At 44.2% G+C, this 63433-nt stretch overlaps 2 protein-coding genes across 4 annotated transcripts in view; both read left to right on the top strand.

The window, feature by feature from the left end:
- Positions 1–16329: 16329 nt before the first annotated feature.
- Positions 16330–48926, top strand: ASAH1 (N-acylsphingosine amidohydrolase 1). Of its 3 annotated transcripts, none has more exons than XM_053254515.1 (14): positions 16330–16496; positions 28383–28429; positions 29054–29144; positions 29432–29518; positions 33198–33276; positions 35032–35106; positions 35207–35252; positions 36899–37043; positions 39271–39325; positions 39660–39741; positions 43139–43270; positions 44294–44417; positions 46101–46157; positions 47295–48926. In XM_053254515.1, the coding sequence occupies exons 1-14, from the start codon at positions 16425–16427 to the stop codon at positions 47382–47384; spliced, it is 1182 nt and encodes a 393-aa protein (XP_053110490.1). In that variant the 5' UTR covers positions 16330–16424; the 3' UTR covers positions 47385–48926. The 3 variants fall into 3 exon arrangements, with proteins under 3 accessions (XP_053110490.1, XP_053110489.1, XP_053110491.1); XM_053254514.1 differs by lacking the exon at positions 16330–16496 and adding an exon at positions 23276–23521; XM_053254516.1 differs by lacking the exon at positions 16330–16496 and adding an exon at positions 24095–24436.
- Positions 48927–56495: 7569 nt separating this feature from the next.
- LOC128326836 (general transcription factor IIE subunit 1-like) overlaps positions 56496–63433 on the top strand; it is a 13726-nt gene continuing 6788 nt past the window's right edge. The window contains exon 1 of the mRNA XM_053254517.1: positions 56496–56645. Within this exon, the coding sequence (XP_053110492.1) occupies positions 56636–56645 (10 nt within the window). The 5' untranslated portion in view covers positions 56496–56635. The remainder of the gene's footprint in view (positions 56646–63433) is intronic.

A 63433-nucleotide genomic window follows, 5' to 3' on the forward strand; every position in this document is an offset into this window, starting at 1 on the left:
GACTTGTGGATCTTCAAAGCAAAGGAGTTTTGCCATCTATGATAACACCTCTACATACTGTTACCAGCTACACTTATTCTGCCCGGCTCTCCGGAGCCTCCCTTGCAGTTGCATCTCCAGGCTTGGAGATTGTACTTTGGATATGCTCAGGAGCTGCACCACAATGTGATCTCTCAATTTATGGTGCACACATGGGGAACAAGTCACTTAGTTGGCAATGGGCTAGTTGCTCCTAGATTTGGCTATAAGCAAAGCAAATTGGAACGGGGATCATATGCACCCCCCTCTCCCTATGTGGGAGTCCCAGCTAAGTAGACTCAAGAGTCAACTAAAGTGAATTAACTGGCATCCAAAGCTACTCTAAACTTAGAGTGAACCACCTCACCTCCCTCACTCCTTTCACAAGAGATAACAACACGCTAATGAGCCGATTATGCCAAGCAGGAAGAAAATCAGATAAGGTAGTGAAGTAATGGTCTCCCAACACAAAGCAAATGAGTCAGTGATGTAGACCTACAGGTTCATTTTATTGAAATTATTGTTAGGATTACTGGAAAGCCCTGCCAGGCACAGATACTCTTTTGCGCACCTGCATACTCTGATTTCCATCACAAACAGCCTTACTTGTAAAAGGCCATTCCCCCCATTCTTACATCCAGGAAAGAGCAATCAGACACAATGCATTCTGTGCAGGTCTACCCTGGCACGTCTCATCAGCAAAGCATGACAGTAGGAATGTGCCCCGCAGGGACATTTTGGGATTTAAGTATCCCCAGTTCTATGACCCAGTGTGCTCTCCCATGCCTTTCACTGGAGACTCCAAGGACCCCAGCAAGCAATCTTCATGCTCTCCCGTGCCACTCACTGGAAACTCCAACCACAAGCAATCTTTGTGCTCCTTTGCTCTTGCCACCAGAGACTCCATCCTGTGCTCTCTTGCACCAGGAAAAGATCTTGAAATCACTACCAACCATAGCCATTGGGGGTGCTCAGTTCTTCGTGCCATCACCCAGATCAATCCTTTTGTCCTTCTATCCAGCCTGCCTCACTCCCATAGGCAGCTGGACCTACGGAGAAACCCTTCTCATAGGCACTTCTCCCTCTACTAATCTCCACAACCCTCCTGCTTCCCCGCCATGCTGAGGAGTGAGATTCTGCAGCCCAGAAGTCCTGTCGTCCAGATCAGGTGAAGGTGAATGCCTGCCCCGCTCTTGGGCCCCCCGACTATCTCTTTCCTAAATCCAACCCATCTCTCTCTCTCTCAGGCCTCTTTCTCTTGCCCGCCTGGGATCTCACACAATTAGACCTTAAGCTAAAATGCCTCATTGCAGTTGGTTTACCTAGAAACATATTTTATTAGACTTTAAGCTAAAACGCTTCATTGCAGTTAAATGTATTTTTGATAGTAATATTGCTTTAACCACTTATTTCTTCCTTTTGGTACCCCCTCCTACAATAAAAAACATTTCTTTTTATTTTGAAACTATAAACCTTGTCTCAGTCCAGTCATTTCTTGAATCCAAACATTTGCACAAATAAAAACTGGTGGAGCTGATCCCTTTTAAGAGCTGATTCCCCCACAAAGCCCAAGCATTGGGGTGCTGACCAAACATCCCAGGGTCAGTTCCATTAGCAATACCTTTGTCATAGGTAGCTGGCACATGAAGGATGCCCTTGGCAAATCTAAGTGATTGCAAAGGATAACTGAAAGTAGTTGGCATGATCAGAAACAAATTATTCCAAAGATAGATATAAGTTTATTCGGTCGTTGACCAGCAAACATTTACAATAAACCAGTACGTATTTTACAAATAATATAACAAAACCTGGCCACAACAAAGATAATATCAGTGTCCACATTAGTTAAAAGATAATTTAAATAAAATTCATCAGACCGGCCAGGCAAATTATCTAACATAGGGGACATAAGTCTTAAACGGGGTTCACTATACAAATCACAGTAAAGAATAACATGCGAGGTGGATTCTATAATCCCTTTGCCACACGGGCAGTGTCGTAAAAATAGCAGAACTCCCTTAAACCTGCCATCCAATACCGCTGTAGGAAGAACATTTAAGCACGCTAAAGTGAGGGCTCGTCTAAATTTAGGGACAAGCACCACATCAAAGTATTTAGCTGGTTTAAGATGAATAGCTTGACTCCCTAAGTATAAACCCTGCTTGAGCCATGCACCTTCTTGTTGAACTTCTATATCCAGGACACGTTGCTTAACTAACTTCCTGGCTTGCTCAATTCCTACAATATGCAAATCCTCTACGGAGAGGCCAAAAAAAGAAAATTTACTCAACACAGCTCGTTTCCAGCTCGAATTAAAACCATCATTCATAGCCAAAGAGGCTAAACCCACCTGTCCAAAACTCAATTTTAACCAAAATTCAAAAATACAGCACCAGTATAAGGATTCCAGCCTAATAAGCCCAACTTCTCTTCTGATGTCAGCATTTGGAGCACAACACAGTACCTGCAAAATGCATCTATTCCAAAGTGAGGATTACTCCAGAGTCTTCCCACACACAGCCCCATGATCATTGTATTACTGAAGGTTAATCATGAGGTTAGGAAGGCATGGGTTAGAATTGCCCAGACTCTCTTAGAAAGAGGAACATTCTACCCTTCTCACCAAGACTAGAGTTGAAGAGTTATCTTAGTCACTGTTCATTCCTGGCATCTAGGTTGCCTCTACATTCAGGGAATCCTTTCCATATTAACTTGTCAGAGGAATCCCTGCATTTCATCCAGGGAACCTTGTTGCATTGCAGAGGGCACAGCACCCTAGAAAATGGCCCACTCTCCTAGTGAACATATCAAGCTGTCACATACTGAGTCTCACTTAATGTTGTCTACCCTGACTGGTAGCAGCTCTCCAGGGTTTTAGACAAGGATCTTTCCCACCCTACCATAGATGCTGGGGGTTGAATCTGAAGCCTTTTGCATGCAAAACAGGTGCTCTTCCACTGAGCTATGGTCCTGTCCTCTCACAGTATAGAGATTGCTAGCTGCATCTGTTGGACCTCACCGTTGCCCTGTATAAATTGAGTGTGTCCTGAATGACCACACACATGCTTGGAACTGTACATTGCAGAGAAAATCAACAGTTGTGGGCAAGCTGGCTTTGCAGAAACTTATCAGTAATCAAGATAAGCTTCCAGTTTGAAAACTACTGATGGATACACACCATAGCTATGAGGCTGCATGACAAAATAGAGTTGCAATGTCCCACCGAATCCCAGGTTTCACCCAGATTTTAAGCATCTCACCCAGATTGCTTAGCCCACCCGGATTCACCCGGATTTCAACTTAAAAAAAGAAGAAGGGGGAAAAAAGCTAAGCTTTAGCCCTTGTAGAAGCAGAGTTATGGAGCAAAATGTGCAGTCGCTATTCTGCTCAACTGCTAGACTTGGATTAAAAGAGGAAGAGCACAAGAGGCTAGCTGAGAGTGTTTCACTTTCACAAGTACAGTAATCCCCTGAGGAATGTTGCCTTGTTGTTATCAGCAGGGGATCCGACAGTTGAGAGGATAGCTTGCTTTTGATGTGAGTCACTACTTGCCTACCAGACTGTGTGTTGTAATGTTTAAGGACTTACTTGGCTTTACATTTGATGCATGCCTATTTAGAATTAAGCACCATTGGTTTCAATCAAATCTTCTCTCAAAAAAGTGTGTACAGAATTGCAGCCTTCATTAAAAAGCTGTGCTTTTGTTGCTGTTGTTGTTCTATTGTTGCTGTTAATATGTGAAGTAAAATGGTCAGGCAAAGATATCTTCCCCAATTATTGTTGGCATAGGCGTAACAATAGGGGGGAAAGGGGGGGCACATGCTCCGGGCGCCACCCTGGTTGATCACGTGGAGGGCGCCAAAAAGTGCCCCCGCGATCCCCTGGCTTTCCCGGGTTTTTTGTTTGTTTGTTTTTTTAAGCGCAGCAGAGCAGTCCGAGCCGCTCCGGTCCGCGTGGTGGTGGCGTGGTGCCCCCTCCCCCAGTCCCGGCGCCACCCCCCGCCCCCCCATTGCTCGGCTCGGGCGCGGCAGGCACCTAAAGTTTGCACTGCAGAGCAGACGCAGTCGACTCAATCTTCGTCACAGCATAAGCTGTGGAACCGAACAGCAAGTACTTTGCACTCCCAGTCCCCGCCCCGCCACCAGTCGTGCATGCGTGGTGCTGGTGTGTGTCCTCCTCCTAGCTCGCCATCTGCAGCACGTGCGATGAGGCAGGGAGTCGGACTCGGAGGACGAGCGTTTCTGCTGCTGCCTGAGGCACTAGGGGGATTCACTTCAGTTAACGGCCGGCAACAGCAACATAAAGCACCACCAGGACAAGGTGTGTGATTGATGTACAGTGAACTTGGTCGGGCGGGCATTGCACCTTGCAGCTTGGCATTGCACCTGGCTGGCCGGTGGTGGGCCGGATTTGATTCCTCCGATGCAATTTGGGGCGCACCACCTTCTGTTGCCTTGCACTGCCTGCCTTCACTTTCTCTCACTCTTTCCCGCCCCCACTCCGAGAAAAAGCACCCGCGCTGACTTCTGGTTTGGCTGCCTCGTCATCTTCCTCCCCGTCTCCCCTTTATCTCCCTTCTGAAGAAGAACGCTTTTCACTCACTGAAGAGCCTGCTGCGAGGGACGGGGAGGGGAGGGAGGGGAGTGGCGGCGAAGGAAGGAAGCCACTCAGGGTTCCTACTACAGTGCACTGGGGGCGTGGCGGGGAGAAATGCTGCCGCTGCCAGCCGAGGGTCCTCCTATCTGAAGGGCTGAAAGAAGCGTAGTGCTGACCTAGTCTACTTTCTCAGCCTAGTTTATTCTAGGGCAAGACAGCTACACACGAACTAGCTGCCTGTCACTGCCTGTAATACATGAGCGTCAAACTCAATCCGCTGATGGGCCGGATTTGATTCCGATGCAGTTTGGGGCGCGCCGCCTTCTGTTGCCTTGCACTGCCTGCCTTCTCTTTCTTTCACTCTTTCCCTCCCTCCCCCCACTCCGAGAAAAAGCGCCCCGCGCTGACTTCTGGTTTGGCTGCCTCGTCATCTTCCTCCCCGTCTCCCCTTTATCTCCCTTCTGAAGAAGAACGCTTCTCACTCATTGAAGAGCCTGCTGCGAGGGGAGGGGAGGGGAGTGGCGGCGATTCAGCCAGAGAAATCTTTTGGTCCAGACAGTAGCTGATCCACCAGCAAGGCTGAACTCCGGACCGGGCACAGATGGCTGATGCCTTCTGCAAAGTTGCTCCTGCCCTCCCCAAAGTTGATGATAAAGTCTCCTTCCCAGCAGCGATGATGGATGGAGGGCGGGAGGCACGGGAGGGGGTGAGGTGGGAGGGGGGGGAAGGATGGCGGCGAGGTCCGCGGGGCGGGGGGTAGAATAGGGGAGAGGGATCCAGTTTCTCCTCCTCCTCCTCCTCCTCCTCTCTCTCTCATTCCTCCCAAGTTCTTTGCTCACTCTCCCCCTTGAATCCGATCCGAGAGAGAAGAGTTGCACGGCAGGTGGGGAGGATGGTGGGGGCGAGGGATGTCTGGCGAACTTGGCATGAGGAGAAGAGAGGGAGTCCGCAGTTGTAAAGCAGCGATCGAGCAGCAGTTTTGACTATAAAGCGGTTGTAACAGCCCCCGGTGGCCTCTTCTAACAAGGGCGGGCGGGGTGTGTGTGTGCCCCTGTTCTTGCGCTTCTCTTTCTTTTTCTTCCGCTTTGGCACGGCTATTGAAATCGTGTGAGAGGCGCCTCACTCCGAGTGCGCAATGGCAGTGCCAGACAGGTGTGTTGTGCCAAGAAAGACAGGTGCAACTTTTCTCTCTCCCTCCCGCTGTTGATCCTCGGCACAAGGACTGTTTATGGATTTATGGTGCTTTGTTAGGAAGGAGATGGGCTTGCTCAGGAAGCAGCTGGGAGGAACCCAGAGATGGGCTGGTGACTGTAAGGCTCTGGGAGCGCTGGAGGTTGTGGGAGGGGGCAAAAACACCAACCACCACCGGGCAAGTTGAATTCTGGTGCTTGTCTTTTTTTTTGTAAATTGGCAGGCGAATGCTCTGCCTCTCATCGGTCTGGTTGCTTGAAGAGATCTGATATGCATTAAATCAGTAGATGCTGCTTGTTATGCAAACATAAAGACCTTTAGGGAAAGTGTTTTGAGGCATTCTTCATTGCAAGTCAGCCTTCTGAAATAGAGGAGCTCCTATACTTCCCTAGGCTGAACTTCTCTAAAGGCACAATCCTATTGCACTGAGGGTTTCAGTGGTGAAGCTCAACATTAAATTGTCATCATTCGGATAGCCTGTTATTACAATGTATAATTTCTGTAGTACTTCAAAAGTGTTTGATGGATGCTTTAATTATGCTCCATTGCAAAACATTAGAGTGATTTCTCCAGGTATGCACTGCATGGGGATGATTGACAGTGTTGTGATTAGAGGTGTCATACCTATTTTTTGCAGGATGGGAGAGAGAGATATAACAAGGATAATCTGGGTTCAAACTACAGTGGGAATAATATAATTTGTGCATGTGTTGGTGTGTGTGTTTTTCTCAATGATACATTAAAACACTAGGTTGTGTAAGGAGAAAATGTTGCCACATTTCTGCTTTGCCAGGAGAGAATGTCCTTCTGTATATTGCTTATACAAATAGTTTATCTAGACAGAGAAATGTACAAATAATACATTCACATAGGAGAGGGTAGTTTTTTTTGCCCCCAAACAACTAAAACCAACAAACCAATAAGAAGCTGAGTAACACTTTTTAGTCATCAAGACAATTTGTACCTTGTATATTATGTAGGAGTGAGGATGCTTGTACCTCACAGGGGCTTTTTAGTACCTTGCCAGATTGGTTCCCACATGCCTATGATGCTAAAGCATGGTCTAATTTCTTTAACTAAAGGTTGGCATGAGATATATATGAGATATATATATTCTCCTTAATTTGTAAAATGATATCTTTAAATAAAGCCTATGCAGAAAAAAAAGCAGTAAATGATGCTTCAGATGTTAATTAGTTAGGTTTTTAAATTCCTTTACAAATCCTAGTTTGTTCTTTAAAAAAAAGAATTCTTGATGAGTTATTTATCGCATTTCTGGTTATTTATCGCATTTCTGGTTATTTATCGCATTTTGAAATTGTTGGTAATTTTTGTAATTTTGTAAATAAAAGTTTTCTGAAACATGTGTGTCAGTCAGATGTATGCTGGGGTGCGGCGGGGGTGTGTGGTGGTGGGGTGCAATTTCAGTGCTTGCCCCGGGCGCCGTTTTCCCTAGTTACGTCTCTGATTGTTGGTAGATATCCAGAGCAAATACAAGCCAACTGTAAAGTGCAGATGCTAATTTGCATATGCAAAATTATTTTCAAGCCAATTTACAAAATATGCAAATTAGGCACCTGGATTTGGAAAGCCAGAATATGGCAACCCTATGCCAAAAGGAAGTTGATGCTCATAAAATAGGGAAGTTCCTGTAATCCCCTCCCTCCCAGGACCCCACCATGGTCACAGAGTTTGCCATCCATTATTACTTCAACCTCCTTGATTGTTATACTGATATAAAAAAGCTAAAGGTGACCAAGAGAGAAGACCCCAGTCCTTCATGCAACATGTCTTGCAACACAATCATTATCTTGCCTACAAACACAGAGGTAGTAGATTGCTAAACTGACAGATAGGCAGCAAGATATATAAACGATAATATACTGTAGATTGTTTCATTCCTGCTTATCCTTATCAGACATTTACAATAATAATAATTCATGGGAGTTTGGCCTACAAAGCCAAAAAGAACCCAAATTCAACCATAATACAAAAATAATCTTGAGCATTCAAAACTCAGTGATCTAGACACTCCTGATTCTACTCTATGTGTAGTTTGATCAAAGCTACTTTATCATCTCTCAGAAGCCTGACTCTTTTTTTTTTAAATCAGTTCTCTCCCAAGCACAGTCTATATAGATAGATAGATCATCTTTATTTTGGTCATTGACCAGAGAACAAATAAGAACTATTCATGGAAGTACAATCAATATTACTATAGAAGTTACTATATTAACTATTAGATATATTTAAAATAATAATGATGATAATGATAATGATAATAATAGAATAAACTAAAATATCTAACCAGCAACGTTATACAGTATGTATTCAAAACCAGAAAAACTCGCTAATATTTAACTATTTGATAACCTCTAACTGAATTTTACTAGCAATAAAACAATATTTAGCAACATTGTACGACCTGGCTTCATTCTGATCCGCTAAAAGAATAGTGAGGTAAAATTTATCGGTAGAGCCTGGATAAGGATTAATTTCAGGAGAAATAAGCTTGTGCCAGATATTGCAATAGAATTGACAATACAAGAGAACTTTTCAATCTCCCCTGAACCGCAAGAACAAACACATTCTTCAAATGGGGTTCCTTCCATGATATCTTCCCTCTATCACTGCCGTATGCAAGGCATTACAGAGGGCCAATGTTTATGCTCTGCGGTACTTAGCAGCTGTTATCTGTGTCGGGTAATTAGCAGGAGATCAGCCCGTGATCTGGTTTCCAAAAAAAACATTATCTGGTATGGCGCCATGGTCGATTTGTCTTTCCATATCATAGATTCTTTCTCTAAATTTAAATCTAGCAGTGTCATGTCCCATAGTACAGCACCGGGGGGGGGGACCCATAATAGCAAAGCCTTTCCTCCACTCCTTTTTCCCACCTTGAATGGTATAAGTCTTTCAATACCAATGGAACTAGGCCAATAGGGCTGAAAATGAGCTTGAGCCAGAATTCGAAAATGGAGATCCAGACCCTAGCCTCTGGTTTGAGCATCCCCGCTTCCAGCCGAAGAAACGCCCTAGGGACACAGCTAGGTAACTGGGAAATGTTTTTTAGTTTATTTTTATTTTTACATTTATATCCCGCTCTTCCTCCAAGGAGCCCCGAGCGGTGTACTACATACTTGAGTTTCTCCTCACAACAACCCTGTGAAGTAGGTTAGGCTGAGAGAGAAGTGACTGGCCCAGAGTCACCCAGCTAGTATCATGGCTGAATGGGGATTTGAACTCGGGTCTCCCCGGTCCTAGTCCAGCACTCTAACCACTACACCATGTTTTTTAGGAAATTTGATTGAATTACTTCAGATTTATTAAAGTTGGTATATATACCCAGCTGAACATAAAGTAATTGCACTCGAACTTTGGCCTCAAACAATTTAATGGCGGCAGAAATATAATGAGCGCCTCTAGTACGGTAATAAGATTGAATTATATGTGCGCTCTTCCCATTTTGTATGCTATAATCTCTGTGTGTGGATGCAGAACCAGAAGCCTGAAAAATTATCCCAAGATATTTGAATTGCCTAACCTGTTCGAGCTTAAATCTATTTAATATCCAATTATAATTTTTGGTGAGTTTTGCAAACACCATAATCTTTGTTTTACTGTAATTAATTTCTAAGGAATTTTCCTTGCAGTAAGTAGATAAGGAGCACAAGGGACAAGGCTCTTCTAAGTCCTATTTGCGTTTGCGAGAGAATAATGGCATTGTCCATGTACAGAAGTGCTCACATGTAGTCTCCCATTTAAATGCAACCAGGGTAGACCCTGCTTAGCAAAGGGGACAATTCATACTTACTACCACAAGACCAGCTCTCCTCCCTTCTCCCATTATTGCTAAAATGGCACTTGATGTTAAGCAGAAATGTAATGTTTTAATTGTAAAACGCCCTGAGCCATTTTGGAAGGGCGGTATACAAATCAAATAAATAAATAATAATAATAAAAATAAATAATGGTGATGGTGAGCACAGGTGTGGAAGTGAAGAGGTGCGGTGATAGGGCTCAGTCATCTGAAACATCACTGATTGATTGATTAAGTGCCATCAAGTCGGTGTCGACTCTTAGCGACCACATAGATAGATTCTCTCCAGAATGATCTGTCTTCAACTTGGCCTTTAAAATCCATTTACCTTGCTGCTGGTCATCCTCTTCTTCTCTTTCCTTCAACATTTCCCAGCATTATGGACTTCTCGAGGTTGCTGGGTCTTCACATAATGTGTCTGGAGTATGATAGTTTGAGCCTTGTCATTTGTGCCTCGAGTGAAAATTCTGGATTGATTTGTTCTATGATCCATTTGTTTGTTTTCCTGGCTGTCCATGGTATCCTCAAAAGTCTTCTCCAGCACCAAAGTTCAAAAGCGTCAATACTTTTTACGTCCTGCTTCTTCAAAGTCCAGCTTTCGCATCCATAGAGTGTCACGGGAAAAACCACTGTCTGAATGATTCTAATCTTTGTGGGTATAGACACATCATGGCATCTAAATATCCTTTCCAAGGCCTTCATTGCAACCCTACCAAGTGCTAGTCAGTAGCGTATTTCTTGACTACTGGATCCTTTACTGTTGATGGTCAGTCCTAAAAGGCAGAAGCTATCCTTCAAAGTCTTATTATCAATTCTTAGGCTGGTTGCTATACCTGTTATCTTTAATTTAATCTTCTTTGCATTTAGTCATAGTTCCATTTTCTTGCTGTGCTCCTTGACTTTCATTACTAGAGCTTGCAGATCATCCGCATTCTAAGCTATCAGAGTGGTGTCATCAGTGTTGTGTAGGTTATTGGTGTTTCTTCCTCCAACTTTAAAACCACGTTCATCTTCTTCTTCTTCCAATCCAGCTTCTCTCAGTATATGTTCAGCATACCGCATCCCTAAACAGGCTCCCTGGCCTGTATCTGTCATGTGTATTTAGGAATACACATCTCCTTACCTTTTTGCCATAGTAAACACTGGTGGAACTCAGCTGCTGCATACAAAACAAACTGGTCTGAAGCCAAGTTTCAAGGTTCTATGTAATGTTTCTTTCCCCTCATGTAAGTTTCTCTCTTTGAAGCCATGCTGCGTAGCTCCTGGAGTCCGTCTTCCCTCCTGCTCTGCTGTGCACTGCTGCCTGAAGTAGTGGAACTCACTTCACTTTCTTAAAGCTTGCTCCCCCCTCCCCTCCGCCCCCGGTCTCCATCAGCTGTTTCACCTTCTTCCCTTGGGACTTTCTGCTTGAACAGGTTTAGTGGCCTTCACATGATGGCTGTGAAAAGCCCTTTCCTGGGGCAGAGTTCCTTATGGTGTACATAACATTCAATAGCTCCTTACTATGTGTATCTTTCCAGCTGCATACAGATTTGTGTGTGATGCCACCATGTTGATCATCACTCCTGGAAACGGCCTTTTGCGGGGCGGGGGGGGCAGTCTTCACTTGTGGCCCATAAGATTTCAATTGGCCCTGAAAGCAGCAGTATGACACAGGCCTGTATTCTCCAGATAAACGTTTGGACCAGCTGCCCATGGGTCTGCATACCAGACTGTCTGCTCCTTCTGAGCTCTGAATGTGTCACTGTGCATGGCAATGAGCTGAGTGCAGAGAGAAAACAAAGATTTTCTTGTAGTGGCCACTGACCACCCTCCCTTTTGGTGACTGCACGGCCAAATGAATAAAGTAGACAATGCCGACGATTATTTTCCAGCAGGCCTGTGATAACAGAGAGGGAAAGTTTGACACTAGCAATTTGTCAAAACTAAGAAGACATCAAACAGTCTAGGGCATGAGCAGACATTTTTGAAATATGAGAGTGCACTTGTAACCCTTTGGGAACATAGAATGGGGTACAGTAGTCTTTCCTCCAGATCATGCCATCATTGTTATAGCAAATCTGTAGTCACACTGCAATTGGAGGTGACTGGTAAAGTGAAATTCTTCCACGCTCTACACTCTATGATCCAGGGGTGGAGGGAGGCCAGCAGCTGCCCATGTCCAGCCCGCCACCAGGGCCCCATAGCACCGCCCCCTACATCTGACAGCACACACTAAGCCATGCCCCCTGCATCTTACATCAGACACAGGGGATGTAGCTTTGCTTGCAGGCAAAATCCCTGGCCAGTGCCGTGTTCGCAGTGGGGCTGGAGCAATGGCAAATGTTGCGCTGGTTTAGCTCACAAATGGGACCGTGTGGCCCCATTTGCGAGCACAATCCCTGGGCAGCGCTGCATTCATGGCGCAGCCAAGAGCAACTCTCCCTGCCTTTTAGGCAAGCAGAGCCACTCCGGCCACACTGCAAATGCAGCACCGGCCGGGGATTTTGCCTGCAAATGGGGCCGCGGGGCCCCATTTGCAAGCAAAGCTACACCCCCTGTGTCTGACATCAGACACAGGGGTGTGTGGCTGGAGCATGAGGCACCGCCCCTGAGGAGCAGCAGCCCAGGTTCTTCGAACCCGTTCGCTCAGTGGTGGCTTTGTCCCTCTCCCCATCACTCCTGTCACTAATAAGTATTATAATATTAATATAATTGGTATTGTATGCAACATGGTGATGTGACTGGCCTGGATAACTTTTGGATAGTGCCTTGGCAAGAGTCACAATACACACACAGCCTTCTTTGCCAATATGATGTTTGGATTTGTTTTAAAAGATTAAAAATTGCTTTTCATTCATAAGGATTTTCATGATGAGCACTTCTCTGCTTTTTTACATGAGGACTCTTGTAGCCCTTTCACATGAGCACTCTTGTAGCCCTTTAAAAGTGGGGGAGGGAGTAGAGAATTTACACTTACTCATGAGGAGGGGCAGACCACCCTAGGACCTGCCTTCTGCCTTGTGTTGGGGATGCCTGTGCTCCAGGAAGGGGCAGTGCTCCTGATTCCCATATAAGCCAGCCATTCAAAGCGTGACCTTTCTGGTACAACAGCCTCCTTACTGCGTTCTTCATAACTCCAGCTCTTGTCCTTGTGTTCTCCAGCTTCCTCCAGATCCCTCACCATGCTGGATCCAGGCATGGGCACTGGGGCCAGACAGACAGACAGACAGACGTCCAAGCAGCTTGTTTGGGGGCAGGGCCAGCTCCAGGTTTCAGGGAGCCCTTGGCAAATTGCCATACATGTGTCCCACACCATCTGGGTAGACACGTGCATGCTCACATCCTGCATTGCATGGTCAGTGGGGCCAGTCGTATAATTCAAGTTAGAAAAGCTTTGCTTTAAAAAAGGAAGCTTATGGTAAGGCTCTCTCTCTTATGCATGTGTACACACATACACACACGTTTTTCTACTGCATTTGCAGAAATGTCAGAACTGGTAACAAAGGAAGTATCTTAATTACATCCTGATTCTTCCTGTTCCTCTCTGCTGTTTTCTCATTACATAAGCAATAAGAAGGTTGCATAACTGTAATGTTAATAATCTGTTTTGCACGTACTTCTCCAGTAGTTATTATTGCTCTTCCTCTGTCTCCAGCTGACCTCTACACAGACAATGTAGCAGACCTATTTTTATATATTATTCAAACACACTCCTAATTTCAAACTCAAATGGATTTTGCTTAATCAGGAAAAGTATACTTTATCTACTTTAATATTTCATGGAGTCCTGAAACTCACCTCCCCCTCAGATTGACTTCTCTCTCTGAATACAAGATATCACTGGATTAAAAGGACCATTGTGTGACCAGGGGGTGGGGGAAGTTGTGGTGTGTCATAATAACAGATTATTTTTATTCATTTTTAAAATGTCAGAGCAATGGTGTACTGGAGGGACAGGGTATAAGTATTTCAAATAAATCATAATAATAATATTTTAATGTCATGATCATTTAGTTACAAATTCTACTTTACTTTTCCTGACTGATGAAAAACAACAGTAGAAGCCTGAAGTTTTTGTTCCTGATGTTAATCTTCAAGATAAGAAAATTTTAAAATTTGTTTGAGAATAATGAGTGCATAACAGGCCAGTCCCCTACGGCTGCTCCACGCATCTGAGCAAAACTGTATATGCTACAAAAGGACACACCCTTATATGGTGTGGACAGATTGGACAGATGCAAAAGGTATGCACCTAGCATGGACAGATCAGGTATGGACAGATGCAAAACAATGTATAATATGCAGATGAATACTGACAGACTGACAGTTTATTCACCAGAACTGTCCAAAGTAGAATTATGGACTTCCAATATTATTAACAATAATATATGTCCTGTTCTTCAGGGAAATCAAAGTTAATACAGTAATGCCAATCAAAACAAACTCAAAAACCAACAGCAAATGGTAACAGCAGATCATAAACAGCAGTAGATGTTGACAAATATTAAAAGGGAGATCCAGGACAGAACCACAAGCATTGTTTACAGGTGAGAACATTCAGGGAAAGACAGTCTTAAGGTACCCAAGTTCCACGCTGTTTGGCTGTTTAAAGATAACACCCTGAATTAAGCTCAGAAATCAATAAGCAGCTTCCTGCTGCAGTGGCGCTTGGTCCATGAACCCGTGTGTGGTGCCAGCATGGACATGGCATCCGTGCATGCGCCGGCACCATTTGCGTGGTCAGCAACACCATGGTGGTCAGCAGCAGGACCCAGTTCCTATTTTTTAAAAATGGCTCAGTTTAAACCAAGTCAAGTAAAGTTGAGCTGTCGAGTTAGTGTTGACTCCTGGCTCCCACAGAGCCCTGTGGTTTTCTTTGGTAGAATACAGGAGGGGTTTACCATTGCCTCCTCCCGCGCAGTATGAGATGATGCCTTTCAGCATCTTCCTATATCACAGCTGCCCAATATAGGTGTTGCCCATACCAGCGGGGATTCGAACTGGCAACCTCTTGCTTGCTTAGGCAAGTTAATTCCCCACTGCACCACTTAAACGACCACATTTCAAAATATGAGTTCCACCACTAAACTAGAGCCCCAGAGCTGGTTCAGACGGTAATGGCCCCAGAACATACGAAGGACGTTCGGATGTTCTCTCAGTGTGTCCCTTGACCACGTGTGAGAGCTGTTCATCCAAATGAACAAGTATTTGGAGCTTGTGCTTAAGGGCTATTAAGACAAACAGCCCCTTCATGCAATGGATGCACCAGGAAGCGTCATGACATCCACGGAGGATGTCCTGACAGGGATGCTCAACCTTTCTTCATATCTGCTGGGTCCGGTGTTTTCAGCTGTCCCCTATTCAAACAGTTCTGTATACACAGTATACACATGGTGTTTAAACGGGTGTGTAACACATACTGGTGGAAACACACATTGTTGTTTAGTGGTGTGCATGGAATCAGCGACTGCTGGTTTGAAGGTGTGTGGGGGGAGTCTCTTTAAGGACAGGGGAGGGTGCTCTTACTCCTCCCTTCGCATTTCCCCCTAACGCTGCCTTTTAAAACAGTCCGGCTGGGCAGCAGCGACGTACTTCCTTGCTGCCCCAGTACCTCCTTGGTGGACCAGAAGTTACCGAAGTTGCCATTGCGCGTGCACACGTCCAAGTAACTTCCGACCGAGTCACTTCCAGACCTATCCATCAACGAGTGGTACACTATGCATCTGAGCATGCTCAAAAGCATTGGAGCATGCTCAGTATGGTTAAATGAAGCTCCTTTTCGTTTTCTGCCCAAAACCCCTATCAGATTTTCATTTCTGATTAAAATATCAAAGAGATGCAATCCAGATTCAGCAAAAAAAAAAAAAAAATCACATGTGATTGGATGTGCAATTATGTAACAAAATTACTCAAAGTGATACTACACCGGGCTGGCAAGGAGGTACGCTTCGGCCCAGCCGGACCATTTTAAAAGGCAGTGCCAGCAGGGGGGAATATGGCGGGAGGAGTAAAAGCACCCTCCCCTGTCCTTAAAGAGATCCCCCCACCTTTGAACCGCCCGCCGGTCTTTCGAACTGGTTCATAAAGGGGCCTCCGAACTGGTTCTGTGCACATCCCTACTGGTGTTACTCTGCACACATGTATATGTTCTTCTGTGAATGACTTAACACGTTCGTTTCAAAAAATGAATTTGGGTACAGTCCGCCTCACATGCAGAGTACATGTAGGAAGTACATGTGTTGGCCCTAACGTGAAAGGCACATCCTCCAGTGATTTGTATCCTAGACCCCCAACAATCCAGCCCCTGCGCTGTTATTTTCCTTGCCCTGTCTTTGAGGTTTAATACAGCTGGATCCCACCCCCCCTCCCACCGGGGCTGATTGGTTTCACTGGTTTTAACTTGAAATATTTCCATATGTAATGGCTATATTGTTGTAAGCCTAGGAGCCCTCCCCTTGTGGGCTGGTTGAGTAGAAAGGTGGAGCACAAACGAATGAAATGAAAAAGAACCTGCCAAGTCTTTCCCATCTTGTCACTAGTGTCCTCCTCCTCTACAGTGCTGTTCGTCCAGTACGGCTGAAACCATTAACACTCCGAAATGCGGGCCATCGACAGTTTTCTTCCTCCATCAGACGCTTTACCAGTTTTCACTTCCCCCTAAATTGCTAGTAGTAAGTTCCTGGGCGTGAGTCACGTGAGGAAGCGGCCGCTGCCAAGTGGGAAATCATATGACTCGGGTTCTTTCCTGCTGCCTGCTTAGGGAGTCAATTTGCAGGGACAGCCTGGCAGAGCCTGAGATCGGCTGGTTGCAGGAACTATGCGTCCACCGGTGATTGTCATCGCGGCCGCTACCTTGGCAGCCGCTCTCGTAGTGCTGGCCAAGGACCCGGTGAGTTTTATGGAACAAGGACGAGTTGTTTCCTTGGGAGTCGCCACTGCCACCACCTACCTGCTCGCTCTCTCCAGTACAAGCCTTGTCGTGCCTGTTTTTTTGAACAGAGAGATCTGTGAGCCTGATACTGGTTTGCTCCTTTAACCCAAGGAGGAAACGGATTACTCAGTGAAGAGCGGGCGAGGCTTCCCAGGGCACTTGTTCTTAAGGACCTTTTAAAGCAAACTAGCAGACCTGGCGCATAGCATCTGTGCCACTAGTTTGTCAGCGCGCTTTCCTTCCCCTGCCGCGCCCGCCTCCTCTCACAACCTTCTGGGCCGGTCTCCCTCCACCTCTCGCTTGTTTCCCCCCGCCTGCTCCCCCCCGCGCCTCCTTATCACTCGCCGCTGCCCCCTCACCACCCGCCGCGCAACCTTCTGGGCCAGTTTGCGCTCCCTTGGGTCTCCCTCGACCTCTTGCTTGCTTCTCCCCCTGCCTCTGTCTCACTCGCCGCCGCCCCACAACCTTCTGGGCCAGTTTGCTTTCCCTCCACCTCTCGCTTGCTTCTACCCCTGCCTCTGACTCACTCGCTGCTGCCCCCTCACTACCCGCCCCGCAACCTTCTGGGCCAGTTTGTTCTCCTTTGGGTCTCCCTCCACCACTTGCTTCTTCCCCTGCCTCCATCTCACCCACCCCGCAACCTTCTGGGCCAGTTTGCTTCTCCCCCTCTGCAGCTCACGTGAGATTTCCACGAGGCATCCCCATTCATCCACGCATGGATGAATAGATTAAGTATAAGAATAGATTAAGTATAAGAATAGATTAAGTATAAGAATAGATAAGAAGAAAAAATAAGTGTGAGTGCTCCTGAGCAGGTGTGCTTCTCTTGCCACGGAGTAACTGTAGAGAGTTTCCACATATCGTGGATTAAAGGAAGGGTTTTGAGAACAGATCTAAATCAAAGCAATTCGAGCTCTGGAAATGAAGTACTGGTGGTGAAGGAACTGCATGTTGTGCATGTTCAGAGGATACATATTCCAAAACTCAACCCTAGTTTTGGAAGAAACAGGATTCTGTAGCTGATTCCTGGACCTGGCACAAACGAGCTTGGCATGATGGATGTGCCCTTTTCATTTTCAAGTGTTTAGTAACCCTCTGCTAAGTGAGCAAAAAGGCACTTTTTAAAATGGTGATTCTCTTATATTTAACAGGGGAAGAGAAATTGCCCCTATCCAGCCCTAGCACAGGATTCCTCCAGTGGCTGCTGGTGGTGGCTGCCTTCTGTTTCTTTTTGGATTATGAGCCCTTTGGGGACAGAAGCATTTTAATTTACTCTTTCTGTGTAATCCACTTTGATAAAAAGTAGTATATAAATATCCATTATAGTAGTGATTGGAAGTTGCCAGGGAATGAGAAGCAGCTCTGCTGGTGCTTGAGGTAAAAGGATCATAGGTCAGGAGAAGAGTATGTGTGTATAAGGTCGCAGGTGCTGCTGCTGGCATCTTATCAGTTAGAAGAGCCACTGCTAGTAAAGGTCATGATGAGTTTGTAGTGACACAACTTAAGGAATGTTTTTGAAATATACAGAGAAGGGATCATTAATCCCATGAGCATGTATAGTTTGGGAGCGAGGGAAAGAACTATCTATTATATAATTTCTTGCCTCCTTTTTCTAGGAAAGCTTCAAGTGTTTACATAGTTTTCATAGTTCCAGTGCATGTGGGATTGTTTGGTCATTGCTACAAAAATCAGGCTGAAGTTTCTAACTTTTTGGCTGAAAGCTTTAGAGAAATAAGGATATGCAAACTCACAGTTAGTTAATTTTTTCAGTAAGAAGCAAATTTATGATTTTGTGACTATATATAGGATTCCTTATATGTGACCCTATATGAATCCACATTCTTAAACTTTTAATTAGATTTGTATTTTTATATTCCAGTTTAATATATTAAATTGGTAGGGAGTAGGGATGTGCACAAATTAGTTCATGCACTCCAGGGAGGCCGTGGGGGTGGGTTACCTTTAAGGGGCAGGGAGGGTGCCCATCCCAACCCCGCTGCTTGCCACCCACTTGCATTCTCCCCAAAAGCGTTGGTGTGGGGCTGCAGCTTACCTTTCTGCAGCCCCGGTTCTGCAACACTTCCAGTTATGACTATTTAGACTGATTTGAATTCTGGTCAGTCTCACTTTAAAAATTAAGCAGTGGCACTGACGTGTGTGTGTGTTCATTCAATGAGTAGTTACATGTTTTATTCTCACTGTTCTATCCACTTTGCAAAGGTGGAGAAAAAACTGAGATGAGACCATGTGATGAAGCACTCACCTGCACATTTAGTCATAGGAGAAAACTTTTATGTCTTATGAACCAAAATCTGTACAGTGAATTAGGTCTTGGTTACACACTTCACTCAGGCCATGACTGGTAGAGGCAGAAAATCTAAATGTCTGGAGGATTAATTACTTTTCAGAGGCTTTCTATGAGGCATTTCCACAGGTTGTTTAAAAATTGGTGTTTTCTATGTCAGTAACCTGAATGAAGGAACCATGTTAATTGGAATGTATGTTCGGTTCTAATGTGACTCCCTTCTACTTTCTCCATTACTCTATAATTTTATATTAACAACTTCCCCAAGGTTGTTGGGACACACTGGAAGCTAAAAGGCATTCTCGATATATCATGTGTGAAAAAATTATTAGATTGCCTTTGTTGTGCACTGCCTGAGAGAGTTAATCTGTTTGATCCTTTAATCTTTCTTTGCTTCCTGCCTCTTCTCTTCCTGGCATTACCATCACTTCTGGAATTGGAGATACAGGTGACCAAAGTTGTGCTGTGGTAACTAAATGACTTTAAGCATCTAACTTTAGCCTTTCTTTTATAAACATCATTTGGTCGTAATTATGGCTTTCCTTAGTACATGACAACATGTAAGCTGCCTTGAAATTAGTTGTGTATAGCATACATTTTGAAAAAAATGAACATGGAGCAAGAACACCTTACTAAAAGATCTTGACTTAGATATCTGACGGATAAAGCTACATCTTACTGTGTCCAAATGTATCTATTGCAAAACATGACAGAAACCTATCTTAACACTGATTACACAAGGCTCCATTTCAGGAGAGTGTATGACTGATTAAAAGAATGATTAAGCAAGGTCCAGACTAGAGGCCTGTTCTGCAATTCACTCACAGTAGAACTGCACTCAAGGTAAAACTGCAAGAAGCAGTGCATTTTGAGAACATTTGTTGTGACTTTTAAAAAATATATACAGTAACTACAGGTTGAGTATCCCTTATTTGGACATCCAAAATCCGGAATGCTCCAAAATCCAGACACTACGCCGTAAAAAAACCAAAACGCCTCAGCTCACTCACTCGCAGATTCCCAATTTTTCTGCTTTTAAACCTGCAGTCAAAACTTACTTGTTTCAGAAGGCTGTTAAGTGACGGGTTTTGTCTGTAATTCCCTCTAGTTGCGGCTCTGTTTTTAATTTGAAGCTTTTTAATGTTTTTGATGTCCTCTCTTTGGCGCTAGAGGGAAAAGGGAAAGCCCCCCCTCCTCCACTCCCTGCTCAGTTTGGCACCTGCTCTGTTGGCGTCTGTTTTGGCGCTCTGGATCCCATGCCCAAGATATCTCATTATGCAAATATTCCAAATCTGGAAAAATCCAAAATCCAGAACGCTTCTGGACTGGTCCCAAGCAGTCTGGATAAAGGATACTCAACCTGTATAGCAATGTTGGTCTATAGTCAGCAGCAAACTTGCCAAAGCCAAGAAGTTCTGGGTCTGTCGATATTTGGATTAAAGACCATCTAGGAACCTCATGCTGGTATGTTTCCCAGACTATGGGGAACGCCTATATTGGGCAGGAGCGATATAGGAAGATGCTGAAAGGCATCATTTCATACTGCGCGGGAGATGGCAATGGTAAGCCCCTCAAAGAAAACCACATTGCTCTATGATCGCCAGGAGTCAACACCGACTCAATGGCACAACTTTACTTTAGGAATCTCATTATACTGCTTTGAGCTCCATCATGCAAGAAAGGCAGGATATAAAGTGTTAGATAAAAATCTTATTATTGTAAATTTTAACTACACCAATGTTATCTACCTAAATTTGCTTAGCTGTTCTGTTTGTTTTTTACAGACACATGGAAAAAATTCATAACCAAAAAAAATCCATTTCCCTGGCTAAAATTAGCATTGTGTTAACTTTAAATTATGTTAATGTTTTAACATTTTAATTTTGTTTTAATTTGTATTGTCTTATTCTAAACTGCCCAGAGACATAAATTTTGGATGGTATATAAATGTGTTAAAATAACAATAGTAGTAGTTCATGAAAGGCCTTAAACCAGCCAGAAAAGCTCTGAACAGGATTGAGCAGACGTGATTGTCTTTCTTCACAACCATCACCACCATAAAGCAGGCCCTAAAGTAGTCTCTGACTTAGGTTAAATCTGACAGAACACAAGTCTTCCACCATTGTGTTCTCGGTCTGCCTGTTTAACCCAACTTCTTAGACAACCAAAGGGATAGTTTGACTCTACACGGCTGGGGAAGATGGCTAGATAGAATCCTGTCAGTCATGCACAAGGCCTCCAGATTCTAGAGGTCAACCAGGCCATTGACAGGCTTACCAACCGTATTGGCGGGGGGGGGGACGACTTCCCTAGACCAGTGATCTTAAGTATTTTTCAAACAGGGGGCACTTTGCCCCCCACCCAAGTCAATGTGAGAGCCATTTCCCACCACACTGACCATTTCACTGACTTGGAATGCATTTCCAAGCATTCCATCTGCCCCTTCCAAGATGGTGCTGGGGCTCGATTTCCCTTAAAGGAGCCCCATTGGCACTCAGCAAAATGCAGCACTGCAAAGTGGGAATGGCTTTGGCTGAATATTTGGCTTTGGTTGAAGCTTTGCACAGGCCTAACAAATAATTAGGGAGCCACACTTAGGATTGATGGGAGCTGCTGCTTGCTCCTGGGCCTTGCAATGGAGAACTCTGTCCTAGTCACATCAGGAAACTATGCGGATCCATGAATCTCAGATGAACCATTCTAAACCCAGTTTCGGAGATCCTTCTCTTGTTTGCATTACAATAATGTATATTACCCACCTTGGGGGTATATTTTTAACGGCTTTCTGCTTAAGCATCTTCTGACAGTTTCAAGAAGCAGCTGGATTTTAAATAAAAAAGTAACACAAAATGCTAGCCAAATATCACTTGACAACCTGTCGCAACAATTTCATGTTTCTGTTTACACTTAGGCAGGCAAAGGTTATTGGTAGGGATGTGCACGAACCTGTTCAGAGGCCCTTTTATGACCTCCGAACAGGTTCGAACAATCAGCGGTTCGGCTGGTTCAAAGGCAGGGGCCGGGGGGGGGATAGCTTTTTAAGGTCAGGGGACAGTACTCTTACCCCTCCCACCGTGTTTCCCCCACTGGCACTGCACTTTCAAATGGTCTGGCAAGGCGGCAGCATACCTCCCTGCCGCCCCATCCCCTCGTCGGACTGGAAGTGACCGGAAGTACAGAGCACCTGTGTGCACGTCATGCTCGCTCATGCGCACGTTAGGCACACATACAATGTGCTCGCGCCAACATGCGCGCACACACGCGGTACTTCCAGCCACTTCCAGTGCGACAAGGGGACAGAGCGGCAGGGAGGTACGCTGCCGCCCTGACGGACTATTTGAAAGTGCAGCGCCGGCAGGGGAAATGTGGTGGGAGGGGTAAGAGCACCCTCCGCCACCCTTAATGTCACCCCTCCCTGCCTTCGAATCAGCCCCTGTCGGTTCTGTGCACATCCCTAGTTCTTGGCTTTCCATAATCAGGCAGTGTTTAGCTGATCTATGCACATTGTTTTGATGCAGGTGCCGTTGGAAAGCCACTTCTGCCTCTCCTGTGTTTGGTCCTGAGCTGTTGTGTGACTTGCTTGTCAAGCGAGGCAAAAGTTCCAAGGTCTAGCAGAGCTCTGAACTACCCAGAGGGAAACACATAATCCTGAAAGGCAAAACTCTGTTCTGCTTAGCTTGGCAAAGATTGACTGAAGCTTTGCACTTAATTCAAACCTCATGCCAAACCATGGTTGAGGAAGCTTATTCACAGTGCTGTGGTATAATGTCTGAATTGACAAATCCTGATTAGGATAAGCAAACTAGCTGCTACTATTGCAGTTGCTGGAGATTGAGTTTTACCATCGAGTTGGGAGTGCCCTGAATACTGAGAGATCAGAAAAGGAAAGCAGACAAGCTGCAGCCTGCTCTAAAGCATTGATTGCTTGTCTTGCATATTTGGAAGCTCAAATCATGGCTTTGTGTGGTGTTTGAACTGAGCCATTGTCAACACATGAGATGTCTATAAAGTTAGTTTGTCAAAACAGCTCTCGTCAAACAGGACTTCTTTATCAGTGGAATAATTCCCCTAAAGGTGAAGAACTGTTACAACTCCCATATGGAGAAAACGATTAGAATCTTTTAAACAAAATTAACTTAGTGTAATTGAAATGTTTCCTGATTAAAAGAAAGCGGACAGGAATAAGATCCTGACATAGGCGTAACGATAGGGGGGCAGGGGGGGGCACGTGCCCCAGGCACCACTTGCTGGGGGGCGCCAAAAAGTGCCCCCACGATCCCCGAAAATTTCTTGGGGAAAAAATTTTTTTGCTGCCGAAAAAATTTTTTTTTGCCGCCGCCACACAGACCGACTGAGTGACCGAGCAGCCAATCGTCTGCACCAGAGAAACCCGGCGGGCGGCAGCTACGAGCAGCAGGAAGCGGGAAAGGGAGGGCGCTGGGCGGCTCTGTGCGGCTGGATGGGGGTTGTTTGCGTTCGCCTGTCTCCCTCTGCCTTCCCTCTCGCCCTGCCCACCGCTCCCGCCCTCCCGTTCGCAGCAGCAGAAGGTGGAAGGAAGCCCACGCCCACCAGTGCTGCCGCACTTTCCGATCACCACGAGGGTCAGTCCTCGCTGTCCTGGCTCGCCCGCACCTCCTCCTTCAGGATTCCCCCCGGCAAAGCCAAGCGAAGCCTGCAAGTAAGTGCGTGCTGCGCGCGGGCCGGGCGAGGCTCCCCTTCTCTCCGTCCTTTCCTTTGGCGTTGCAGCGCGTGGTGCCCCATTGGGCGGGAATCCTCGGGCTGGTCCTGGCCCCACGCCAAGAAGTGCCTTGCCCCGCCTGACCCGCCACAGGCTGTGGCTTCGTAAGTGCAGCTAGGAATGACTGCGGCAAGAGAAAGCTCAGCTGTTTCTGGCAACATAAAGCAATGATTCACACTGAAACGCGACAAGTTTATTTATAAAAATAATATGCAACGACCCTATTGTTTACAATTCTATATCCCAAGCGGGCCATTTCCCAATGAGCACGACTGCTTGTCGCGACTCGCAACAAGGAGGGAGGTGGCGAGAGAGCAGAGAAATTCATGCGGTGTCGGGCACCGTTTTGTTTCCTTCCCACACGTTGCATACCCTCAAGGGAAAGCTCCGGTGGTTGTCAAGGCAACCCAGTCACTCCCTGCTCTGCTTCCCCCGCCTCCTTCCTTGAGTCCGCTTGTACTGAATGCATTTGACTCAGCATGAGCCAGCCAACGGCCCGTCGCCGCGATGCATTGTGGGCCTTGGCAATATGGCTGCCTCCTTGGTGTGCTGCTGCTGAGGGGAGTTTGGTGCTCTGGCAACCCGGGACGTTTTCCCTCCGCTTCCCTCACCCCGCTATCTGGGGATCCTGTAAACGAAAAGGAGCCTCCAGCAGCCCAAGGTGGGTGACGCGAACGCGATGTCCCGGACTGGGCTTCCGTCGCAGCAGCAGACCAAAGAGCAAGCACCCCCGCGAGGGTAAGACGTCCTCCCTCCCACCGGCCACCAGAAGCTCTTGAAACAAGCCCTGGAGGGAGAGCCTGCCCCAGTGCCTGAACCGGACTGCCCCCAACAAGGGGTGGACTTCTCTCGCGGGTGAGCCGTTCTCTTCTGCATCAAGAATAGGGATAACCACGTGGAACAGAGGTGCCTACAGCCAAATTGTCCCCTTCCCTGAAAGCTCTGCCCTTACTACCCGTTATTTTGTCTGAAATGAAATAGGATCCCGGCGCACCTTCTAGTTCTACCTTGAGCAGGGGACCACGTTGCAAGCCTGCACCTCTCTGTAGCTCCTACCCGCTCCTGTTCTAAGAACCTTCGTATTGGAATCCAAAGCAGTGATTTTCCCTTTTTCAAGCTCCGTGTATTTCTGCTAACATCACTTAAAGGGAAATTTTTGTAACAAGGACACATGCTGAACAGTACTTCCCACTAAGCCTATGTGTTTGCTTCCACTGTTGCTTGAAAAGAAATTTCTGCTCTGACTTCTTAGCCCAAATAGGAACTTTCTCCATGCAACATCTCTTGTGGAGTTCACAGAGTTGCTGGATACCCTTGCTCTCCTAGCTACCCTTCTCTTCACATTGTGTTGGATTGGAGATTTCTGATCACTTGTTCTCTTTGTTCCTTCTCTGATGGAGTCTGATATGTTGCAGTCACCCCTCCTGGGGCTTGGGGAGCTGAATTTATTTAGTTTTAAACACTTGATAAATGGCCACAGTATATGCTAACAAAAATTATGATACTGGTTAAAGATTATTTAAATTTGTTTTGTCTTTTTTAAAAATAAGATATTTGGGAAATTATATGGACAAAGAATAATAAATGTATGCTTGTCTTATGCAGATTTGCACTGATGAGAAATCTTAACTTCTCTGCCCGTAGCACATGTTTTACCAAAATGGTATTGGGCTGATAGTGTTGTATAACTGGGAAAAATTTGTATTTCTGACTAATTGTAGAATCTTTGCTCTATATTAGATAATGTCATCTTGCAGAAAAGATGTGGCAATTCAGCTACAGGCCTGCTCATTAGGTGTCCTGGAATTATGTGGAAAATAATTTGTTGCATTTGAGCTCTTCCAGGACCACCAACTAACTGAAACATCTAATAGAAATTTTAAATAGGGAGTCACTGAAATAAATTAACATAGTTTGTCAATGCTGTCAACTACCTAAATAGCCCTCATACTTGTTTTAGGAAGTAGAATTTCTGTTCTGATAAGGAAAACTTTAATAGCATACAAACGTTATTCTGTAGTTCTAGCGAACTTGTTTTTATATCATGTTCTGAAGGCTAATTAAGCAAAATGGGGAGGAACACAGTCTTGTTTTAAATATGCTCCTGGACTTCTAGTTGCCTAAGAGCCTGAACCTATGTTGTTGCTGTGCAGTAGTGCTAACACATAGATCAATGCTGGCAAGGACATACTGTGTCCTGTTGTGACTTGAGCTTTTCACAGAGCAGAATTGCCACTGAAGATATTGATAAATGTTTAGGAGAAGCAATTATGTGGGGCAGCTGAGCTGTGCAAGGGGGCTTAATGTGCGTTGAAGGAGGGAGAGTGAATTGGAGCTGCCATAGTATCTTTGATCATATCTTAAGGTCAGGCAGAATGTGCCTTTTCCAATGGCTCTTGGAACTTTGCCATAATCACACGGTCTGCAGAATGAGTTGTTAATTTACTAAGTCTTGATTAGTGTGAGAGGGATACAAATCCACAAGCTCTTTGCAAAACAAAGGAGAAGGCTTTGGCTTAATAATTGATTAGAGTTCTGTCAACACTGAACAGAGTATGTGCAGTGGATTTTAAAAATATTTTTGAAATGTAGGTATTTATTATTTATTTTTATCCATCCAAAGGCTCTGGGTGCTTGGGGGGGCGGAGGGGGGGGGCGCAATTTCAGTGTTTGCCCTGGGCGCCGTTTCCCCTAGTTACGCCTCTGGATCATGAGCATATGTTTTTAAGGGGCAATGACCTGTTAAAAGCAAAACCCATTGCAAGGTTTACAAGAAGGATGGTTACCTAGTTTAATATGCATACATTCCTGTGAATGTGATAGCATTTATTTTAAGACTGTATTCTCATGACCCATGCTTGATGCATTTGCTTTGCAGGTTGTGTGAAAGCTCTATCAGTACAATTGCTAATAACTTGGTTGGAGAGGGTGTGTTGTGTTCTCTCATTCATATGTCTAATTCTCAGAGTTCTGTGCTCATAAGCTATGACTTTCAGTAATAGCCAGTCTAAATATGTGATACTTAGCTTGCATAATATGAAAAATGCTTTACAATATAGTTCTGCATAAAAATGTAAACACTAGGCCTGTGCAGTTGGATATATCCAATATAGATATTGGAATGATATCAGGGATATTGGAAATCTGATATTTAGCCTATATCTGATCGGAGTTATTGGAATTGCTATCCTAATACAGCAAAACTATCAGAAGACAAAATGGTGTTGGAAATGCAAAATGTCATTAGCATCTTTAGCAGTTAGAGCAATTTTTTGAGGGGATGGCCATTTGAAAAATGCTTGCCCTCTGCTTGTCTGTGCTTGTATCTGTGTTCCAGAGCACAGAACATTTCACAAATAGCAGCAGTTGGGATTATCCTTCCCCCAAAGCTAAAAAAAGAAAAGAAAAAAGATTTTATAAGGTGTTCCTGTACAAGAACACTTTCTTGGTTTGACAGAATGGTGCTCTTGTGCAAGAACATCTTGCCAAACCATTGTCATTAAAAATCAGAAAAAATCCCCATTGACATCTAAGAGAAAAGAGAGAGAAATCAGGAATGGCTGGGCAGAGAGCTCTGAAATTTGGCACAAATATAGTTCAGGATAACAGGACTGTGTATTGAATTTTGAGTAAATTAGTCCATCCATTAATTTTTAATTTTGTTTGACAAGGTGTTCTTGTGCAAGAACACCTTTTGGGTTTGACAAAATAGTGCTCTTGCAAGACCACCATTTTGTCAAACTGAAAAGGTGCTAATGTGCAGGGCCAATTTACTAAAAATTCAATATGCAAAGTCCTGTCATCCTGATCCACATGTGTGCCAAATTTCAGAGTTCTCTGCCCATTCATTCCCGATTGGGGTGGGTGTGTGTGTGTTTCCTTTCCCATAGACGACTAGGGGGATTTTTTTCTTTTTTTTATCAGATTTTTCAATTGGAAATCTGATAACTATCCCATATACGATATTTACAGGGGTCCAAAATCAAATTCTGACACTAAAGGGCAGTGTCCTCTCTAGCTTTTTTCATCTGTATGGAATGAATTTTGTTCTGGGCTGGAGTATCAAGGCAGTTTGTGCACACATGCATTCAGAATGGGGCCTTCCTGATTCAACCTGAGTGGGATCTAAAATTAACTGAGCAGACATTAAAAAAAAAAAAAAGTAAGCGCAGGCATGTGCGCATGCCTTAGAGGGAACACTGTTTATCGGATCAGATCCAGTATTTTTCATCCTGCACAGGCCTAGTAAAAACATTTGTACATCCAGTTTGCATGATTTAAAAAATGCCTATCTTTCTATTCACCTATGCTTAGTGACATGAGGAAATGAGTAGCACTGACAGAACGTCAAAGCTGAGTTTTGAATATCTCCTAAAATAGGTTGGTGAGGGTGTGCAACCTGTCAGACTTGTCATTTGATTTGGTCTCGAAATATATATAGAGAAAGAGTCCCTTTTAATTGTTCTTTTAAAGTTTTATCCACTTCATAGTTCTAACAGTTGTGTTGTATCCTTAAGCAGGCTTTAAGTATGTAAAAATGGAGAGATCCAGACATACTGTAAAAGTCTTGTAGCCCAGTCCTATGTGTGTTTACTTTAGAAGTAAGGCCCACTGAGTTGCATGGATCTTTGGTTCAGGTAAATTTGTGCATTGCAACATCTGTCCTTTTTTCTTTTTAATTTTCTTCTTCCAAAGCTGAAAAGGTAACAAGAACTCTGAAAATAATTTGGCATACAAGCAATACAGAAAATCTAATTCTCAAAAAGACTTTCTAATTTTTATTTTATTTTATTTGTTGCAGTTTGCTGAAAAATGTAAAAGTAAAGAGTATCCTCCATCAGGGCCAACGTAAGTAACTTAACAAATGGCAGACTGGCAGTTGAAGCAATGACAATCCTGTTTTTCTCACAAGTTCAGTAAAATGTGAACTCTGAACAGATTCCATTGAGTTATCATTGTGAAGCTGCTGCAAATGAGGAGAGGGGCATTCTGCATTTCATCAGCAGAAATGCTTTATCGTAGACATGGAAATTGATAGTACTTTGCTCTGTTTGTCGCTGGCTAGACTGTGACTAGTTTGAGCATATTGTCACTGAAGAAGTTTGATGTTTTGGAAATTAAGAGCAATGCAAGCGGTTCAGAGATTAAAATAAAGACATTGGGAAAGGGTTAGGAAGCGTGTATAGCCTAAAAAATAGACTGTTGTCTATAAAGATACGTAAAAGGGTGATACAAAGAAGATCAACCGTGTTTGCCCCTTTTCAGGGTACAATAACTAAAACACTGCTAGGGTTAAGGACATAAGATGCCGTTGTGTTTAAATATTCATGTATTGGGGGTAGGGGGATGAGTGCCACATACTATAAATCAAGCAAACCTAATTGTTTAGAAAGTTGTGCAGTCCTCACCTTAGGGGAAAAGCCTAATGGGATTAGCTAAGCGAGGTTTTCATGGAACTTCGTCCTTTTTCAGATACAAAGGAATACCCCCAGAATACATCATAAATCTTGACTTGCCACCCAGTGAGAGATGGGTCCAGATAGCACGTGACAAAAAAGCAGAGGTATGTAATTTGGTGGGAAGGTAGTAGAGATCTTAAGCTTTTATTTCAGTCATATCTTGGGAGTAGGATATTTTAATACAGGCAAAATTACTTGATGGTAGACAAAATATTTCATGAGTAAGGCACCTACTGACTGATAGTAAAGTGCTGATCACAACTGAAAAACTTTTGTCATAATTTGCTTAACATCCTTTGTAAGGTAGATGTGAAGAAAATGTGTTTCTGCTGACATGATCATTCTAGTAGCCTAAAGTTTTTATTAATTAAAGCTCTCTTGAACTTTCTAGCTGAAGGCCATGATTCAAACTATTAGAGAGATAGTAATAGCATTCCTCCCATCTGGCAAACTTATAGCAAGCCTGGAATCTAAGCTGGTGAGTATCTTTCCAGTGTCTAAAGTCTAATCAAGCTTCCTGAACACCTTTTGTACTAGCAAATGAGAGGAGAGCAAATGTACAGTTCTACACCTTGCTTACTGCTTTGTAGTATGGGCTTGGGGCAAGAACCCATGGCATCACCTTCAGATGTCCAATGAAAATGTTTTTAGTGTGCAACTATGTCTGGAAAAGCAATCAAGATTTTATGAGTTGGGTTTGGACACAGAACAAAATAGATAAACTGCGATGGAGTGCATAGTTGATCAAGTAATAATCAGCTATGCACTCCATCACAGGCTGTCTACTTTGCCCAAACACTTACAATAGGCCAATTTGGAAAGGCAACTGGGGCAGGAGGGATTTGGACAGATGCAGCAGGGATGACTAGGTACATTCCTATGACAGGTTGTAGGTGGTATACTCTTGACTGCCCCCAGACCATCAATGGAGATTTTGTTCCAAAGTTAGCGGCTCCCCAGGTGATCCAGATCATCGGAATGCTTTTTGAAATCTACAGGTGAAACTCGGAAAATTAGAATATCGTGCAAAAGTCCATTAATTTCAGTAATGCAAATTAAAAGGTGAAACTGATATATGAGACAGACGCATTACATGCAACGCGAGATAAGTCAAGCCTTAATTTGTTATAATTGTGATGATCATGGCGTACAGCTCATGAAAACCCCAAATCCACAATCCCAGAAAGTTAGAATATTACATGGAACCAAGAAGACAAGGATTGTAGAATAGAACAATATCGGACCTCCGAAAAGTATACAGTGTGCTGTGCTTGATTGGCCAGCAAACTCGCCTGACCTGACCCCATAGAGAATCTATGGGGCATTGCCAAGAGAAGGATGAGAGACATGAGACCAAACAATGCAGAACTGCTGAAGGCCGCTAATGAAGCATCCTGGTCTTCCATAACACCTCATCAGTGCCACAGGCTGATAGCATCCATGCCACGCCGCATTGAGGCAGTAATTGCTGCAAAAGGGGCCCAAACCAAGTACTGAATACATATGCATGTTTATACTTTTCAGAGGTCCGATATTGTTCTATTCTACAATCCTTGTCTTCTTGGTTCCATGTAATATTCTAATTTTCTGGGATTGTGGATTTGGGGTTTTCGTGAGCTGTACGCCATGATCATCACAATTATAACAAATTAAGGCTTGACTTACCTCGCTTTGCATGTAATGTGTCTGTCTCATATATCAGTTTCACCTTTGCATTACTAAAATTAATGGACTTTTGCACGATATTCTAATTTTCCGAGTTGCACCTGTGTGTAATCTTGTCAAGGGCTTACATTTTGATGTTATAAACTTGCCTTTAAAATATCAAGACTGCAATCTCTTGTCTCCTCCCTCCCCCCCCAAAAAATTATTTAACATCTCCAGTACCCATTTATTTCAGTAGAAGTTACTCTAGAATTGGAAGAAAATATGTTTATGCTTTAAATATGAATTTGGATCATTTAACTGTTGGGAGCCACCTAATAGCACAGCAGGGAAAAGACTTGACTAGTAAGCCAAAGGTTGCTGGTTCGAATCCCCGCTGGTATATTTCCCAGACAATGGGAAACACCTATATTGGGCAGCAGCGATATAGAAAGATGCTGAAAGGCATCATCTCACAATGCACAGGAGGAGACAGTGGTAAACCCCTCCTGTATTCTACCAAAGACAACCACAGGGCTCTGTGGTTGCCAGGAGTCAACAGCGACTCAATGACACACTTTAGCTTTAGGAGAAAAAGAAGAATTCTGTGTCTGAGATCTTTTGGGAGGCCAGGAGATTACTTGTGCATACAGTTCCTATGCAAATTCCTTCATGAAGGCCTATATGTAGTTTGTCTCACTGTGAATTGTATATCTTGAAGTCAAACTTTGTAATCTTGATGTATGTGGTAAGAAAGATTTTTACAAGTAGAAAGTTAACTGCAGGTACTGAGCATTCAATTTGATAGATTTTGATCAAGAGAAGAGATAATTCACAGGAATGATTTTAATGACTGGAAAATTAGATTTGGACCAGTGTTCCCTGTAATAGGGATTCCCAGATGCTGTTGACCACAACTCCTATCCTCCCCAGCTGAAATGGGGCTAGGAATGATTGGAGTTGTAGTCAATAGGGGTGTGCAATTTGATTTGACCTCAAACTAATTCAAGTCAAATTGGGGGTAATTCGACCTTGAATCGAATCATCCTCAAAATAAAGAGCCCAAATTCGGAGTCCAAGAGAATCATCCCCAATTCAACTCGGAATAGATTTGGGTGATTTGAGTGCCCTGTTGTGGCCCGTTTTTCCAGGGAGAGCTGGTCTACCAATTGGGGTCAGTGGTTAGACCAGCCTTCTACCTTCTGGCATATTGTTTGTGATGCATTAACTCACAGTATTACCAGACCTATCCACTAACTGCCTTCTCTGGGCTGTCATAAGAACAGACCTGCTGGGTCAGGCCCAAGGCCTATCTAAACCAACATCCTGTTTCCCACAGTTGCCCACCAGATGCCACTGTAGGAAACAGTGTCAGTTATTCTGTGTGTCTTATGCCACAGTCCTCGCCCCCCCCCCCCCAACCACTGCATGTGTAGAACACTGCTTGGGAAGAACATAACTCTACTTGTCTGCTATCAGAAATCATGTTCTTGCATTTGCCTGTTGTGACATAGTTGCACCTGTTTTCTAAAATGTAAGCTCCTGCCTGAGGCTATGTTTTGGACAATAAAGAATCCTGAGCTTACTCCACAAACTATTAATTTGTAGTGGCTTGCTGTTGACCAGATGATTAAAAAAAAAAGTTATTCAGTACAGTCTGGAATCTTGCACCAAATTTGATTTCCTGAGACTCTCTCTGTTTTGGGGTAAGATTTCTAGTCTGTATTGCAAAGAAACCCTTAAACTGAAAAGCCTTCTTTTCCAGGGCCATGAATCTCTGCCTTTCATTGCTCTATCTCTGCCTTTTACAAAATATAATACATTCTGTATGAACTCAGAGATTACTGTTCAGTTAATGTGGTGGTTTTTTAAATGAGGCTGGGGTCAGCATCCTACAGAGTTCCAGTTGCACCTATGTTCAACGGTTTTAGCTATTATGAAATAACACAAGGCCTTGCTTTTTGTCATGTATTGTTGATAGAAGTTTGTTTAAAGATACAAGTTGAGCTCTTGACAAGTGCACTTAACCTGCAAGAGACCTCTGCATACCTCAAGTATCTGCAAAATCTCTAACTTCTACAGAGGCATCTAAAGGCCACTTAATATGTAACATGTGTTAGGTGTTCAGAGTGCACCTAAAATGCATAGGGTGAATGCAGCAAACAGATATTTATTTATACACAACAGTGGGGAGTCATAATTGTCTGCGCATCCTGTAGATGTCAACTTAGTAGTAAGTAGATTAGCAGTGCAATCCTATGTATGTTTACTCAGAAGTGTGTCCCACTGTATTAAATGGAGTTTACTCCCAGGTACATAGGCTGCACTCCCAACTGACTAGCTTCTGGTTGTCTCTGTGAAATGGTCCTAAGCCTCTGTAAGTTGTTCTGCTTCCACTGAATTAACAAGAAAGAGAGATTTCTAACAAGAAAGTAAAGACAGAAGTTCAGAATTTTAAAATATAAAATTGCCAGTTTAAATCTTAAATCTAAACATGTGTGGTTTTTTTCTAGATATGGCTAGGTTCTACCCTTCCCCATCCTTTCAATGAAGAGATCAAAGGCATTGCTTCTGCTACTGGTTGTCCTTTAGGTAACTTCTATTTTATTACTACAGCACCTGATTTGAAATTACACGACATGTTGTCGAGGACATCAAGAATAAAAATTGCCCTTCTTTCCTTTAGTCATTTGATTCAACTCTGGCCTAGAAAACAATGGCTTTCTTACCTATAGGCTTTTCACTTGAAACTTCTTGTGTTTTTCAGATGTAGCATGTTAATCTAGTGGTGTTCTAGTGTTCTTATATCTGCTCCCCAGACATAAGGATTTGTGAAAGAATTTATATCTGCATGAAAGGACTTAACTATATATCTGAGTTAAGATAACAATCATACAAAGGCAGGGTCTACATGACTGCAAGTTTCCTAAGAGAAGGATTGGAATGCTGATGTTGCAGTCTTTATATAACCATGAGAAACTTTGGAATTTAAAAAAAACATAGACTCAAATGCAGGGTTAAGCTGCTTTTAACACGTCTCTAGGCTCTTTTGCAGTTTATAAGTACTAGTGTTCCTTGAAATCATCTTTCATATAAAGCCCTTCAAAGCTATATTTTGATGCCTTGTTTACTGTACTAGAAGCAATATAAACATATTCTCATAAAAGCTTTTTTTCTCACGTTCTCATCTTTAATACTGTCAATATAATGCTCTAGCGAGCACACATAATTGTATATTCTCTAAAACTGGAGCTTTGCACACCCTGTATAACTTGCAGCTGATCTAAATATTGAGGTGTGGAAAGTAATCTAATTGGAAGCAATCCATAACAATATACTAAAGCATCATTTGCTGCAACTGAATATTTTAGCCACTCTAGCAATCCATGTTGAAGTTCCAATATATTCATGGAAATTCAGTGCCCAGAAGTACTCCATCCATATGGTAGAAACTGTAGTATATGAAGAACAGATTTTGGTTCAGATATGACATGGTCAGTTGTTACTTCCACTGAGTGCAGGAGTGGATCCAGGGTGGGGGCGGGTGCAAGGGTGCAGTTGCATCCCCTGTGAATTTGTATTGAGTCTCATCGAGATCGGCAGTAGCAGAGAATAAAAAAAGATTAACTTCCTTTTGCTGCTAGTCCTTCCATCTGGTTCTTCTGGAGTCTTATGCTCCTCCTCCGCTCCGCACTTGAATGTACTGTAATTGCAGAGCCCAGGAAGCTGGCTGTTGAGCTTGTTTTCTCCCTCAAAAAAGGAAAATAACACATTTTTTAAAAACCAAACCTTAGCGGTTTGTTTTGTTTATGTGTGATTTGTTCCTCTTGCTTAAGCCTCCGTGTTTTTCTCTCCTACCCCCATGAACCGTGTGTGTGTTTTACGTGTCAGAGAAGTACCACCCCATATGTGTGTTTGAGAGCAAGTTTTAAACTTTTTTTAAAAAAAAAGCTGACCCTGCACAGAGTATCTGTGCGGTCGTGCACTGAGCCTGTGGCATCCCCTCCCACAACTCTCTTGCCGCCCCGCAACTCTCTTGCCGCCCCCACCGCCTGCACAGAGCATGCTGGAATTCCCAGGGGCTGCGTGGCTCCCAAGCCCCCGCCAGCTCCATGACGGAGCCAGCAGTCGTGTGGGCAGCTGATCCAGCCACCCAGGCAGGACTTACTGATCATCTGCGGGGAGAGCGGGCTTAGCCTGCTCTCCCCACAAACTGTGAGACCCACCTCACTGTCAGTGCTCTAAAGATCTGTACTGCTTTCCTTTCTCTTCATATACTTCTGTTTTAAAGCATTAATGAAACCATCATTTTGTTTAAGTTGTCCCTTTTCTTTTCCTCCTATTTAGGTGACATTACTATGTTCAATGTCTTCTATGAAATCTTCACTGTGTGCACTTCAATAGTAGCAGAAGACAAAGCAGGTAAATGTTGTGTAGCCACTGCTGTCTGTGTTAACGATGATGCTTAAGGTCTTCTATTTTTTGATAAGTAACTTACCCTCTTTTTGCTCTTTCAAACCAGGAAAGCTGTACCATGCCAGGAATCTTGATTTTGGACTGTTTCTTGGGTATGTATTAATACTGAGGCTACTATTGCTCATACCAGGTTAAGCAACACCAGACAACTTAGGTAGTATGGCACTCCATTCCCTTTCATTATGGTAATTAAAGTGATGAATTCTTACCTTCTCAGTGCCCTTGAGGCATCTTGTCTCTAGAAATGAAATGCCAAGTGCATCATACCGCACTCCCATTTTCTTAGTGATTTTTCTGCCCTCAGACGTGTGTGTGTGTGTGCGCGCGGTTTCGAGGTTTTTTAGAAGACTTTGACATAGTGGTCATTTGTGAGGAATAGCCTGTGTCTCCTACCCACATGTGGAGTTCAGAGATGGTTTGAATACCAGGTCCCTCCATGTAACTTCTGATCTGAAGATGAAATTGTGACTCAATTCTTAAAGAAACTGGTATCTTCATAGAATGAGAATTACATCATTGGCTCTTAAAATACTTTTGTTATGGTCTTCACAACCAAATAGTTATAATACTGGCATATCAGATTTCTCTTTAGCCTATGTATTTGAAATATTTATGCCCTGCCTCTCCAGTACTACACAGAGTGGCTCACCACATTAAGAAAATAGATACACTATATAGTAAATTAAAATTAACCAAGTTAAAAGATCAAGCTAAAGCCACATTTAAAATTAAGTATTTTGAAGTTTCAAATTAAGTTATTAGTAAAAAGCTAGGAACTAAAAAAACAAAACCTGAAAAAAAAAACTCCTGCCAGATATAAGCAGCAGAGAAAACATTAAATAGCCTCTCTAAAAAGATCTGCCTTTTAATTGTGTATTCTGAATGAGCAGAATTTGGTATTGGGTGGGAGAGTTCAGCATCTATCTATACTTATTAAAAAGGCAAGGCTGGAACTGCTGCTGTAACATCTAATGCAGCTGCCATTAAAACCAGCAGCCTGCAGAGTGTACAAAATCAGAGCACGGCAGGAGGCGGCACAGGATTGCTTTTCTTGGTGGAAGCCTTGCATCTCTCCTCTCTGTTTGGCCCAAGCCTTCCCTTAAATGCTGTGAAACAACAGGGAATATTGGGTAACCTCTGAACCCATATGATGGTGGTGGTGGTTGTTATTATTATTTACATTTTATATCCCACTCTTCCTCCAAGGAGCCCAGAGTGGTGTACTACATACTTAAGTTTCTCCTCCTGTAAAGTAGGTTAGGCTGAGACAGAAGTGACTGGCCAAAAGTCACCCAGCAAGTATCATGGCTAAATGGGGATTTGAACTCGGGTCTCCCCGGTGCTAGTCCAGCACTTTAACCACTACACCACGCTGGCTTCTGAAATATGTCTCATATGTTATGCAAATCACTAACTTTTATTCAACATGGAGAGGGTCAAGAAGTCATGCAAAGAGTTATGGCTCAACTCTAGCGAGTTGAGCCATAACTCTTTGCGTGACCATGTTGAATAAAAGTTAGTGATTTGCATAACCTACGAGTTGTGCATTTCAACTTTTCTTGGTGGAGAATTTGCACTAGTGTGGCGCAGACCGTGTGTGTTCATATTTAAGTGCAGAGTATGCATAACCCAAATTTTGACCTTTGTGCCTTGTTCCAACATCTGGCAGGAAGTCCATGTTTACATTGTTCTAGAGTTGCTGTACATTTTTGATGGTATTTTGTGGGTTTGTTTGCAGGTGGGATATAAAAAATAGTTCTTGGACTACAACACGGAAACTGAAGCCCTTAATGGTGTCTCTGGATTTTCAGAAGAATAATAAAACAGTGTTCAAATCTGCAAATTTTGCAGGCTACATTGGAATGATATCTGGAGTGAAACCAGTAAGAATCCTTTGCATTGTGCAACTCTTAAGAATAGTTTCTGAAGTGGAAAACAAATTGAGCTTCACTTCCTAAAGTCCTCTAGCTAAGATGCTCTTACTACTATGTATTATGGTGTGACGTCAAGGACTTTGGTCCTACCTGATGGGCCTGTAATTTGAGTAAAAGGAGGGAGATGAAGGAGTTGATGAGGGCTGGGAAGGAGTTGTGAGGCTGAGGAAAGAGAAGGCCAAATGGGTGTGGATAGCACTAAGGTGAATCAAAGATGACTGATGAAAGGCTGTGCAGAAAGTGGGTATTCTCCCTCAGAAGAGGATTGTATCCGCTGTCAATCACGGGTTGCTTCAACCTCCTGCTCCGAGACAGGGCCAATCACAGAGCTTTGCCTGCCACTAGGAGGGAGGAGCAATCCCCTCAACCTCAGTTTTTTGCTCTGTCTTGCTCCAGCAGGTGCCAAAATCAGTCTTAATTGTGGAGTGTGTTTTGATCACCAGTTGTTGGTTCCTCTCTAAACTCACAAGTCTGTCACGAATATCTTCCAGAACCTGTTCCAGGCCCCCATGTGAAGATCCATTCCTCCCTGTCACGTCTCGAACTGCTTGCAAAACCTCCCTCCTTTCCTGGTGATTGGCTAACTCAAGTACCCTGCACCTTAACTGTTCTGTTTGTGCTCCATCCCACTGACTCATATCTTCTCCATAATCCTTAAGGGCGAACCACAGTTCTCCTCTTTCTGACATGCATGTAGGCGGGCTTGCCCTAGGTTGATTCCTTTCCTGAAACCTTTGCTGATTGCCACAGCCGTCATTCATCGGCTGAATACAACCATTGAAATTAGCCCTCTGCCTGGGAACTGTCCCTGCCCTGTGGCTGTACCAAAGGCTCTAAACTGACTGCTACCACCTTGTGTATGTCTGGTTTCTCACTCCCTTCAACCTCTGGAGCCAAACTGTACTGAGCAACAATATGCTGATCTCTAGTTAACAAAGCTACAAAGTCTGCTGGCTCATTCCCCCCCCCCCCCGCCCAAATAACCCATTCTCACCTGATACCAAGGCAAAAGTCCCCGCACCAAAGCTTTTAGATCCCAAATGTAAAAAAATTGGGCTGGATTTTACTCTTATTACTCTTATTTCTGTTTAGCAGTAATGGCTTGATCCTGCATGGTTCCCTCAGGTGTAAGGACCCCACACATGTCCCTAATGGCCTTCCAGTAGTTCAAGACTCCCTGGTTGTTCACAGTTGCATTAAGTTTGGCTACTAACTCAACTTGCATGCCTGGAGAAGCAGCAGCTCTGATTAAGGTCCTCAGTTCTTCCACGCTAAGCCTATACTCTGCTTGTAAACGTATAAAATCTGCCATCCACTCCACAACTGTTTCAGGTCCCAGCCTGGACATGGATTTAACCATTTCCCGGGCTTCCATTATACTCACATTTTTGACCATAGTTGCTCTTCCTGTTTTTTACTCTTTGGCACCGGTGCATTAGGGAGCTGGCTACATTGTGAGGTTGAAGGGATTGCTCCTCCCTCCTAGTGGCAGGCAAAGCTCTGTGATTGGCCCTGTCTTGGAGCAGGAGGTCGAAGCAACCCATGATTGACAGTGAATACAACCCATACTCCTGAGGAGAATGACCCTTCAGGTAATTGTCAACAATTCATTTCAGAAGCGCTTTAAAGAAAAAGAGGATGGCAAGACTGTCATGCATCCTTGAACCATGACTAATATCAACTAAAATTATAGCAACCTTTGCTAATTTTCTGTCATCAAAGCCACAGATTCTCTGGCTTTATGTTGTCATTGTCTGTGAAAATGTGCTTAGTCTTCTTGCATGAACTGAAGTGAAAACAAGGTCTTTTAACAAACCACAGGACTGACTTAATGTGGCATAAATTTTTGTGGACTAGATCTTACTTTGGTAGATCCATGAAATCTATCATCAGCTGACAGATATAGATAAAATATCAGTCTAACAAATTGTTGCCCCTGAGTGAATTGGTCAGTGAGACCCAAACCTGACTGTCTAATCTAAATTTTGCAGAAGTACAGAGGGTGTGTAATTCAACAGTGGATCCAAAGGCTATGGTAGTAATATTTCTCTCACTTGTCTCTTGCATGACAATTCAAAATTACAGGATCTGCTTAACTTGGCTTCTGTATTCTACTGTTGGATAATGATATCATTGACTTAAGTATAAAATTATGTTGACTGACTTTATATTTTAGGGCATTTTTACTCTGACCATGAATGAGCGGTTCAGTCTTGATGGAGGTTACATTGGTGAGTGCACCTTATGCTGTTTTCTTGTATGTAAAAGTATGCATACTTTCTTGTAAAATAAGCATACTCTTTTTAGACTTAAAAGGGCAGTTGACTTTGAGGCTGTAATGCTAATGAGTTATACAAGATATGGGCATAAATTACGTTGCATGATGGCTGCAATACTAAAACAGTGGGATGTAGTTCAGTAGGACTGCATGCCAAAGCGTATTTATTTGGAAATAAATCCTGTTGAAACTGGTCAGACTTTACTTCTGAGCAAACTGGATGGAACTGAGACAAAGTGCTTTGACACACACAAGATAACAGCATTTCTAACTTCTATTTTTTGCAGGAATCTTTGAGTGGCTTCTTGGTCAGAGAGATGGCTGGTGGATGGGTTTCCTCACTAGAAGTGTGCTGGAAAATAGTACAAGGTAACGATGGAATTCTTAAGTGGTTTCTCTGCAAACGTGGCTTTATAATAGATTGCAAATAACTTCAATCACATAACATCTTTATACAATTCCAGACTAGGTTTTCTTGCAGTTCTTTGATTATAAAAATGTGGGTGGGGATCATGTTAAATTCAGAGTCCTCTGCCTTCTGGGTAAATACAGGTATAACCTGTGTTTTAATCTGTATTTTTAAGGGAGTTGACTTAAATTCAGAATCTTATTCTATTCGTAAAAATATGGTAAAGCCTTACATGGAAGTCAGGAGACTTGCTTATCTTAGATGTCAAAAATTAATACACAATTTACTAAGAACTTGTTTGAACCTCCTCAGGACTTGCATGAGTTAAAATTCTTATTCTGATGTTAAGTGGAGCAAAATAAAGGAGTACAGCGTGACACATCAAGGCCTGGTTATGGATCCATATGGTGCTATGTGTAGCATCTTGTAGTTCATTAACTACCCCTTCCTCCCCAATATATCCCCACTCTCACAGTCAAGAGTGTGTGTGTGTGTGTGTGTGTTTGTGTGTGTGTGTGTGTGTATATGTATATGTGTGTGTGTGTGTGTGTGTGTGTGTATATGTATATAAAAGATCATGTCCATCTAATGTCAGGCATGCAGTGGCAGAGATGACCATTCCATATAGAAAGCATCTCTTCCGCTATTAAGCTCTTTGAGGCCAAAGTCCGTGCACAGCTCTTGTACAGAGTGCAGCTGGGCATATACCCTAATTTCTCTAAATTAGAAGCAGTTCAATCTAATTTCCTGAAGAATATATTTCGGGTCCCAAGCTGCGTTCCTAGGGCAGTTCTACGGCTGGAAGCAGGGCTGCTCAAAATAGAAGCTAGGGCTTGGAATATTATTTTTGCATTATGACTTAAGTTGATTTTCCATCCCATTGGTTTAGCTCCATTGGTGCTAAAGGACATTTATCACTCAAGGTGGGGAAAAGGAGTGGAGGAAAGGCTATATTATTATGGTTTTTCTGCACTGCTAACCCTGGGTTATGAAAACAGCAGGCTCGAAATAATAGCAATAGCAATAGCACTTACATTTATATACCGCTCTATAGCCGGAGCTCTCTAAGCGGTTTACAATGATTTAGCATATTGCCCCCAACATTCTGGGTACTCATTTTACCGACCTCGGAAGGATGGAAGGCTGAGTCAACCTTGAGCCCCTGGTCAGGATCGAACTTGTAACCTTCTGGTTACAGGGCGGCAGTTTTACCACTGCGCCACCAGGGTGGAAATAAGGGAAAGTATTTATGATATGGAGCAGCAAATTGATCAAGGCTCCATTCCAATTGGTGTCTTTTTGGGCAATCAGATTCTGAGCTTTACCCTGCCAACTATTTAAACCAGCTAACAGTCCCAAAGTACCACAGAGCCCTGACATTGGCCCGATGCAATGCCTTGTGCACAGCTGTGATGGAAGGGAGATATCAAAGAATTCCATATGGAGAGCGTATTTGCCCCTGTGGCTCTGGTGAGATTGAAACGACGGCTCCTGTACTCTTGTACTGTCACTATTATCATGATATTCAGCATAAACTCGTTTCTTCAGATATTAGTTCATATCCAGGCTGTACTGATTCCTTTAACCTAAATTTCCTCTTAGCAGATCAGAATGACTCTAGATCAGGCCTGCTCAACTTAGGCCCCCCAGCTGTTTTTGGACTACAACTCCCATAAGCTCCAGCCACAGGGGCCAATAGCCAGGGATTATGGGAGTTGTAGGCCAACATCTGCAGGAGGACCGAAGTTGAGCAGGCCTGCTCTAGATCCTATAATGTGACTAAATTCTGCCTTTTAGCTAGCAAAATTCATTTGGAGCTCATTAAGAATTAAATATTCTAAAGCTTATATGTATGTTGCTGCCATACATAGTACAGAATACAATATGGTATGAGATGTAGCATTGCTCTGAATTAATTACTGTCAGGGTTTCCTCCCCTCCTCCCTGAGACAGGGAGGTGTGCCCAGCCAGCTGGTAGAGTTCTAAGAGAAGCCGGGGGCTCCAGACACCAGGACAGCCCCGGCAATTACCTTTCAGAAGCCAGAGAGGATTCAGAAAGATGTGCAACAGCTGCTGGGGGGTGGCAAGTGTCACCCAAGAGGCAGCAGCTTGGCGGAGAGGGAATAGCCAGGAGAGCAGCTCCAGGGTGTGGAGTTGGGGAATGAGCCCCCTTAGGAGGCCAGGGATAGGGTGTCCAGGACATGTGCCTGGCCAGAGAAGGCGGAGCCAGCCGAAAGCAGCCAGGAGTATCCGAGATGCAGGGATTTATTTAAGGCAGAGGCTGCTGAGAATGAGCAGATCAGTCAGGATGGGGTTTGTGGGTCTGACAGTCTCCCGGACAGGAGCTCAGGCTTTTGGCTCCCACTGATAGGTGAAGGAAGGGAGTGAATAAACTTCCTTCCCTCCCCAACTCTGAGGCAACACCCACGCCTCTAATTCACTGTGAAAGGTCACTTTGGAGAATTCCTCCTCCCAAAAGCTGGACAATTGCATATTTTTGCTGTCTTGATAGCTCTATACTCAGTGTCATTCTGTTATTAGTGTTAACTTTTATATATAGTTTTATGTTCATAGTTTTAACTTTTGTTACTGCTTTGTTGTAAACTGCCCAGAGATGTACGTTTTGGGCGGTCTAAAAATATGTTAGTTAGATAGATAGATAAATAAATACTTATTATACTAAGTAATTTTATAGAGACTTTTTATTATTCTGTAGGAGTAGATTGTTTGAACTGTTTTTGTCTATTTTGCTGTTATGCTGGTCAAAGACTGAAATAAAGGCTATGCTGTGCCATATGGAAAGCAGCAAGGAAGAGAAAGTCCGTCCTTCCCCAGCCTCAAAGGTTCTTGTATAGCATTAGGAGGTCTCTCAATTGGCAGCCTTTGGCCTGGAGCATGTAGTGGATGTCAGCAGAGGAAGTATTTATAAACAGCTACTCTTTGGGATCCCTCTGTTTTCCCTAGCTTGTCAGAGAATCTCCTGTGGCCATCCATCTTCCATGAAATGTCACCCATGCTCCTTAACCGAGGAGATCCTTGCCTCTTGCCTCTAAAGCAGAGGTTCCCAACCTGTGGTACTCCAGATATTGCTCAACTACAACTCCCATCATTCCCAGCCACAATAAATTGTAGCTGGGGGTGATGGGAGTTGTAGTTCAGCAACATCTGGAATACCACAGGTTAGGAACCCCTGCTTTAGATGGTTCTTGCACACTAGTCCCTGTTGTACATTCCCAAACTAGCTGGAAGCTGCTGTGAAAGGAGTACTAGGAAAGATTCGGTATGAGTCAGCTTTGCATTCTGCATGTCCTGCCTGTTTGTTCTTGCCTATCTCACGGTTTCTGTTGTTGCATACAGTTACGAAGATGCAAAGGACAAACTGGCTTCCTCAAAACTACTGGCTCCAGCTTATTTCATATTGGCAGGAAACAAATCTGGAGAAGGCTGTATTATTACACGTTCCCGGACTGCTGTCTTAGACATTTGGGAGTAAGTACGTTTGATGAGAAAGTTATACAGGAGAACCTCATTATTCACAGAACCACTATTCGCCATTCCGCATATCTGCTGGGTGTCTAATAGTCACCCGTTTGCAGAATCCACGGATACAATAGGATCAAAGCCCACGTATCTGTGGTTCCTAGAGGGCCGGAAGTGACCATGGAGGTCACTTCCATCCATTTTGTCTCAAGGAGCCATTTTGTCACTAATTTCTTTTAAAAAAACAAAAAACCACGGACTTTCCCCCATGGTTTTTCAACGCATTTTTTACTTTGGGGGGCATTCTTGGACACAAGGGGGACCCACAGAGAACGCCACAGTAAGTTCTGGGCCGGTTTGCGGATATTTTTTTAATTTTTCCATCCACCCTAGAACCTAACCCCTTTCCCCCATAGCCATAATGTTTCATTTATTCATGGTTCCCTTACTGAAGTATGAGAGGAAGGGAACCCCCGTGAGTAACGAGGTTCTCCCGTACTGCATGTAATATCTCTTGCATGTAATGGAGCTTACAAAGTCACCTACACAGGCTGACACGCGGTACTACTAGTCTCTTTGCATGGGCTTTTTTTGGGTGTATACTTTATCCTTTGTAGTGTGATCTCTGCACATGCATTTCTTGGCAGGGCTGGGGTGACCATTTTAAATGGCTTTTACTTTATTCATATAAAATTGCTTGCATGTTTCACACTTAAAACCCACCTTTCCTCCAAAGAGCTCAGAGTACAAAGATTTTTTTTTTTCTCCCTCCACCCCACCCCCATGTCTTCATTCTGTCCTCACAACAATCCTGTAAATTAGGATAGGCTGAGAGAATGGCTGGCCCAAGGTCAGCCATGAGTTTCATGGCTAAGCACTTGATCTGAACCCTGGTCCAAGTCAATGCGCTCTAACCACTATGCAACTCTAGCTCTCACGTCCATTGTGGGCGCTCCACTTTAAGCACTTGAGTTCTGTTGGTAAAAATTGCACTAGTACATCCTAAGATGTTTACTTCTCCTTTATTTCAAGCTTGGATGTACCCAAAGGCATTTGGTATGTACTGGAAACAAATTACGATCGTTGGAAGGAGCCTCTTGTCTTGGATAACCGGAGAACCCCTGCAATGGTGTGCATGAACGAAACAAAGCAAGAGGTAGAGCTATTAAATGATGATGTATCCTAGTGACCTGTTATGGGTGGTTACGTCCATCCATTTGAATAGCACTCTGTGTATGCACCTGGGTTCAGGATGGCAGTCTAGATCCATTGCAGCAGGAACCAAGAGTGTAGCAGGGAAGCCGCCGCCAGCCCTGGTTCAGCTCGCCACTGGCAGCCCCCCAGCCACGCCCCCTGCATCGGATGTCAGATGCAGGGGGCGTGGCTGGGGCTGGGCCCGGGTTCTTTGAACCCATTCGCGCAATGGTGACTCCACCCCTGGCAGGAACAACTAAGATCTTGTAATAGTTCAAGCACTGTGTTTACCAAAGTTGCCTTCCTTTTTGATGCCTAGCGTTTGTTCTTTCCATATTTTAAACTGGAATCATTTGTCTTAGCTTTGGGGAACAAGCTGTCTTTCCAGCTCTGGCAGCTTTGGTTTGTCATTTTACCCAGGCCATTAACTAGTTTTGCAACTTGTGTAACAACTCCGTATTCTGTCAAATATACTTTCATTGGGGGTGCGGGCAGTCACATGTAACACTGAAGGTGTGTTCTTGCTCTTAGCATTTATTTTACACATCGTCATGCTTTACATAAATTGTCTCTGTAATATTCCCACATGTTGGAAGTGCAATGGAGATGGTACTTGCCCAAGGCCACCTAGTGAGTTCAAGGCAGGGGCAAGATTTGAACTGGGATTTCCTGATTCAGTCTCTTAGCCCTTCTGCTGTACTATAAAACAAGAAAATAAAGCAAAGAGTTTTTTGCCACGGTCAGGCCTGCAGTTATCTGGCATCAAGATTATTTTTTATTTGCTTTTACTACATCATCATCATCATTAGTAGTAGTAGTAGTAGTAGTATTACTACATTTATATCTCGCTCTTCCTCCAAGGAGCCCAGAGCGGTGTACTACATACTTGAGTTTCTCTTTCACAACAACCCTGTGAAGTAGGCTAGGCTGAGAGAGAAGTGACTGGCCCAGAGTCACCCAGCTAGTTTCATGGCTGAATGGGGATTTGAACTCAGGTCTCCCTGGTCCTAGTCCAGCACTCTAACCACTACACCACACTGGCTCTCTTGGATTTACATCCCACTCTTCCAAGGAGCCCAGAACAGTATACGTGGTTATGTTTATCTTCACAACAACCCTGAGAGGTGGGTTAGGCTGAGAAATATGTGACTGGCCCAGAGTCACCCAGTGAGTTTCATGGCTGAATGGGGATTTGTACTCGACAGACAAAAAATAATAGCAGTACCTAAGGGGTATACTCGTGGGTCAAATGGGCCGTAACCCAGAATTTGGCTTATTTTAAGCCAAATCTGGCAACCCCCCACTCCTAGTCCTACACTATAACCCAGGGCTGCTCAACTTCAGCCCTTCTGCAGATGTTGGCCTACAGCTCTCATAATCCCTGGCTATGGGCCACTGTGGCTGGGGATTATGGGAGTTTTAGTCCAAAAACAGCTGGAGGGCTGAAGCTGCGCATCCCTACACCACACTGGCTCTTGAACCTGTCAGGGAACACTCAGCCTCATTATTGCTTGGCAGAAATCAGTGTTGCTGTTTTTCCGAATGATTAAAGCTGCTGAAGACTGATATAGCAACTGCTACCATTGACTCTGTGTCCTCTGGTTTCTGCCTTCAAATAACTTTGGACTTCTTTTTTTCCTCCCAGAACATCTCATTGCCAACTATATACAATGTTCTCTCCACAATCCCTATGCTCAATAAGGTAACTTTCTTTCTCGCTCTCTCTCCCTCTCCATATAAAACGTCCTAATTACATGCAGCCAAGGAAACACAATCCCATGTGTGTATGCACAGCCTAACATGGCATAGTCAAATGCCTTACCACTCGATTCTGCTGAATGTATAAACTGGCCCTCTGATGCAATCTCCATACTTCCCTCTGTAACTCCCACTTTGCAGCACTAAGCTAAGGTTCCTTAGCTAAGGTGTGTTGCTGCAAGCATTGCTGGGTGGGGTGGGGAGGGAATCCCTGTTCTTTCTTTCAAGGTGGTGTTGAGCACCAGATATTCTCAGCCTTCAGAGCTTTAAAGAATATTGAACACATTTGTATACTCCCCACTACCCAGTTTAAAACAAAACAAACTGAAAACTTAATGTCTGTGTTTCTGTGTGTATACTTTTCCATAAACATCCCCCAAGAGAGGGCAGAAGAGGCCTCTGCAACTGTTGCCCTCAACCCTGCCAGGGCTCCACAGCAGCAAGACGATAGAGCACAAGTTCAAGCCCTTACTCTGCTCCTTGATCGTTGGAGGTTGTCTGGCAGCAAGGAAGATCTCCTTGTTCATTTCTTGTTCATGGCGTGGAGGAAGAGAAAATTTTCTTTGCTTGTGCTTAGGCTCTGACAGCCTTGCAAGGCAAAGGAGCAAATCCCCTGCCTTCTAAGGCTTTCTGAGCCAGAGTGCTAGGCAAGGTGTGGGGTTGCAGGAGGGAGGAGAGGCCAATGGCAGTTGGAGGGGCACACACAGAGAGTCAGCAAATGGACACAAGGGAAGAGAGAGAAAGAAGAAGGGGCCCAAGAAATAAGCACCTGTGCATGTATCTAGAGTGGGGAAGCAAGTTGGAGAGGTTTCTGTGGGAGCAGTAGTGAGTGGGCTGGAGAGCTACTTTCTTCTCCCTCATTGGCTGGCCCAACTATGAGAATCTCCTGCCCTCGGTGATGCTACTGCCGTTGCCATTCTGCAGCCGAGAGCTAAAGTATCACCTGTGCATGGAATCCACTTCAGGTTCCGTTTGTGTTACTGCATTAACATACCTTGAGTAAATAGAGGGGGAAATGATTAAAGTTCATCACATTGTTTTATCCTTGCTCTCTCTCTCTCTCTCTCTCTCTCCCCCTCAGCTGACTGTGTCGACAACACTGATGCAGGTTGATGATGGCCATATCGAGACCTACGTGAGGGATTGTAAAGATCCCTGTAGTCCCTGGTGAGGGCTGCACTTGCTTGTGGAATAAGATCTGTTCCGGACAGATGCTCTCCAGTGGGGAAAAGCACAGCAGCAATGCTTCTGCCAAGAATCTCCTTTACGTGCACTGTCCCATGAGATGGGCTTCTAGGCCTTTAACTTACTTGCAGTCCCAGCTACAGACCAGCACTTCCCATCCTGTTTTCCTTGCTCTCAAATGTTTGCTTTTTGTGAATGAAACAGTTACCTTTGGCTCCGTGCTGCTTCCCGGTGCTAGAACAGTTGTCACCGTTTTTAGACTACGTCCTGCCCTATGCATATTTACTCGGAAGTAAAGTCCTCTCTTGTTCAGTAATGAGCATACCTGGGATTGTTGTACCCCAACTCCCTTTTGAATATAAATAAATAAAACTGAACCACCAAGCCCGGTGGTGGCCATGCTGCTTACCTGCTACCTCAGCAGCATGTTGTTGTTTCCCCCTCAGCCTTGAAGGAAGACTCCTGGTTCTTTTTCCTGCAGCTGCAAAAGGTGGCCCTGCAGTGGCCAGTAGCAGCACTCTCCTCAGGCTATCAAGAGCATGACAGAGCTGTCTTGGCTGCTGCGTTTTTTAAATAGAGGAGCTGTGCTAACCCTGCAATCCTCTCCTGAAACTAAGACACACACACACACACACACACGAGATAAGGTACCTTCTGACTTTTTAGAGAGAACTGTGGTGATGGAGGAAGCACGCTGCCTGAACCTCATGGCAATGGCACTCTTCCCTGTAGTTGCTGCGCGTGTGTGTGGTTTTTCTTTTTTTTTTAAAAAAAAAGAGCATGGATGCTGTAAGCAAGAGGGGCTCATGCCATTCCTAGCTGTGCCACAATGAGGCCAATATTTTCTGGCTGCTCCTCAGTTAAATAAATAGACTAGAGGTGAAATCACGTCACATCAAAGCAAAGGGAATGGCTACATGTGGACTAGTGTGTGCATGACAGTGTCACCATCTGAGACTTTGGATTTAACTTTCATGGTACACTTGCTAAAAAGGCTGACACCACTAGGGATGTGCACAGAACCACGGCGGGGTGGTTCTAAGGCGGCGGGGGTCTCCCTTTAAGAGAGGGGGGCGGGTACACTTCCCCCCCCCGCCAGTGTCAGTTTTTTAAAAAGCCCATTGGGTCGGAAGCGTGCCTCCCTGCCTCCCCGTTGCACTCGTCTTCCAGATATGACTAGAAGTCACCGACTCACATTGGCGACTTCCGGTCATATCTGGAAGACGAGGGCAATGGAGCGGCAGGGAGGTATGCTGCAGACCCAATGGGATTTTTAAAAAACTGACACTGGGGGCGGGGGGAAGCAGCAGGTGGGGAAAGTGCACCCTCCCCTCGCTTTTAAAGGGAGGCCTCTGCCACCTTTGAACTGGTTCTGTGCACATCCCTAGACACCACTGCTTCAAAATAAAAGCTCTCCTTTTCTCTAGTAGTTAATGAACTATGAATGTTTCTGTACTGTTGAGTCAGTATTAAGAATGTACTTCTAACATGTTCTTGATCACTTTCCAATTAAAAGAAAATGGGGAAAGTGTCTTGTCTTTTTCTGTCCAGTGTGAGCCTTCAACTTCCTACAAAGAGTTAAATGTTGTTACATTTTCTATGTATCATTCCCATTCATTTCCCCCCTTACTTGCATTCTGCACATCTGGCTGTTAGCTCTGTAAACCATGTATATTAACTGGCATATTTGATTGCAATTTGAAGTGAGTATTGTTCTGGTTGTCTAGTTGAACTAGAACATACAATAGGACTAGGCATCTGGGAACAAGTTCTCTCGTGGTCACTTGTGCTTTCTCCCAGTTTAAGCGTTCAGAGGATTACAACCTTAATCACTGGCAAATTATGATTAGAAACTTAATCTGATGGCAGATTAGCAAGTAGTTCTATAATAGTCTTATGGACTCATCATTAACTGTTTTATAAGGTTTATTTTGGTGAGTGAGCCAGAGCAGGTGAGAGATTTCCTAGCACATGTGTACAGCTTTGGCCAGATTCCAACAGGGAACTGGATATGCTTACGCCAATGGATTTCAGCAGAAGCAGCTTTTCTGTGTGACAAGTTATATCTTGTCTGCATGACAATTGGGCCTTTGCAGGTTTAAGCTGCCTAAAGATGCATTTCCTCCACATAGTGAGCCCTGGAAACTCATTTTGTGAGAGGCTTTCTAGCAGAGACAGCTCAATAGCTGCACTAATTACAATTCCCAGGATAGTTTGGGGGAAGCTGTAATAGTTAAACTGGTACAAACACGAGAGGGATCTTTCATGTGTTATCTTCGGAGAAATTGGAGCTCTGTTGTTCTGGTCACCTAAGGTACATACACCCTACCAAATTCCAAACAGCCATTTTGCAGAAGCCTTGCAGCAGAGGGATAGATCACCTGCTTCTCAGACAGCCCCCAGTATGAGAGGCTAGTGTTGGCTGTCTGTTGCTACTGCTGTTGAGTGCCTGCCTACAGGAGAGGGTGGGACCATCCGCCAGCCCCCTGCTTGACCTGTGGGGCTGTGGCCTCTGTCTGTGGCTGCTCTGCAGGATCGGGGCCCAGGAGTGACTCAGCAGTTCCTGCTTTCCATTTGATCAGGGTGGTCATCTCTGGCCTATGAAAGGGTGCTGCTTGTGGAGGTGGGCCCGTCCCTTTGGGGGAGCCACTTCGGGGGACAGTGAGGATGAGGGCCAGGCTTCCTGGCCAATAACGCACATGTGGGTGGGTCCTGGGTGGTTTTGTTTTAATTCTGCTTATAAATATGTCTGGGCTTATCTGGAGACGGGGCATATCCACTGATCATGGGACGACAATTCCAGTGGTGGTGGAGAACAGAAGAAGTAATGTTGGCAGGTCAGTGGGCCATTACAGGGAAAGGGGACTTGGAAACCTAATAACTGTTTCCCCTTCCAGCTGTCCTGCCAGCTCTTTGACCTTGGGGAGCAGTGCCAACCAGCCTTTGAACCTCACCTTGCTTCTCTGTAATGCCAGGTCAGTCCAGAACAAATCAGAAACCATCCATGATCTGATTCTGGGTGAAGGTGCCTACCTGGCATGTATTACAGAGACCTGGCTGGGGGCCCAGTGTGGTCCCAGCTTCTTCCTCCAGGGTAGTCTGTTGAGGAGCAGCTGAGGGACCATGGGCGGGGGAGGGGGAGTGGCTGTGGTCTATAAGAATAACCTCTCCTTTACCAGGATCCCTGTTGAAGTGTCAGACCATATTGAATCTGTGTACTCTATTTTGGGGACCAGGGATAGACTGGGATTTCTATTGGTGTACTGACCACCCTGCTGCTCAACAGTCGCTAACTGAGCTGACAGACTTGGTCTCAGGCTTGGTGTTGGAGTCTCCCAGGCTTGTGGTGGAAGGGGACTTCAATGTTCATTTTGGGACCAATTTGTTCAGGGCAGCTTAGGGTTTCATAGTGGCCATGACAACTATGGGCCTATCCCAAGTGGTCTCGGTACCGGCGCATATTGCTGGTCACATGCTTGATTTGGTCTTTCACTCTGATCAGGGTGGTGTTCCGTGGGTGAGGAATCCTGCAATTTCCCCATTGCCATGGACAGACCACCATCTGGTTAAGGTTGGACTCACAATCGCTTCCCACCTTCGCAGGGGTGTGGGGCCTATTAAGAATATCCGCCAGAGAAGGTTATTGGATCCAATAGGATTTCAAGAAGCCTTGGAGGGATTTAGTGTTGGCTTTGCTGGAGATCCTGTTAATGCCCTGTGGAGAACTGGAACAGCAAACTCAGTAGACATAATAGTTCCTAAGCATCCTTTCCAACCTGCTTCAAAACTGCCCCCTTGGTATACGGAAGTACTATGGGGGCTGAAGCAGCAAGGTAGACGACGAGCACAAGTGGAGAAAGATTTGGCTCGAATCCGACAGATTGCTACATAGAGCACATTTGAAGATCTATGCTCAGGCAATATATGCGGCAAAGAAGTGATTCTTTTCTGCCCATATTGCATCCGCAAGTTCTCATCCAGCAGAGTTGTTCAGGGTTGTAAGAGGGATAGTATGTGCCCCTCCTCCCTTGAATCGGAATCTGGAACCATCAGTTACACGCTCTGATGTGTTTTTGTTTGTTTATTTGATTTCTACACCACCCTTCCAAAAATGGCTCAGGGCGGTTTACACAGAGAAATAATAAATAATAAGATGGATCCCTGTCCCCAAAGGGCTCACAATCTAAAAAGAAACATGATAGATACCAGCAACAGTCACTAGGTACTGTGCTGGGAGTGGATAGGGCCAGTTACTCTCCCCTGCTAAATAAAGATAATCACCATGTTAAAAGGTGCCTCTTTGCCAAGTCAGCAGGTATTTCAATAGGGTTCAAATAGAATTATTTGTGTGTGTGGGGGGGGAATCTCTTGTATTCAGGCTGACTTAGACTCCATCTCCACAATTACTTCAGTGTCTGAACTGGAGGTGTCTAGCAACTCCTCTTGTGTGGTTAGGTTGGATCAGTTCCATCCATCCTGAGGATGTGGACAAACTGATTGGAACAATATGACCTACCACCTGTTCTCTTGACCTTTGCCCAACATGGCTTATACTATCTGCCAGGAGGGTGGTTCTAGAGTGCCTGGTAGAGATTATAAATGCTTCTCTGAGGGAAGGCAGGATGCCATCTTGTCTTAAGGAGGCACTTATTAGACCACTTCTGAAGAAGCCTACCTTGGGTCCTTCAGAGTTGAGCAACTGCAGGCCTATCTCCAATGTTCCGTGGCTGGGCAAGGTAATTGTGAGGGTGGTGGCTTCCCAGATCCAGTTGGTTTTGGAGGAAACTGATTATCTTGACCCATTTCAGACTGGCTTTTTGGCAGGCTATGAGGTGGAGCTTGCCTTAGTCGGTCTGATGGATGATCTCCAATTGGGAATTGACAGAGGAAGTGTGACTCTCTTGGTCCTTTTGGAGCTCTCGGCAGCTTCAATACTTTCAACCATAGTATCCTCTGGAGCATTTGAGGGGGTTGGGAGGTACTTCTTTGTGGTGGTTCCTCTCCTACCTCTCGGGCAGGTTCCAGATGGTGTCCCCTGGAGACTGCTATTCTTCAAAATCTGAACTTTTGTATGGTGTCCCTCAGGGCTCCATATTGTCTGCAATGTTGTTTAACATCTACATGAAACCGCTGGGAGAGATCATCAGGAGATTGGGTGCAGGGTGCTATCAGTAGGCTGATGACACCCAAATATATTTCTCCATGTCAACATCATTAGGAGAGGGCATAATCTTCCTAAATGCCTGCCTGGAGGCAGTGATGGGCTGGATGAGGGATAACAAACTGAGACTGAATCCAGATAAGACTGAGGTACTCGTTGTGCAAGGTCAAAACTCGGGAGATGGGTTTGATCTGCCTGTTCTGAATGGGGTCACACTTCCCCGGAAGGAACAGGTATGCAGTCCTAGGGGTGCTTCTGGATCCAAAGCTCTCCCTGGTATCCCAAGTTGAGGCAGTGGCCAGAGGTGCCTTCTATCAGCTATGGCTGATACGCCAGCTGCATCCGTTTCTTGAGATGGATGACCTCAAAACAGTGTTACATCTGCTGGTAACCTCCAGACTGGATTACTGTAATGTGCTCTATGTGGGGCTGCCCTTGTACATAGTCCGGAAACTACAGTTGGTTCAGAATGCAGCAGCCAGGCTGGTCTCTGGGTCATCTAGGAGAGACCATATTACTCCTGTATTGAAGCAGTTACACTGGCTGCCCATATGTTTCCAGACAAAATACAGCTTGGGCCCTGAGTATTTAAGAGAACGTCTTCTTCGTCATGAACCCAACAACCATTTAGATCATCAGGAGAGGTCCGTCTGCAGTTGCCATTGGTTCGTCTGGTGGCTACTTGGGGAAGGGCCTTCTCGGCTGCTGCTCCGAGATTGTGGAATGTGCTCCCTGCTGAGATACGATCCTCCTAATCTCTGGCAATTTTCAAAAAACACCTGAAAACACATCTCTTCAACCAGGCTTTCTCAGCTTTTTAAAACTTGTTTTTAAATTGTTTTGATTATTTAATTGTTGTTTTATGATGTTTTTAACTGTTGATCATTGTTTTTATGCTTTATAATTTTTGTTTTAATTATTAACTGACTTTAATGGTGTTTTAATGTAAACCGCCCTGAGCCTTTTGGAAGGGCGGTATAAACATTTTAATAATTATTATAAAATAATAATCTGTTCACCCAGGCTTTTAATTAAATATTGTTTAAATAGTTTTAATACTGTTTTAAAATATTATTTTAAAAAATTAAATTGTAATGTTTTAACTTTGTGTTTTGGTTTTGGTTTTAACTAATGTTTTACTTTTCCTGTTTTTACTTTGTTGTCAACTGCCCAGAGATGTAAGTTTTGGGTGGTATAAAAATATGTTAAATAAATAAATAAATAAAATTTGCCTCCTGATACTCGGAAAGTGCAGCTGGAGACTTCTGAAGCACATACATGCTCTAGCTCGTTGAGGAGAGAAGCTTTGCCTGTTTAAACAGGAAATTATTTGTTCTGATCATACCATTTCTGATCCCTACAAGGTAAGTTTTGTCATCTTTACTCCATACCTAACTCAACAATTCAAATTTCTGTAGAATATTCACAAATCAACCATACATCAACTTTTTGTGCATCCTGTTTTAGACCAGTAGCACAGGGAGGGCATAAGTGGCCTGCCCCGCCCCCAAACACGGTAGAGTCCCTCCCCCTGCAGTGCCCCTTCTCTTTACACCATGCACACAGGCTGCTGCTTCTCTCCCCGCCACGTGCAGCAGCAGTGATGGCTAAATGCCAGGCTGCTCCCTCAGGGAGGCTGCTGCCACTATGAATGAGGTAGAGAGAAAAGGGGTGCCCATTACGGTGAGCACTGTGGCCCTGTTGGCAGCTGTGCACAGGTTCTTGGAACCTGTGTATACAATTACAGCTCCACCCCTGTTTCAGACACTGAGACAGCACCAACGAGTAGGAAAGGAAAGACTGCCGTTGAGTCAGTGTTGACTCCTGGCAACCACAGAGCCATGTAGTTTTCTTAGTAGAATACAGGAATGGTTTACCATTGCCTTCCTCCTGCACAGTATGAGATGATGCCTTTTGCCATTGTCTCTGAAGTGACCATCCGCCTCCAGCGCCTTCCTATATCACTGCTGCCCAATATAGTAAAATGTGCCAAGTTGATTTCGACTCCTGGCTCCAACAGAGCCCTGTGGTTTTCTTTTGGTAGGAGGGGTTTACCATTGCCTCCTCCCGCACCGTTTGAGATGATGCCTTTCAGTAACTTCCTATATCGCTGCTGCCCAATATAGTACCAGCGGGGATTCGAACTGGCAACTTTCTGCTTGTTTTTCAAGCATTTCCCCGCTGAGCCACTTAAGGTGAGGCTGCCCGATATAGGTGACTACAAATATATATTTACTAGGCACAGTCTGGGAAGCACACCGGTGGAGATTTGAACTAACAGCCTCTTGCTCCCTAGGCAAGCTGCTTCCCTGCTGCACGCCCAACAGGTCACAGCCAACTCCTTAAGCAATTATAAATGACCTTGGGCCCTAACAAGGGATGAAAACAAGCTTTCCTTATGACTGAAAAAGGAGAAAGAAAAATCTTTTCCATGTTGTAAGAAATAGCTATAGTGCACACTTCCATGTCACAACCCTCTTTCCAAGTTTGTAAGCACTGCCTGTGTAATACACAAATTGTATGTGTCTATAGTGTATGTAATGCTATACTTGAATGCATATGCTCCACAAGTGGGAAGTTCTCGTTGCTAGATGGCCAGGGCTGGTCCTAGGGGTTTTGATGCCCGAGGCAAAGATTGGCTTTAGCGCCCTTCCAGCTGCAAAGTTCAAAGTTCTCGTTTGAACTTAAGCTGTGGAGGCTGCTTATTCCCAAGATCCAATGACCAGCCAGCACGAATAACCAGCAAATGTCTAGCCTGAGCTGGTTTGAAGATACAGTAGGAGTTCCCAGTCTATTATGGGTGCAAGTCTCTCACACTTCAGAGCTGAAAAGATGCTGCTGTTAGTTTGGAAATCCATACTGAGCCCATTTCTTTTTAATATAAACTGCCCTGAGCCATTTTTGGAAGGGCAGTATAGAAATCAAATAAATAACAAATAAACTTCTTTTTGGAGATGAATGCTGAGGCTGGCAGTTGGTATTCACAAGCAGGAGTGCAGCTTATGAGACTAGCGGTTTATTGTGGGTTGAGGTGCAATGAAAAATGGAGGCTATATTTTGGGGTGCAGAATGCGGAGGCCCTTTGGGGAGCAGGATGCAGTGTCACATCTAACATTCTTGTACTCACTGCACAAGAGGGAGAGAAAGAATAATTGGCAGTGCTATATTCTGGCACTATGCACCCCTCCTATAAATGGTGCCCTAGGCAACCTTCTAGGTCTGCCTAGTGGACAGGCCAGCCCTGTAAATGGCACCTGCTTTATTATGGAACCCAATCACATGTGAGGGGCCATTTTGTGAATTAAACTATATTTCTGCCCCCAAACTACTGTCTGGTGAATAGTGACACAAGAGGAGCTGTATCCCAGTGGCAGCAGAAAATCCCTGGTTCAGTTCCTGGCAGGTAGGGCTGGGATCTTTATCTGAAATTTTGGAGAGTCGTTGCCACTGCCAGTCACTGCAAACAATACTGAGAAAGATGGACTAATGGCCTGACTGAGTAGAAGACAGCTGTTCAAAATGATATAAAGGCTGGCTATCCCTGCTCTAGAAGGAAACCATAAGCAGTAACCATGTGAAAGAGTGTCAGGAAACATTTTTCTCAAAAAGAGTCATGATGGGCTTGAGGCAAGCTGGCAACACAGAACAAGTCAAGCAACTTTAAATAATTATTCGTTTCATTCTGTGACATTGAGCAAGCTTTTCTGATTGCTTTCATCTTGGCACATAGACCTACTGGAAAGATTTCTCAGGCCCCGCCAGCCTCCAATGCAATTTTCAGTCCATTGTCTCCAACTGGATTTACTTGTTTAGCAATCAAGATTCTATCCCCTGCAGGAAGCAAGGCTAGGCTCTAACGTTAATTTTAAACACATGCCCAACATCTGCCTTGAATGACTTTCAGGTGTTTGTAATTTGGATACTCACCAAGGATCATAAGAAGCAAAGAGAAAACTAAGGAAGTGTGGAGGCTGGGAGAATTCTTGGGAAACTGTTGAGTCCTTTGTGAGGCTATGCTTGAAATAGTACAGATAGAAGGATAAGTTTCAGCTACTGCAGCAGATTGACCTAGAAATATGAACAGAGGTAATTAGCCTGTGATATGCTGGGAAGCCAAGAAATGTTTGGTTTATTAAATCTTGGCCTGTTGAGATAACTGTGTTCAAGTGCTGCTTATCCTACCCCAAGCTAATACTGGTGGTTCAATCATTTATGTATTTAATAGTTGTGACAATCGATTGGTTTCAGTCAGTGTTTTGTTCAGAGTCTTGCAAGAGTGCTATTGCCACATAATGTTTATAACTATAATATGAATAGTGTTGCATAAGTTTATTGGAGCCAGCCTAGAAAGGTGTTTTTCTGGTCTCACTTCCTATAAGGCAGAACAGTTAAAGCGAAATGTATTGGTGCCTAGGGAAGATTTCTTTCCAGAGAAAATAGTAGACATGCCCCCTAACAATCTGAATTGGGACCTAGGTGGCCAGATCTGGCTTTTAAAAAGCCAAATTCTGGCTTATGGCCCATTTGACCTATGAGTATACCCCTTAGGTTCTGGCAACTCTGATGGGACTGTGGTAAAGGCAGAGGATTAAATGGCTTAAGTCTGTTGGGGCCCTGAAGAGAGCACCTTCTTCTGCATGAACTCCACAGTTCATTAGGACTGTCTGGGGAGGTTGACCTGCAGTTGTCACCAGCTCATCTGGTGATGACCCAGAATTGGGCATTTTTGGTTGCTGCCCCAAGCTTTAGAATGCACTTCCTACAGAGATGTGAGACCTGATTTCTCTGCCAGTTTTTTTTAAAGGGCCTAGAAGCAGCCTTAGCCAACCAGCGGGGCAGGGTGGTGTTTCCCCCACCTAGAGTACTGCTTTTCCTCCCCTAGGATTTTTTTGTGGTGAAACTTGTAACATAATAATGACAGTCTCCATTTAAGAATACAGTTATTCCTCACCAACCACAGGTTTGCCAATTGCGGATTTGAGAATCCGCGACTGGCAAGCTGTCACACCAACCCCCCTCGCCAACCGTGACTTGCTTATTCATGGTTGGCACCATTTTTTTAAAAAATGGCCATTCCAGGGTTGGGGGTCATTTATAGGGGTCAGGGGTTGATTTTGGGGGGTTGGTGCAGATTTTAGGGGTTAGGGGAACTTTTCTGGGTTCAGGGGGGATCTTTACCCTTTTTGTGTGTATTTTAGTTGCTTCAGCACTCACAATTCCCCTAAGCCCAATGTAATACAGTATCTCCTAGGAATACAATGTAATCCTATGCCTCGCCAACTGTGACAGTTTCCAGGAGCGGAACCCTCGCAGCTGGTGAGGGACAACTGTAAGAACAGCCTTGCTGGATCAAGCCCAAGGCCGATCTTGTCCAGCATCCTATTTCCCACAGTATCCCACCAGATGCCTCTGGGAAGCCCACAGGCAAGAGATGAAGGCATACCCCCTCTTCTGTTGTTGCTGCCCCGTAACTGATATTCAGAGGCACTCTAATTTCTAGATCACTTATGAATGAATTAAGGACTAGTACCAGTACAGATCTCTGGAATGCCACTTCTCTTACCTCTTCATTGTGAAAATTGTCTGCCTATTCCTACTTTCTGTTTCTTGTCTTTCAACCAGTTGGGTGCTTAAAAGGTGTAATAAAAGGGAATTTAAAGTTACCTAGAAAAATCTACCGCAAGTTATCCATTACTCTATTAAAGCACCCACTATACTCATAGTGGCTAAAATATATTTTTCAAGAGCACTTAATGATGGCAAAGGATGAAAATGTATGCCTTAGGAATAGAATGCTGTACACACTAAAGTTAGCTGGCTAGAAAATATACCCTTTTAATCAGGTATTTGGTGCCGGATTGTCTTAATTCTGCTAACTTTTAATTAGAGTTTAACTGTTGATCTCAACCTTTATGTAAACCACACAGAGATATTTTGAGTGGAGAGCACAGAAAGATAATGAATGAATGAATAAAAGTCTCCTTCCCCCAGCCATGCAGTGGCCCTAGTCCTGGATGGCTGCTATTTCATTGAGTGGGGGAAAGCACATTTACATTAAGGATGTGCTGAATGTAACTTGTTGCTTTGACCCCAAGCAAGTCAACACCAAAGCAAAACCAGTTTGAGAAAGCAGCAAAGCAGCAGGTCCTGAGATAGTTCTTTAGTATTGAAAACTACAAGGATTTATTTAAAGAAAAGGTTACAAACAAATGTGAAAAAGCCTGCAGTTTAATTTCAGCTGTAGCTCATGCCTGAAGAGAGAAACCAAAACAAACAGCCATCTCTGGAGAGACAAAATGGAGACTAACACTGGAAGAACAAAGAGGGGAGGTCTCCAGCACTTTCATCCTAACCCCCCCCAGTGGTCACTGAGACATAGAGCACCTGAGAGTTGATGCTGGTAGGGTCCTAGCTCCAACAGCAAGGCCATGCTTTTAATGTAGTTGCCAGCTCATGTACTGCTCACTGTTGAAATGAGTAGCTGCCTTATGGAAGGGCACAAAGAGAGCCCAGCAAAATTAGACCATATAGGTTTGGTCTAGGCCTGGTGAATATCACGAAGAGGCCTGGTGAATATCATAAATGCATCGCTGAGGGAGGGTAGGGTGCCTCCATGCTCGAAGAAGGCATTGATTAGACCTTCTCTTAAGAAGCCTTCCCTGGATCCCGCGGCAATGGATAATAATAGGCCAATCTCTAATCTCCCCTGGTTGGGCAAGGTGATCGAGAGGGTGGTGGCCAACCAGCTCCAGGAAGTTCTGGAGGAAACTGATTATCTAGACGCATTTCAAATAGGCTTTAGAGTGGGCTATGTGGTTGAGTCCGCCTTGGTCGGCCTGAGGGATGACCTATACTGGGGAATCGACAGAGGGAGTGTGACTCTATTGGTTCTCTTGGATCTCTCGGCGGCATTCAATACCATTGACCATGGTATCCTTCTGGGTCGCCTGGGGGAGTTGGGAATAGGAGGCACTGCTTTGCGGGGGTTCCGCTCCTATCTCTCGGGCAGATCCCAGATGGTGGAGCTTGGTGACAGTTGCTCTTCTAAATGAGAGCTGTTATATGGAGTCCCTCAGGGATACATTCTGTCACCAATGCTTTTCAATATCTACATGAAACTGCTGGGTGAGGTCATCAGGAGATTTGGTGCTGGGTGTTATCAGTATGCTGATGACACCCAAATCTACCCTCTTTCATCTGCTTCATCAGGAAATGACAGCAACTGCCTACAGGCAGTAATGGGCTGGATGAGGGATAACAAATTGAAACTGAATCCAAGCAAGACAGAGGTGCTCATTGTAGGGGCTCAGAATTTGAGGGATGAGTTAGATCTCCCTGTGATGGATGGGGTCACACTCCCCCAGAAGGAACAGGTATGCAGCTTGGGGGTACTCCTGGATCCAGACCTCACCCTGGTATCTCAGGTGGAGGCCGTGGCCAGGAGTGCTTTTTATCAGCTTAGGCTGATTCGACAGCTGCATCCATTCCTTGAGGAGGAGGATCTCAGAACAGTGGTGCACCAGCTGGTAACCTCCAGGCTTGACTACTGTAATGCTCTCTACGTGGGGCTGACTTTGTGCGTAGTTTGGAAAATTAAGTTAGTTCAAAATGTGGCAGCCAGGCTGATCTCCGGGGCAACTCGGAGAGATCATATTATGCCTGTTTTGAAACAGCTGCACTGGCTGCTGATACATTTCCGGGCAAAATACAAAGTGCTGGTTATTACCTTTTAAAGCCCTGAATGGCTTAGGTCCAGGTTACCTTAGAGAGCTCCTTCTTCGGTCTGATCCCCACCGCACGCTAAGATTATCTGAGGAGGTCTGGCTCCAGTTGTCACTGGCTTATCTGGTGGCGACTCAGAGGCGGGCCTTCTCTGTAGCTGCTCTTGGACTGTGGAATGCATTTCTTGCAGAAATCCGTAATTTGAATTCTTTATTGGCATTTAGGAGAGCCCTAAAGACGTACCAGTTTGGCCTGGCCTTCCAGGGTTTTTTAATTGTTTTAAAGGGTTCTTAATGTATCGGGTTTTAGCTGCTTTATTGTATTTTAAATTTTTTGTTTTAGATCATTGATTGATTTTAACTGTTTTGTGGTATTTGTGAACCGCCCTGAGCTATTTTGTAAGGGCAGTCAAGAAATCGAACAAATAAATTAAATAAATTAAATATACATCTAGTCCAACATTCTGTTGTCAACTGTGTCCAACTAGGTACCTCCAGAAAGTGTCTCAAGTGTTTCAAGAAAGGCAAGGCCTTTTTTGTCTCCCGTTTTGTCTCCAGCAACTCCCGTTTCAAAAGAACCTGTTCTGTAGCTGCTTCCCTTGTAAATACAAAGCAATCTTATGTTTGTTTAACTAAGACTTTATTCCAGAAACATCTCAATTTTCTCCACTTCCTTGCCCTCCCTTTTCTTTCTGACTCCACCCCTGACACTTCTACAAGATCTCCACTGGAAGATGTGCTGAGCATATCTGCTCGAAGTTTTGCTGAGCCCTGTATGTAAACCACATGTGATGTGACTCTGTTTCTGATTCATCTCTGCCAGAGGTCCATGGTTGAGGGTTCAGGGCCTTTGGGTTCCGTGTCTTTTAGAACCACGGGTTCTGGAGGAGTTCCAGTTGGTACCGCAGGAGCTGCAGAGGTTGATCCAGCAGGTGTTTTGGAACTTCAGGAACCCGAGGACATGAGCAAGGTGAAGTGTTGAGCGATGGTTCCAAAAGTGATTGCCCATGAGGAAGTGGAGAATCCTGGTGCTTAGTATGATGCAGACTGGTTCTGATTTTCAAAGACCTCAATCGCAATCGAGAAATGGGTTGGCACTGTCTCTCATAATTTTCTTATGGCAGTGTCTTCTAGGTAGTGAGACAAGTCCCATCTGTACCATGACTCCCCTTGGCACCATATCATGCAGTAGTTCTCTGAGCATAAGTAAGGTTGCTTATGCCTGCATCTTTGGTCCCTATCTCCGTCCCTGCATCCCTATTGATCATATGTACGCCAATCTCACTCGAAATAAATGGAGTCTACTGGAGAGAACTCACTTCCGTGTTCTCTTGTTCTGTATTGTCTTGCATAAGGGTAGGCATATCAATCCCCTAGTTGTCAGGAGATGTGTAATGGTCTCAACGGGCTAGATACTCTCTCAGATCTGATCTTGGTGTCTGCTTCGGTCTCATAGGTGGCAGTGAGGCATTTTCCTGCTCTCTGGGAATGTAAGGTTCACTAGTGTCTGAAAACTGACCATCTGGTTCCTCCAAGTCCAGGGAGTGAGACTAAATAGGCTTGTCCAGCATGTTCTGTGCTGGTGAACTATTGTCCCTCAGAATGGGAAGTGTTGAGACTGGAATGCTTGGGCCTATGTCATTACTTTATGGAGCTGATGGAATCTCTTAAGGCATGGGTGCCTTAAGTGGCTTGGCTTTGGGTTGAATCACCTTTTTCTTTTTGGCTGGAGCAGCGACTGTGTCCAGCACTTGTTTTCTCTTCAATATGCGGGTTAGATGCTGGCCTGCCGGTAATGATAGTTGCTGCTTGTAGCACCTTCATTTTTAAGGGCATCACCGGTGCTGCTTCAGGATGGCCTGTCTGTCCCAAAGCCTGTTGGGGGTAATTACTTATATAGCAGAGTATTTCAGGAGCTAACTCACTCCCATTACAGCAGAAATTAACATGATCTCAGGGGCAACAGCTTGTAAATAAGCATGGAGATTCATGAAAGGTTAAACTAATCTACTTTATTCAGAAGTCCATGATAATAGGAAAGACCTGGCTACATGTTGGTCAGACAGAGACCTATAGAAGCATGGTGCTCAGAGAGCGAGCTAGAAGCATTATGAGGAGGAGAAAGAAGTCACTCTCAGGAAGTTCCTGAGTACAGTATATCCATAGAGGGATCATAGAGACAGAGATAAACAGGAAAGAGAAGGAGACTCTAATGATCTAGCTCTACTCTCAATGCCCCTAGTGGTCATTAGGGTTACTGGCGCAAAAAGTTGATGCCATATGGAGCTGGATCTCCAACGATGCCTTGGTACTGATGTGTACCAAACTGATCTCAGCAATGTCCCAACATTTTATATCAGTGACGGGCTTAGATATTCTGCTTCTCCTGCAGCATATCTCAATCAACGGGAGGTCCCAAACCACAGAAGGGCGTTCACCGTGGCTTGCTGCCATGGTCTCCCCTCAGCAGTGCTAGAAGGCTGCTGTAGAAGGATCCCATTTGCAGACCATCTATGCCCCTGTGGCTCAGGGCAGATTGAAACTACTGAGCATGGTCTCCTATACTGCTCATCCTATAGAGACATTCATGCCTCTCTCATTCTTCCACTGTTAAGCAAGTTCCCGGGACGTCCGAGACAGTTCTACAATTCCCTGCTACTCTCTGACCTTAAGCATATCATAATTTATAACGTTGCCAGATACTGTGCGGCTGCGATCGACATCGATCGGCGGATGACGGGCTGTGAGCCTTTTTAGCCCTGATTTGACCCTGTAATTGCTCATGCCTTCCTTTTTATTCCTTTTTATTGGTTTTAATGCTCAATATAATTTTTTGTTCTGATTTTTATAGCTTTATTTTTTTAAACTCTATTTTATGTCCCCCCTTTAATGTCTTTTATTCATTTTATGACTTTTATACATATTATTATTATTATTATTATTATTTTATTCATTTTTAGTATTTTAGTACTTTTAGCTTTTTTTAGTACTCATATTTTTTAACATGTAATCACCCTCATACATTCTTAGTAGTATTAGTTATTTTAATTTTAATATGCCTCATTATATATGTAACCACCTTCTATTTCCACTTTTATTTACTTGTATTCTTGAACATGTATTTTTATGCTGGTCTATGACTATAATAAAGGA

This window comes from Hemicordylus capensis, chromosome 5 (genome assembly GCF_027244095.1).
Source record: "Hemicordylus capensis ecotype Gifberg chromosome 5, rHemCap1.1.pri, whole genome shotgun sequence".
Lineage (NCBI taxonomy): Eukaryota > Metazoa > Chordata > Lepidosauria > Squamata > Cordylidae > Hemicordylus > Hemicordylus capensis.

Bases quoted from the DNA above. Each gene is read 5' to 3' on its own strand.
- ASAH1 (XM_053254514.1), top strand. From the start codon at position 23,303: ATGGGGGTTGTTTGCGTTCGCCTGTCTCCCTCTGCCTTCCCTCTCGCC. The intron at 23,522-28,382 runs GTAAGTGCGTGC...TATTTGTTGCAG, and splicing joins AAGCCAAGCGAAGCCTGCAA to TTTGCTGAAAAATGTAAAAG. The intron at 37,044-39,270 runs GTAAGAATCCTT...TTTATATTTTAG, and splicing joins TGATATCTGGAGTGAAACCA to GGCATTTTTACTCTGACCAT.